The following is a 72,089-nucleotide window of genomic DNA, read 5'->3' as shown; positions in this document are numbered from 1 at the left end:
AAAGGAAGAGAAACAGAAAAAAAAAGGAAGAGAAACAGAAAAAAAAAGGAAGAGAAACAGAAAAAAAAAGGAAGAGAAACAGAAAAAAAGGAAGAGAAACAGAAAAAACAGATTGAGACAGAAAGAGAGAGAAAAGAGACTAAGTCAGATAAACTGAGAAAAGAGTAAGAGACTGGGATGGAAAAAAAAACAGAAAAGAGATTAAGTGACACAGAAATATAGAAAATATAATAAGATATAGAGGGAGAGAAAAGAGACTACAGTCAGACAGGGAGAGACAGAAAGAGAAAAGACTAAGACAAACAGAAAAGGAAATAAGAGACCAGGACAGACAGAGTGACAGAAAGACAGAGACAAACACAAAACCACATTGGACGATACACAGACACAATAGGTCTCTCAGACACCACAAAAACACAGATGGCACATTGCAAAGGGGAACATTTCAAATAAGAGACTCAGACACCAATAAAAGACTCAGACACCAATAAACACGGTACATGACAGAGCAAAACCACCTTTATTCCCACCGCCCCAAGTCATCTTTATTGAAGCTTTTATTATAGCCAGTTCCTTTTACCAAGACCAATACAGAGGCTGCAAATGCAATACAGGGGGCGCAAATCTCGTTACAGGGAGCGCAAATCCAGAACTGCATCTACATTTTTAAAAGGTTACAGACAGTTTTCATGTATCTATCAACAGTCCATTGTACAACTGCCTCCCTAGCAATTGACAACACGTGCCAGTCTTTATATTACTCTTGATGCTTCTTTCCTTCTTCAAAGACCATATCACCTGCAAATCCATCTCTGGGATGAAGATGCCCCGTCGCCCCTGGACTCTGGAAGCTCTCCGTTTCCATACCTCTGCAGGGAAACAAAAGTGGAGCAATATTACTACCTCAGAAGTGACAACACTCACAGCAAAAGCTTTTGGTTCCTAAAAATTGTGCCAACTCCCTTCAATATCTGCTCCTGCCCAATTCTACGTCTTGCTACCAACACCCACAGCCAGTTCCACCAGCTGGCCTCCCGAGTCCGCTTCCCTCGAAAAATACACCTGCCAGGAAAATGCTCCTCGGGAACGGCGTTCCCGGAGGAGTGGAGAATCCATGGCCCTGCCTGACGAAAACCCCGGCCCCTGGTCGCTCCGAGCCCAAACTTTGGCGATGATCGTCGCCTCGCAGAGCGACCGGGACCGAGGAAAAAAAACCCCAGCCGGAGGGAAAAAAAAAAAAACCCCCCGGCTGGGGATTTTTTATTCTATTAAAAATGTAGAAATTGAAAAACCTGAAAAAGAAACAATTTCAAATTGCAATTCAAACCCCATAACCCCCTCCCCTCCACCAAACCCTGCCTCCACTCCACCCTCCTCCTGCCCACCCACAACGATGGCGCCTCAAAGCTACATCGCTCCCCAGAAACATCCTTTGCGAGGGCCTCAAAGGGGGCCCTGCCTGCCAGAGCTTGGCTGCAAACATCACCTCAAGTGAGCCACAACTAAGACAACTACATACAGGGTAAGAGAAAACAAACCCCACCCAAGACCAGCCTCATTACTATAGGTTTCATCGTACACACCCTAAAGGCAAAAACAAGGCACAGTTCTGCCACACCAACACCTAAACATTCTACCAACTAGACCCTTCTCCCACAGCCTTGATGCTACACAGCTCCATCTGCGGCCAAAGCGTCGCGCTTCAAAGTAATAACCGAGTGACACGCTGCTTCACATCAACCCCCGGAACCCTTGGCTTTGCTTCGATTCTGAGAAACTTGACACGAGCGATCTCCCCAGGAATCCCGACAGGCCCCTGACACTGACCTCGCTCTCTGCTTTACCCTACACGCTCGGGCAGAGTGGCTCCACTCCACACCCGTGGGCAAACACCGACACCACGTGAAAGAACACATAGACAACATAAAGACAACAGGGAACTCGGCTCAGAGATGCCCCGGCCACAGATGATGTTGACCGGAAAGACCTACAGGATGCTACATTGAAGGGAGAAGGCTCTATAGTGGCCTGCCTGAAGAGGGCAGATGTAACAGACCGGGCCTGCGCCAGAGGAACGCCCCAGACCCAAGATCCTGAGGACATGAGGAAGAAGTCTGGGTCCGTGCAAAGAGATGGCTGAAGAGCGGAGCCGCCGATGCGGCCAGAAGTGGTACCGCAGAAGAGTACGGTCAGGAATCTTCCAAGGTGCGAGATGGATCTACGCTTAAGGATGGCGACACCAGAAGAGCTTGATTCACACTGCATCACTGCATACAGTGTTCAAGACCCTGAGGATGCTGCCCGATATCCAGACCTTGCCACCAAAGAGCAAAGAGCGATGAATGAGGAAGCCCAAGTAAGTGGACGTGAAGAACACAGACAACACAAGACAACACAGAGGCTGGAGTCACTCTGCCCGGTACATGCTGCCAAAAAAGAACTAACTGCCTCCCTTTCCTTAACTGGTGGGGACTGGCTATGGAACATTACTCTCCTCTACACGACCTTTGAAACACCTCACTGTGACTTGCAACCTTGTTCCCTCCTCCCTGCCCCAACACAGCATTGTCCCTGTATTTAACTAGCAAGCACAATAGAAACTTGAAAACACAGCAAAAAAAAGTCGCTACTGAAGCCCAAGACCATACTCACTCCACAAAGCCCCAGGCACGCCCCAAAGCCAAAAGCCCCAGGCACGCCCCAAAGCCAAAAGCCCTGAAAGACCAGGCACTGCACAAAACACCTGAAAGCCAAAACTCCAAAGTCCAGGCACTACACAAAACCCCTCCCTGTAACTCCTACCTTGGTCCCCTTCTCCCAGCCCCAGGACAACATGATCCCAGTACTTAACTTGCAGAGAGCCACAGGTCCGATTCAAAAAATGCTATCGGGTGCTACTGCAATACCACACTCTGTCCACATGACAACAGCACTGACGGGCTCTGCTTGCCCCTTGTGTTGTTATTTGGAGAACAGCTTCTGTCTCTGGAAATAGAACAAAACAAGTGACCCAGATGCAAAACCAAGTCACTGAGCAAAACCCCCAAAAGCTCACCTGCTATACAAAGCCCCAACTCACTCGGTAGTTAGAGCCCCAACACCGACGTGTCAAAAGCAAACTGACATGCACTCAGTGCTCCTCCACCTGCCCTTGACTCTACATCCCCAGGCAGAGCACCTCTATGATAAACACACACATATAAACACCAACACCACACAGAACACAGACAACACAACACAGAACTGAGGAGACTCGGTCACACGATGCTGGGACTGGAGATGCCCTAAAGTAAAGACCTACAGGGCTGTGACAAAGAAGCGAGGCTCCACGGCAGCCATGCAAAGAGGCTAAGGGAACAGCCCAGGATCAGGACTGTGATGATGGATGTGCAAGAATCCTGACCATGAGTCCCAGAGAATGTAGCAATGAAGGGAATGAGAACAAATCTCAGAACACGGATGCCTACTGAGAAGAGCTGCTGACGCAGCCTGGAACGCTGCACTGTGGAAAACGACCGACAAAGAATTTCAAGGTGTGAAGATGATCCACAGTTTAAGCTTCTTATGAAAGAAAAGTGGCACTGATGGGCACCGGAATGAGGAGGTTTGTTCTTTGAGACCTCAAGGAAAGTGGCCGAGTCATGTGCCGTGTGCCTCAAGTGCAAAAAAAGACTTTGGGACTCGAGGAAATCCTGAGATGTGAAGGACAGACAACACAACAACCCACACAGACACTGGAGCCACTCTGCCTGCCACACACTGCCCTTGTCCTGAGAAGTAACTTCCTTTCCTTGCCTAATGGGGACTCGCTACGGAACATTCCTCTACACAACCTTTGTAATTCCTCCCTGTGACTCCCAACCTTATCCCCTCCTCCCAGCCCCAACACAGAATTATCCTTAACTGCCAAAGCCCAAAGGCAAACTGACTGAGCCAAAGCCCAAAGTCACACTCACAAAATAGAACCCCAAAAGTCCAGTCCCTACACAAAACCCTTAAGTCAAAACCACACTCGCATAACAAACCCATGAAGTCAAAAACCACACTCACTCAAAATACCACAGCCAAAACCCAAAAGGTCCATTCACCAAAGAGAACCCCAAAGCCAAAAGCCGACTCCCTCAACAAAACACCAAAGGAAAAACCACATTATTTTAACAAAGCCCCTAAGCCAAAACCCAAAAAGTCCACTCAACTAAACACAATCCCAAAGCCCAAGGTCAAAACCACACTCGCTACACAAAACCCCTGACAGCCAAAACTGCTGACAGCCCAGTCACTACACAAAACCCCTGACAGCCAAAACTCCAAAACCCATGAGCTACACAAAACCTCTTAAAGCCACAACTCCAAAGCCCAGTCACTACACAAAACCCCTGAAAGCCAAAACCCAAAAGCCCAGGCACTACACAAAACCCCTCCCTGTAACTCCTAACTTTATCCCCTCCCCCCAGCCCCAGTATGGCATTATCCCGGTACTTAACTTGTGCAGAGCCACAGGTCTGATTCCAAAAGCTGTGTCGGGTGCTGCTGCGATGCGCTGCTCCTGAGCTGCAGTACCGCACTGTGTCCACATGACGGCAGCACCGAGGCGCTTTGCTTGCCCCTCGTGGTGTTATTCTGAACACAGCTTCTGTCTCGGGAAATAGAACAGAACAAGTCACCCAGATACAAAGCCCAGCCACACCCCAAAAAGCCCACACCCCAAAAAGCCCACACCCCAAAAAGCCCACACCCCAAAAAGCCCACACCCCAAAAAGGCCACTCACTCCACAAAACCCAAAAACCAAAAACCCCACTTGGTAAACAAAACCCCAAAGCCCATGTGCCAAAAGTAAAGTGACATACACTCAGTGCTCCTCCATCTGCTCTTGACTCTACACCCCCGGGCAGAGGGGCTCTAAGGTAAACACACACACAAACACTGACACCACACAGAACACAGACGACACGACACAGAAGTGAGAAGACTCGGCGACACGATGCCTGGACAGAGAATACCCTCAAGCACAGAGACCTACGGGGCTGTGACAAAGAAGCGAGGCTCCACGCCAGCCACGCAAAGAGGCTGAGGGAACAGCCCGGGATGAGAAGTAACTGTGAAGACTGGGATGATGGATGCGCAAGAAGCCTGATTGTGAGTCCTAGAGAATGCGGCGATGAAGGGAATGAGACCAAATCTCAGAACAGGGATGCCTACTGCGAAGAGCTGCTGACGCAGCCTGGAACATCGTACTGGAGAAAACAACTGACGGAGAACTTCAAGATGTGAAGCCGATCCACAGTTTAAGTTCCTTATGCAAGAAAAGCGGCACCTGACCGGCACTGAATCATGAGGTTTGTTCTTCGAGACCTCAGGGAAGGTGCTCAAGTCACGTGCCGTGGTCCTCAAGTGCAAAGAAGACTTTGAGATTCGAGGAAATCCTGAGATGGAAAGGACAGACAACACGACAACCCACACAGAAGCTGGAACCGCCCTGCCCGGCACATCCTGACTGCCTCTTAAAACCTAACCCTAACTATTTCCTTCCCTAAAGGAGGGGGTTCCCAAACAATCTCTCTCCACTGCTACCCTAAAAACCCCATCCTGCAATTCTCAACATCACCTCCCCCTCCTTGCCCCTGCCCGACCCTTTCGCTCAACTTAACTTGCGTGATGCTCTGAAGTCCATCTCTGTGGAAATTACGTCGCTCCCTGAGGCCTTTCTTCGGGTGCCACGTTCTTCCTGGGGGTCGGCAACCTGATCAAAAGAAATCCCACAAATGGGGCAAATGGTGAGCATCGCATCAGTCTACACCGATCTCCGCTCTGACAACCACTCCCTCCAAAGGCAGAGGTGTCCCGCTCACCCTGCTCCTTCCGGAGTCCGACACGGCTGTCGTCATCCCTTAGGCGCCGGAGATTCAAAGACAGAAAATAACTGTGGCGCTTCTTCGAATGCGCCGGCCCTCACACCCTCGTCGCTACCCGCCCGGCTCACTGCAAATGCTCTGAAGGCTGCCCTCATGGTCCCTGAAAAACAAGAAAAACAATTCCCTGCCTTGCAGCAAGACAGCTTTAAACACCATCGGGGATCACACTTGCCTCACCTTTTCAGCCTCCTCCTCAGTGTGTGGCTTCACCCTTCCAGGCATCTTATGGCACCTGCGAAAAGATACAAACAAGAAACTAGAACACATAATGAGATACTGAACAAACCCACAGGGATCCCCATCTCTGGCTCCTTTACCTTGGCCTCTAGCCCTCCACTGGGGTCATTCCATCCTGCTGCATCAGGCTGAGGGTCCTCCTGTGAGACACAAAAGAGGAAATCTGGTAACTTCATCACCGATGGCCCCTAAAAACAGCTGCTTTAGCCACCAATCTCTGCTGACCTGGCCGAGTCCTCTCCGATGCCCGTGTCCTGCCTCCCTCGTGCCTTCGAACCCTCAAAACAGAACGCAAAACACAGCATCATGTAGCAGTACATCTGCCCATCACACTCTTGCCTCTCACCTCACATCATCGCTAACCTTCTCTTGGCGATCCGGTCCGTCCTCAGGTCGCTATCTGGGATGCGGCTTGTGTCCCCTGCGTCTGCGAAGACAGATAGAAAACAAATCACCCAAGAGCCCAACCACAGACCAACAGTTCCAAAGCTCGACACTCTACAAAGCTGTTCAGAATTCAACTCCAGGCTGGCATTACAGTAAATCCCTAAAGCTGGGCCTCACGTCCACCGGGCAGAGCGGCTCCGAGCCCGACGCCCACGTGCTGAGACCGACACTGCACGGAAGATGGACACTGACACACAAATAGGAGACGAGTCCCGGTGACAGAACAGCAAAATTGAAATGTCATTGAGCAAAAAGGCTCGTGGGGCTAAGATGCTGAAGCCAGGGGACCCTGGAGCAGCCCCACACACGGGCAAAGGTAATGGCCTGGGATGAGAAGTTCCTGTCCAGACAGATGATGGATGCATGAGAAGTCTGGCTTCAAGGCTGAGAAAGTCACAGATGAAGGGAACTAGACTCTGTCTGAAAAAGGATGACTCGAGAACGCAGCGGATAATGTCGTGGAATGGGACCGATAGAAAACTTCAAGATGTGAAACCGATCCATGGTTTCTGATGCCAGAAAAGCGGTGGCGGATCGCCACAGGAATGGTGAGAACGACGATGAGAGACGCCCGAGTCACGTGCCATGCTCCTTGAACACAAGGAGGATTTCAGGACCTGAGGAAGTTCTGAGACACAGAAAACAGACTACAGGACAACACACACAGAGGCTGCAGCCGCCCTGCCCGGCCTATGTTAGCTGTCTCCTAAAAGCTCACCCTAGCCCTTCCCTTTCCCAAAGCAGATGGTTCCCAAAGAGCCTCTCTCCTCTGCTCCCCTAGAACCCCCACCTTACGATGTCCGACACGGTCTGCCCCTCGTCTCCCCCTCCCCGATCCCGTCCCTCAACTTAACTCTCGTATAGTCTAAAGCCCATCTTCGCTAAAACCAGGGTCTGCCTGCAGGCGCCACGCTCCTCTTGTGCATCTGCATAGAGAGAAAGAGACACCCCACAAATGGGGCAAGTGGTGAGCATTGGGGTGACAGATGACAACCTCTGCTCTGACAACCATCCCCGATAGCCTGAGTGGTTCCGCTCACCGGTTCGTTCCAGAATCCGACGCCGCTGCTGTTGTCCCTTAGGCGTCTGAGACTCAAAGACAGAAAATAACCATGGCGCTTCTCCAAAAGCACCGGCCCTGACCGTCTCCTCGCTACCAGCCTGGCTCACCTCGAATGCTCTGGAGGCTGTCCTCACGGCCCCTGAAAAACAAGAAAAACAATTCACTGCCTTTCAGCAAGAGAGTTTTAAACACCATCAGGGATCACATCTGCCTCACCTTCTCAGCCTCCTCCTCAGTGTGTGGCTTCACTCCTTCCAGGCATCTTATGGCATCTGCAAAAAACACAAATAAGAAACTAAAACACATAATGAGATACTGAACAAACCCACAGGGATCCCAATCTCTGGCTCCTTTACCTTGGCCTCTAGCCCTCCACTGGGGTCATTCCATCCTGCTGCGTCAGGCTCGGGGACCTCCTGCGAGATACAAATGAGGAAATCTTGTAACTTCATCACCCATGGCCCCTGAAAACAGCAGCTTTAGACCCCTGGTCTCTGCTCACCTGGCCGAGTCCTCTCCGGTGCCAATGATCTGGCTCCATCATGCCTTCGAACCTTCAAAACAGAACACAAACACAGCATCATGTAGCAGTACATCTGCCCATCCCCATTTTCTTGCTCTCCCCATGCCATCACCCACTTTCTCTCGGCGATCCGCTCGATCCCCAGGTCACTCTCTGGATTACAGCTTTTTTCTCTGCGTCTGCGAAAACAGATAGAAAACAAATCACCCAAGAGCCCAACCACAGACCAACAGTTCCAAAGCTCGACACTCTACAAAGCTGTTCAGAATTCAACTCCAGGCTGACATTACAGCAAATCCCTAAAGCTGGGCCTCACGTCCACCGGGCAGAGCGGCTCCGAGCCCGACGCCCACGTGCTGAGACCGACACTGCAGGGAACGTGGACACTGACATACAACTAGGAGACCAGTCCGGGTGACAGAACGCCAAAATGGAAATGCCATTGAGCAAAAAGGCCCATGGGGCTAAGATGCTGAAGCCAGAGGATCCTGGATCAGCCCCACACACGGGCAAAGGTAATGGCCTGGGATGAGAAGTTCCTGTCCAGACAGATGATGGATGCATGAGAAGTCTGGCTTCAAGGCTGAGAAAGTCACAGATGAAGGGAACTAGACTCGGTCTGAAAAAGGATGACTCGAGAACGCAGCGGCTGATGTCGTGGAACGGGACCGATAGAAAACTTCAAGATGTGAAACCGATCCATGGTTTCTGATGCCAGAAAAGCGGTGGCCGATCGCCACAGGAATGGTGAGAACGACGATGAGAGACGCCCGAGTCACGTGCCATGCTCCTTGAACACAAGGAGGATTTCAGGACCTGAGGAAGTTCTGAGACACAGAAAACAGACTACAGGACAACACACACAGAGGCTGCAGCCGCCCTGCCCGGCCTATGTTAGCTGTCTCCTAAAAGCTCACCCTAGCCCTTCCCTTTCCCCAAAGCAGATGGTTCCCAAAGAGCCTCTCTCCTCTGCTCCCCTAGAACCCCCACCTTACGATGTCCGACACGGTCTGCCCCTCGTCTCCCCCTCCCCGATCCCATCCCTCAACTTAACTCTCGTATAGTCTAAAGCCCATCTTCGCTAAAACCAGGGTCTGCCTGCGGGCGCCACGCTCCTCTTGGGCATCTGCAAAGATATAAAAAGAAACCCCACAAATGGGGCAAGTGGCGAGCATTGGAGGTGACAGATGTCAACCTCCGCTCTGACAGTCATCCCCGATAGCCCAAGAGGTTTGCTTACCTGTTTGTTCCACAGTCCAATGCTGCTGCTGTCATACCTTAGGCGTCTGAGACTCAAAGAAAATAACTGTGGCGCTTCTCCAAAAGCACCGGCCCCGACACTCTCCTCGCAACCGGCCTGGCTCACCTCGAAAGCTCCGGAGGCTGTCCTCACGGCCCCTGAAAAACAAGGAAAATGCTTCACTGCTTTGCAGCAGGAGAGTTTTAAACACCAACGGGGATCACATCTGCCTCACCTTTTCAGCCTCCTCCTCAGTGTGTGGCTTCACCTCTCCGAGGCATCTTATAGCATCTGCAAGAAACACAAATAAGAAACTAAAACACATAACGAGATACTGAACAAACCCACAGGGATCCCAATCTCTGGCTCCTTTACCTTGGCCTCTAGCCCTCCACGTGGGTCATTCCATCCTGCTGCGTCAGGCTCGGGGACCTCCTGCGAGATACAAATGAGGAAATCTTGTAACTTCATCACCCATGGCCCCTGAAAACAGCAGCTTTAGACCCCTGGTCTCTGCTCACCTGGCCGAGTCCTCTCCGGTGCCAATTACCTGGCTGCCTTGTGCCTTCGAACCCTCAAAACAGAACACAAACACAGCATTATGTAGCGGTACATCTGCCCATCCCCATTTTCTTGCTCTCCCCATGCCATCACCCACTTTCTCTCGGTGATCCGCTCGATCCTCAGGTCACTCTCTGGAGTACAGCTTTTTTCTCTGCGTCTGCGAAAACAGATAGAAAACAAATCACCCAAGACCCCAACCACAGACAAACAGTTCCAAAGCTCGACACTCTACAAAGCTGTTCAGAACTCAACTCCAGGCTGGCATTACAGCAAATCCCTAATGCTGGGCCCCACGTCCCCTGGGCAGAGCGGCTCCGAGCCCGACGCCCAGGTGCTGAGACCGACACTGCAGGGAACGTGGATGCTGACACAGAAATAGGAGACGAGTCCCGGTGACAGAACACCGAAATGGAAATGCCATTGAGCAAAAAGGCCGGTGGGACTGCGATGGTAAAGTGAGGAGGTTCTAGGGCAGCCGCACGCAGAGGCAAAAGCAACAGCCAGGGATGACAAGTTCCTGTCCAGACAGATGATAAATGCACGAGAAGTGTGGCTTCGAGACTGAAGAACGAGAAGATGAAGGGAACTAGACTGAAAAAGGATGATTCGGAAGCGCAGTGGCTGATGCTGTGGAACGGGACCAAAAGAAAACTTCAAGAGACAAAAATCAACCCGAAGTTTAAGCTTCTAATGCAAGAAAAGCAGCTCCAGATCGGCACCAGAATGCTGAGAATCATCCTTTGAGACAGTAGCAATGATATCTGAGCCTTGAGCACAAAAAGGATTAGGGGACTCGAGAAAGTCCCAAGACACAGAAGACAGACTCTGGTATATGACACACAGAGGCTGGAGCCACCCGGCCCGGTGTACACTGGCTACCTGCTAAAAGTTGACCCTCTCCCCTTCCTTGCCCAGAGGAGATGGCTCCCAAATGGCCGCTCCCCTCTGCTCCCTTTAAACCCCAAACCTGCAATCCCCAACCCCACCTCCCCCTCCCTATACTTTGCTTTCACAGGGCCAAAGGGTCGATTCTGACCACGTCAGCTGACGTGTTCCTGCAGTCACCGGCTCCCTCTTAGACATCTAAAAAAAGACACAAACCGCAGACAGAACCCATGGGCCGAGTCTCTGGAACCGGCCCCTCCTACCGCACATCCTCTGGGAATGGCTGTGGCTGTCCATTCAGCTCCTTCCACACCCAGACCCTGTGACCTCCCTTCCCTTGCTGCACTTGGGCCCCCACACTTGAAAAGCGTTTTTCCTCCTCTGATCTCTCAGGAAAAAAAACCCGCTCCTGCGTGACACCCCTGTCCTTGGAAGTCACAGCCCGGAACTCTGTTATTCTGACTGGAGTCTGTGGGTGCTTCTCATCTTCCATCTTCCCCTGGACTCTGAGTCTTGCTCAGAAGGCACTAAGTAAATGAATTTCTGACGTCGATTCATCTCTGAGGAGTCTTCTGCAAGCTGCTGAAGAAGTTCTGAGTGTGACAGAGGGTTCTGGGCAATGTGAAAAAGACAAGAGCTGTTCTCCTGTATACTGACAGGTGCTCTACGTTCCCTGCTGGCTGCTTTCACAGAATCATGAGGGTCGGAAGAGACCTCAAAAAATCACGTAGTCCGGCTCCCTGACAGAGCGGGAACTCCTACAGTAGGTCACAAAAACGCAGACACGTGCATAGGAGATACATACCGTAACGCTGTTGAGATTATTTTACCTTCCATCCCGTTAAAGAGATTGATATCAGCAACTTCTACATCTTAAAACAAAAGGGTTGAAAAGGATAAAGTATTGCATTCAGTCACGTCAATCTTTGAGAAAATGGGACACGCCTGAAAAAAAAAGAGAAAGCATTTTGTTAAATTCTCTCAATACCTCCAAATGGGAAATGCAAAATTACTGACCTGAAAAACATCCATTGAACTGTACATTCTAATAAACGCTTGACTTCGAGCAGTCCTGAAGGTTGGCTCTCAGTCAGTCATCTTTGCTCATTTTAAGAGCAAAATGCATCTGCTCTGAATAGCTTAACCTCAGTTTGCATTCTAACTGAAAAACTAGCAGATAATTTACTCTATAGCAGCCCAAGAGCCCAATGAGCTCTCTTGCCAGGGCCTGTGGCTCTTATACACCAGGTCCCTCCCACTGCTCTCAGTGCTGACACCTGGGAAAGGGGAGGGGAGACTGCAGGGAGTCATAAAAGCTTCCAGGTGAAGAAGGCCTAGGTTTCTAGTGTGTAGAGTGCTGGATAGAAGAAGCTGTTCTGCCTGAAAATTATGATAGTATTTTTATAGCACCAATATGCCTCCACTGTCAGCGCTGTGACCGGGTAAGGACTGAAACTTAGCTGTCTAGGAGTAGCTGTCAAGGTAGAAAAGAAACAGCTGTTATACTAAACTGTAGGGAAGTAGGTTGTTTTGGTTTATTACAATTAAAAATTAACATAGAAAACTGAAGTGCTAGAGGCCACAAAAGAGGAAGGAAGCCTTACTGCACACCAGATTGCCATGATGTTCTTTCTGGGCTCTGTAGAGCCTGGTAGGATCTCTCTGCCTTTCATGGTGCCTTGTGGCTTTTTCTGAGAATACTGTGCTGCAAGCCTGATTTGGGCCACAAAGCCCCATCAGTTCCCCCAAACCTCAGTGAGGATGTTGAAAATTGAATGGAGACTGTGAGACACCAATTTGCACCACAGAAACTACAATAGGGGCAAGAAACAAATGAAATGGAGACATAAAAATCTCCACTGGAGATAGCACCGAGCTGTTACAAACATTTAAAAACAGATAGTAAAAAAAAGGGTTAGCATAAAAATTGCAAATCAACAAGACAGAGAAGTTCATGGGAAAACATAAAATAGAAGAACAGCAGCCAAATGAACAATGGCATTCTAACAGAATTCTAAACTGCCCAGCCAAAGGAGCAATAGACTCTGCCCTGCAGCATGGACCTGTTCGGGCAGTGGCAGGGGCTGAGGGGGAGCTCGGGTTGGGATTTGTTTCCTTTTTCTTTTTTTTTTTTTTTTTTTTTTTTTAGATTTTTTGCTCCTTTTTTCCTACTTTGGTAGGAACTGTCCTTGTAGCGCGTGTTCTGGGGGCTGACGAGCACTAGTGGTCCTTGGAGGACTTCCGGCGCATGGAGTGCACCTGCTGGAAAACTGATAGTCGCTTCCGGGGTCTGGAGGACTTCCGCAACGTAAACCGTCACTTCCGGAGGACGGAGGGTCGCTTCCGGGCGCTAGGAGGGTCTTTCGGCCCGTAGAGTGTGACTTCCGGAGGACTGACAGTCGCTTACACGCTCCGGAGGACTTCCGGACCGTACGATAGTGGTTCGGAGGACTGAGCTATCTCTCTAAATTGTACTCAAATTCGCTCCTTTTAACCCTAAATTTACGCTCTGTCTGCTAGTGCGTATACAATTAAACCAAATGCCATTGCTAATAGAGCTGTAACCCTAATAATTTACAAAATATAGCTGAAAAGATCCCTGCTGCTGGTGTTACAGGCGCCGCTGCGCATGCGCAGCTGCAGCGCTGTCACGGGCGTCACTGCGCATGCGCGTGTCTCGGGTCGCAGGACCGCAGTTTGTCCACATGGCGGCGGTACCGAGCACCAGCTATTACCGGGCGCGGCCGTTCCGGCTCTTCGCCACGGGATGGCGCTACCGGCTATCGGCCATCGACAGGGGCTGCGGTACCGGCTCTTCGCCACGGAGCGAAGGCATCGGGTAAATTGTCAGGGTCGACGCTGCAGCGCGCGGCTGTGGAGCTGCACTAACGGGCCGTAAGGCGGGCACTCTGTCAAAGCCCTGGAGGTGGTGGGGCGGTGCATCTTCAGTTACATTACCCACAATAATTGTTAGAAGGCAAGGCAATTTTGGTAGAAAATAAGTCCCCCTGTGTTCCAGCTTGTCATGGGGTGTCAGAGGGGCCGGGGGCGGCTGGGCTTAGACTCTGACTGATATCCACATCAATCTTGACAATCGATACTGCAGGACAACTATAATCCAGTGAACAGAACACGAGTAGTCAAAAGCCAAATTACAACTAATGTTAACATACCAAAGACAGTTCTGTATACTGCAGAACTCACCGGCTGATACTAGAGCTGCCAGAATGTTCTGAACTTAGCAGCCAGCTTATTGTAAAAGGGATTCAAATTCCTGTTGTATGGAACCAAGTATATTCCCAAATGCCAATACCAAATAAAGACTCGGTAACAACAGGGCTGTTATGAAGCAGGTATTCTTTAATGTGGCGCCGGATGCTTGGAGGATCCTTCCGCCAAACGTGCGTGCGGAAAGACTGAACTATGCTTCTTTTATATGTCAAAACGTGAACATTCGACACTTTTCAAGGGGTTATTTGCTATAAACGTGCCTATTTAAACATCTTTACAGTTCATCACTTCACAGGAATTGCATCTATTTCACATTTTTGCAGTCGCTGCGGTGGTCACTTGCTTCCTCTAGGGGGTCCTTCTGATGGTCTTCCTCAGTTATCTGCTGGATGAACTCCTGGATTCTGCTCGCTTCGGCACTGGCACTCCTTTTGTTATCATCACCCGGTTATCTTTCTCTTCCCCTTGCTGGTGGCTGTCTCTGCAAAAATGCCTCGTGGTCCATCACTATTTACGACTTCTTAGATTAGGGAAGAAAGAGTTAGTTTGGAGAAGTATCTGAGGGTCAGTAGATGCATTTGTTTTTCACCTTGATTCTTCTACAGACTGAGCATATGGTTGCCATGAAAGTCAGTAGTTTTAAACATTTGTTCACTTGGTAACGCTCATTTAGCAGCTTCAATATAAATAATGAAAAAAATTAGGAGTGGCAAATGGAACAAAAGCAGGCACAGAAGGAACAAATAAAATCAGTGGATATTAGGCAAATAAAGGGAAAAGGTTACGAAATGGGATCAGAAACTAAAATGGATCTAGAAAGAAAAAAAACAAGGAAAGGCAAGGGAAAAGGAAAACAAATAGAGCAAAGACAGCAAATGGATACAAGGCAACAGACAAATTTAAAGGCAAAGATGACTAAGGAAATAATAAAAACATTGAAAATTAGAATCGGTGAACTACAATGGATACGCAGAACAGAAATCTAAGCAGCCCGGGTTCCGTTCTTTGGGAACAGAAGGCCGGGGCTTCAGCGCCGCAGCACTTCACCCTCTCGCCCAGACCCAACCGCAGGCGCTCACCCCGAGCCCGGCAGCTGGAAACGTGGCCCGAGGCACAAAGGAGATGGCAAATGGTTGTGCCTTTACGTCCGGCAGAAATGCCAGCGGTGAGTCTGCTCTGAGGCCCCGTGCCCTTTATATATAAAATAAACTGAGAGATTTGTCTATTGCAACACTTCGCACCCTTGTCTATAGTTTAAGTAATTCTTTTCAACTCCCCCTGCATAACATGCTTTAGTTTCCGTGCTTTTAGTCTGTACCACCTGTGTTGCAGTGGAGCTATGTCCCAAATAGGATAGAATGACAGAACAGAATTAGGGCCTGCGAGAATCCCTTCTCAAAAATGTCTCTGGTCACAAAGCAAATTGTTTACTGTAAGCTCCTGACAAGTTGGTTGGGGAGTCGAGTGCTGAATTACTTTATTTTCCCCACAACAATCAACAATAGAAAGTGGGAGAAGCAAAGAAAAGAATGAGAGGGAGACAAAGAGGGAAAAGGTACGATAGTCACCACCACCTCCTGTCCCGGTGCCCACACCGTGTCCCCCCACCATCCCTGTGCCCACACCATGTCCCCACACCGTCCCTGTGCCCACACCTTGTCCCACACCATCCCTGTGCCCACGCTGTGTCCCTCACCATCCCTGTGCCCACACCATGTCCCCACACCGTCCCTGTACCCACACCGTGTCCCACAACATCCTTATGCCCACACCGTGTCCCCTCATTGTCCCTGTGCCCACACCGTGTCCCCCCACCATCCCTGTGCCCACACCGTGTCCCTCACCATCCCTGTGCCCACACCGTGTCCCCACACCGTCCCTGTGCCCACACCTTGTCCCACACCATCCCTGTGCCCACGCTGTGTCCCTCACCATCCCTGTGCCCACACCATGTCCCCACAACGTCCCTGTGCCCACACCATGTCCCACACCATCCCTGTGCCCACACCGTGTCCCCTCATTGTCCCTGTGCCGACACCGTGCCCTCACCATCCCTGTGCCGACACTGTGTCCCCCTACTATCCCTGTGCCCACACCATGTGCCCTCACCATCCCTGTGACCACACCATGTCCCCTCATTGTCCCTGGGCCCACACCATGCCCTCACCATCCCTGTGACCACACCATGTCCCCTCATTGTCCCCGGGCCCACACCGTGCCCTCACCATCCCTGTGCCGACACTGTGTCCCCCTACTATCCCTGTGCCCACACCATGTGCCCTCACCATCCCTTTGCCCACACCGTGTCCCCTCACCATCCCTGTGACCACACCATGTCCCCTCATTGTCCCTGGGCCCACACCATGCCCTCACCATCCCTGTGACCACACCATGTCCCCTCATTGTCCCCGGGCCCACACCGTGCCCTCACCATCCCTGTGCCCACACTGTGTCCCCCTACTATCCCTGTGCCCACACCGTGTCCCCCAAGCATCCCTGTGCCAACACCATGTCCCACACCATCCCTGTGCCCACACTGTGTCCCCTCACCATCCCTGTGCCCACGCTGTGTACCACAACATCCTTATGCCCACAGCGTGTCCCCTCATTGTCCCTGGGCCCACACCATGTCCCCTCATCATCCCTGTGCCCACACCATGTCCCACACCATCTCTGTGCCCACTCCGTGGCCCACACCATCCCTATTCCCAGACCATGTCCCCTCATTGTCACTGTGCCCACACCATGTCCCACACCATCCCTGTGCCCCCACTGTAGCCCCCCACCATCCCTGTGCCCCCACACCATCCCTGTGCCCACACCATGTCCCACACCATCCCTGTGCCCACTCCGTGTCCCACACCATCCCTATGCCCACACCATGTCCCCTCACATTCCCTGTGCCCACACTGTGTCCCGTCACCATTCATGTGCCCACAGCGTGTCCCCTCATTGTTCCTGTAGCACACCATGTCACCTCACCATCCCTGTGCCCACACTGTGTCCCCCCACCATCCCTGTGCCCCCACACCATATCCCCTCACCATCCTTGTGCCCACACCGTGTCCCCTCATTGTCCCTGTGCCCACATTGTGTCCCACACAATCCCTGTGCCCACACCGTGTCCCCCCATCATTCCTGTGCTCACAACTGTGTCCCCACATGATCCCTGTGCCCACACCGTGTCCCACACCATCCGTGTGCCCACAGCGTGTCCACACATTGTCCCTGTGCCCACACCGTGCCCTCACCATCCCTGTGCCCACACCGTGCCCTCACCATCCCTGTGCCCACACTGTGCCCTCACCATCCCTGTGCCCACACCATGTCTCCCCATTGTCCCTGTGCTCACACCATGTCCCACACCATCCCTGTGCCCACTCCGTGTCCCACACCATCCCTATGCACACAACATGTCCCCTCACAATCCCTGTGCCCACACTGTGTCCCCCCACCATCCCTGTGCCCCCACACCATATCCCCTCACCATCCTTGTGCCCACACCGTGTCCCCTCATTGTCCCTGTGCCCACATCGTGTCCCACACAATCCCTGTGCCCACACCGTGTCCCCCCATCATTCCTGTGCTCACACTGTGTCCCCACATGATCCCTGTGTCCACACCGTGTCCCACACCATCCGTGTGCCCACAGCGTGTCCCCTCACCATCCCTGTGCCCACACTGTGCCCTCACCATCCCTGTGCCCACACCATGTCTCCCCATTGTCCCTGTGCTCACACCGTGCCCTCACCATCCCTGTGCCCACACCGTGTCCCCCCGTCGTCCCTGTGACCCCACACCAAGTCCCACACTATACCTGTACCCACACTGTGTCTCCTCACCATCCCTGTGCCCACACCATGTCCCACATCATCCCTGTGCCCACACTGTGTCCCCTCACCATCCCTATACCCACAGTTTCCCCTCACCATCCCTGTGCCCCCACACCATGTCCCCTCACCATTCCTGTGCCCACACCGTGTTCCACACCATCCCTGTGCCCACTCCCTTCACCATCCCCTTCTCCCCTCACCACCCCCGTGTCCCCTCACCATCCCCGTGTCCCCTCAACATGCCCTTATCCCCTCACCACCCCCATGTCCTCTCACCATCCCCTTGTCCCCTCACCACCCCCCTTTTCCCTGACCAGCCCCATGTCCCATCACCAACCCCTTTTCTCTTCACCACGCCCTTCTCCCCTCACCATCCCCATGTCCCCTCACCATCCCCGTGTCCCCTCCTCTCCCAGGTGTCCCCTCATCACCCCCGTGTCCACTGACCATCCCCTTTTCCCCTCACCACCCCCGTATTCCCTCACCTGCCCAATGTCCCCTCACCACCCCCTTGTCCCCTCACCCTCCCCTTCTGCACTCACCATCCCCCTTATCCCCTCACCATCCCCGTGTCCGCTCAACAAGCCCTTCTCCCCTCACCACCCCCATGTCCCCTCACCACTCCCATGTCCCTTCACCCCCCCCGTGTCCCCTTACCCCCCCCGTGTCCCCTCACCACCCCCTTCTCCCCTCACGACCCCCATGTCCCCTCACGACCCCCGTGTCCCCTAAACCCCCCGTGTCCCCTCACCAACCCCTTTTCCCCTCACAACCCCAAGTCCCCTAACCCCCCCCGTGTCCCCTCACCATCCCCGTGTCCCCTAACCACCCCCGTGTCCCCTTACCATCCCCTTCTCCCCTCACCACCCCCTTCTCCCCTCACCACACCCGTGTCCCCTCACCCCCCTCTTGTCCCCTCAACTCCCCCATGTCCCCTCACCCCCCCCGTGTACCCTCACCATCCCTGTGCCCACACTGTGCCCCTCACCATCCCTGTGCCCACACCATGCCCCACACAATCCCTGTGCCCACACCGTTTCCCCTCATTGTCCCTGTGCCCACACCGTGCCCTCACCATCACTGTGCCCACAGCGAGTCCCACACCATCATAATGCCCACACCATGTTCCCTCACCATCCCTGTGCCCACACCGTTTCCCCTCATTGTCCCTGTGCCCACACCGTGCCCTCACCATCACTGTGCCCACAGCGAGTCCCACACCATCATTATGCCCACACCATGTTCCCTCACCATCCCTGTGTCCACACTATGTCCCCTCATTGTCCCTGTGCCCACACCGTGCCCCCACCATCCCTGTGCCCACACCATGTCCCACACCATCCCTGTGCCCAAACTGTGTCCCCACACCGTCCCTTTCCTGACACCATGTCCCTTCACTATCCGTGCCCACACCATGTCTCACACCATCCCTGTGCCCACACCGTGACCCACACCATCCCTATACCCACACCGTGTCCCCTAATTGTCCCTGTGCCGACACCGAGACCCCACCATCGCTGTGCCCACACCATGTCCCCTCATTGTCCCTGTGCCCACACCATCCTTGTGCCCACACAGTGTACCCTCACAATCCCTCTGCCCACACCGTGTCCCCCCACAATTCCTGTGCCCACACTTTGTGCCCTCACCGTCCCTGTGCCCACACCATTTCCCACACCATCCCTGTGCCCCATGTCCCCTCACCACCCGCTGTGTCCCCTCACCACTCCCATGTCCCCTCGCCATCCCCATCTCCCCTCACCATCCCCATCTCCCCTCACTATCCCTGTGCCCACACTGTACCCGTCACCATCCCCTTGTCCTCTCACCATACCGTTCTCCCCTCACCACCCCCTTGTCCCCTCACCACTCCCGTGGCCCCTCACCTGCCCCATGTCCCCTCACCACCCCCTTTTCCCCTAAACCTCCCCTTCTCCCTTCATCATCCCCATCTACCCTCACCATCCCCTTCTCCCCTCACCCCCCCATGTCCCCTCACCCCCCCCATGTCCCCTCACCATCCCCTTTTCCCCTCACCACCCCCGTGTCCCCTCACCACCCCCGTATCCCCTCACCAGCCGCATGTCCCCTCACCCCCCCCCGTGTACCCTCACCATCCCTGTGCTCACACTGTGCCCCTCACCACCCCCTTCTCCCGTCACCAGCACCTTCTACCCTCACCAGCCCGTTCTCCCCTCACCACCCCCGTGTCCCCTCACCAGACCCTTGTCCCCTCACCATCCCTGTGTCCCCTCACCACCCCCGTGTACCCTCACCATCCCCTTCTCCCCCACCATCCCTGTGCCCACACCGTGCCCCTCACCATCCCCTTTTCCCCTCACCAGCCCCGTGTCCCCTCACCATCCCCTTCTCCCCTCACCAGCCCCGTGTCCCCTCACCATCCCCTTCTCCCCCCACCATCCCCTTCTCCCCTCACCACCCCCATGTGCCCTCACGCCCCCGTCCCCTCACCTGCCCCATGTCCCCTCACCTGCCCCATGTCCACTCACCACCCCCTTGTACCCTCACCCTCCCCTTCTCCCCTCACCATCCCTGTGTCCCCTCACCAGCCCATGTCCCCTCACCCCCCCCGTGTCATCTCACCACCCCCTTTTCCCGTCACCATCCCCGTGTCCCCCCCCCATCGTGTCCGTAGCCCCCCGTCGCCCTCCATCATGCCATGCCAATGCCCTCAGACAATCCTGAAGCTGCTGGTGACGGGCTGGGCGCCCTCTCGCACGCGGGTGCTGATGCCCATCCTGCAGTACCCGCTGTACTCGGCCACCATCGCCGAGCTGGGGGCCGTGCAGCTCGGCTACTACCTGGACGACGAACGGTGCTGGGCACTGGCGCTGAGTGAGCTGTGGCGGGCGCTGGCCGAGGGCCGCCGGCACTGCTGCCCACGGGTGCTGTGCATCATCAACCCTGGCAACCCCACCGGTACCCTGCGGCACCAAGGGCTGGGATGGGACCCCAGGGGTGGGACGGGACCCCAGGGGGGGGATGGGATGGGACTGGATAGGACCCCAGTGTTGGGATGGGATGGGACTCCAGGGGTGGGATGGGATGGGATGAGATGGGACTCCAGGGGTGGGATGGGATGGGATGGGACCCCAGGGTTGGGATTGGATGGGACTGGATAGGACCCCAGGGTTGGGATGGGACCCCAGGGGTGGGATGGGATGGGATGAGATGGGACTCCAGGGGTAGGATGAGTCGGGACTCCAGGGGTGGGATGGGATAGGACCCCAGGGATGGGATGGGATGGGATGGGATGGTACTGGATGGGACACCAGGGTTGGAATGGGATGGGACCCCAGGGGTGGAATGCGATGGGACCCCAGGGGTGGAATGGGATAGAACTGGATGGGACCCCAGGGGTGGGAAGGATGGGTCCCAAGAGGTGGGATGGGATTGGATGGGTTGGGATGGGACCCCAGGGGTGGGATGAGTTCCCAGGGGTGGGATGGGATGGGACCCCAGGGTTGGGATGGGACCCCAGGGTTGGGATGGGACCCTGAGGTTGGCATCGGACCCCAGGGATGGGACTTCAGGGGTGGGATGGGATAGGATGGGACCCCAGGGGTGGGATGGGATAGGATTGGATGGGACCCCAGGGGTGGGATGGGATAGGACCCCAGGGATGGGATGGGATGGGACCCCAGGGGTGGGATGAGTGTTCAGGGGTGGGATGGGACCCCAGGAGTGGGATGGGACTCCAGGGGTGGGATGGAATGGGATCCCAGGGGTGGGATGGGACCACAGGGGTGCGATGGGACCACAGGGGTGCGATGGGACCACAGGGGTGGCATGGGATGGGACCCTGAGGGTGGGATGGGACCTTAGGGCTGGGATGGGACTGGATGGGACACCAGGGTTGGATGGGATGGGACCCCAGGGGTGGGATGAGTCCTCAGGGGGTGATGGGATGGGACCCCAGGGGTGGGATGGGACCCCAGGGGTGGGATGGGATGCGACTGGATGGGACCCCAGGGTTGGGATGGGACCCCAGGGGTGGGATGGGACTGGATTAGACCCCAGGGTTGGGATGGGTCCCCAGGGGTGGGATGGGATGGGATGGGAACCCAGGTGTGGGATGGGTACCCAGGGGTGGGATGGGATGGGACCCCAGGGGTGGGATGGAATGGGATGGGATGGGACTGGATGGGACCCTAGGGTTGGGATGGGACCTTAGGGGTGGGACCTCAGGGGTGGGATGGGATAGGACTGGGATGGGACTCCAGGGGTGGGATGAGACTGGGATTCGACCCCAGGGGTGGGATGGGATGGGACCCCAGGGGTGGGATGGGACGGGACCCCAGGGGTGGGATGAGTCCTCAGGGGGTGATGGGATGGGACCCCAGGGGTGGGATGGGACCGCAGGGGTGGGATGGGATGGCACCCCAGGGGTGGGATGAGTCTTCAGGGGTGGAATGGAATGGGACCCCAGGGGTGGGATGGGATGGGACCCCAGGGGTGGGATGGGACTGGATTGGACCCCAGGGTTGGGATGGGTCCCCAGGGGTGGGATGGGATGGGATCACAGGGGTGGGATGGGACCCCAGGGGTGGGATGGGATGGCACCCCAGGGGTGGGATGGGATGGGATGGGACTGGATGGGACCCTAGGGTTGGGATGGGACCTTAGCGGTGGGACGGGATAGGACTGGGATGGGACTCCAGGGGTGGGATGAGACTGGGATGGGACCCCAGGCGTGGGATGCGACCCCAGGGGTGGGACCCCAAGGGTGGGATGGGACCCTGAGGTTGGAATGGTACCCCAGGGACTTGACTTCAAAGGTGGGATGGGACCCCAGGGGTGGGATGGGACCCCAGGGGTGGGATGGGATGGGATGAGATGGGACTCCGGGGGTGGGATGAGTCCCCAGGGGTGGGATGGGATGGGACCCCAGGAGTGGGATGGGACTGGATGGGTCCCCAGGGGTGGGATGGGATGGGATCCCAGGGTTGGGATGGGACCCCAGGGATGGGACTTCAGGGATGGGATGGGATGGGACTCTAAGGGTGGGCTGGGATGGGATGGGACTGGATGGGACCCCAGAGTTGGGATGGGATGGGACCCCAGGGGTGGAATGAGTCTTCAGGGATGGGATGGGACCCCAGGAGTGGGATGGAATTCCAGGGGAGGGATGGAATGGGATCCCAGGGGTGGGATGGGACTGGATGGGACCCCAGGGGTGGGATGGGATGATACCCCAGGGGTGGGATGGGATGATACCCCAGGGGTGGGATCCCAGGGGTGGGATGGGATGGGACCCCAGGGTTGGGATGGGATGGAATGGGATGGTATAAGACTGGGATGGGACTCCAGGGGTGGGATGAGACTAGGATGGGACCCCAAGGGTGGGATGCGACCACAGGGGTGGGATGGGATAGGACCCCAAGGGTGGGATGGGATGGGACTGGATGGGACCCCAGGGTTGGCATGGGATGGGAACCCAGGGGTGGGATGAGTCCCCAGGGGTGCGATGGGATGGGACCGCAGTGGTATGGTGGGATGGGATGGGAACCCAGGGGTGGGATGAGTCTTCAGGGGTGGGATGGGATGGGACCTCAGGGGTGGGATGGGACCTCAGGGGTGGGATGGGACCCCAGGGGTGGGATGGGATGGAATGGGACCCCAGGGGTGGGATGAGTCCCCAGGGGTGGGATGGGACCCCAGTGGTGGGATGGGACTGGATGCGACCCCAGGGCTGGGATGGGTCCCTAGGGGTGGGATGGGTCCCTAGGGGTGGGATGGGACCCCAGGGGTGGGATGGAATGGGATGGGATGGGACTGGATCGGACCCCAGGGTTGGGATGGGATAGGACCCCAGGGGTGGGACCTCAGGGGTGGGATGGGATAGGACTGGGATGGGACTCCAGGGGTGGGATGAGACTGGGATGGGACCCTCATTGTTCCTGTGCCCACATCATGTCCCCTCACCATCCCTGTGCCCACATTGCCTCCCCTTATTTTCCCTGTGCGCATACTGTGCCCCTCACCATCCCTGTGCCCACACTGCGTCTCACACCATCCCTGTGCCCACAGCGTGTCCCCTCATTGTCCCTGTGCCCACAGTGTGCCCTCACCATCCCTGTGCCCGCACCGTATCCCACACCATCCTTGTGACCACATCGTGTCCCACACCATCCCTGTGCCCACACCATGTCCCACACCATCCCTGTGCCCACACTATGTCCCCTCACCATCCCTGTACCCACACCATGTCCCACACCATCCCTATGACCACACTGTGCCCCTCCCAATCCCTGTGCCCACACTGTGTCCCCCACCATCCCTGAGCCCCGACACCATGTCCCCTCACCATCCCTGTACCCACACCGTGTCCCCTCATTGTCCCTGTGCCCACACCGTGTCCCCCCACCTTACCTATGCCCACACTGTGTCCCCTCACTATCAATGTGCCCACACCATGTCCCATAACATCCCTGTGCCGACACCATGTCCCTCACCGTCCCTATGCCCACACAATGTCCCCTCATTGTCCATGTACAAACAGTGTCCCACACCATCCCTGTGCCCACACCGTGCTCCACACCATCCCTGTGCCCACACCGTGCTCCACACCATCCCTGTGCCCACACAATGACCCCTCATTGTCCATGTACAGTGTCCCACACCATCCCTGTGCCCATACCATGTCCCCTCACCATCCCCGTGTCCCATCACCACCCCCGTGTCCCCGCACCTGCCCCGCGCCCCGTCACCACCCCCTTGTCCCCTCAGCACCCCCTTGTCCCCTCACCATCCCCATCTCCCCTCACCACCCGCTGTGTCCCCTCACCAGTCCCATGTCCCCTCGTCATCCCCATCTCCCCTCACCATCCCCATCTCCCCTCGCCATCTCCCCTCACCATCCCTGTGCCCACACTGTACCCGTCACCATCCCCTTGTCCCCTCACCATCCCCGTGTCCATTCACCATACCGTTCTCCCCTCACCACTCCCTTGTCCCCTCACCATCCCAGTGTCCCCTCACCAGCCCCGTGGCCCCTCACCTGCCCCATGTCCCCTCACCACCCCCTTTTCCCCTCAACCTCCCCTTCTCCCCTCACCATCCCCGTGTCCCCTCACCCCACCCGTGTCCCCTCACCAGCCCCGTGACCCCTCACGACCCCCGTGTCCCCTCACCTGCCCAATGTCCCCTCACCAACCCCTTGTACCCTGACCCGCCCGTGTCCCCTCACCCCCCCCGCGTCCCCTCACCACCCCCGTGTCCCCTCACCACCCCCGTATCCCCTCACCACCCCCGTATCCCCTCACCAGCCACATGTCCCCTCACCCCCCCCGTGTACCATCACCATCCCTGTGCTCACACTGTGCCCTTCACCACCCCCTTCTCCCGTCACCACCCCCTTCTCCCGTCACCACCCCCTTCTCCCCTCACCATCCTCGTGTCCCCCCCCATCGTGTCCGCAGCCCCCCGTCGCCCTCCATCATGCCATGCCAATGCCCTCAGACAATCCTGAAGCTGCTGGTGACGGGCTGGGCGCCCTCTCGCACGCGGGTGCTGATGCCCATCCTGCAGTACCCGCTGTACTCGGCCACCATCGCCGAGCTGGGGGCCGTGCAGCTCGGCTACTACCTGGACGACGAACGGTGCTGGGCACTGGCGCTGAGTGAGCTGCGGCGGGCGCTGGCCGAGGGCCGCCGGCACTGCTGCACACGGGTGCTGTGCATCATCAACCCTGGCAACCCCACCGGTACCCTGAGGCACCAAGGGCTGGGACGGGACCCCAGAGATGGGATGGGACCCCAGAGGTTGGATGGGACCCCAGGGATAGGACTTCAGGGGTGGGATGGGTCTCCAGGGTTGGGATGGGACCCCAGGGGTGGGATGGGATGGGACACCAGGGGTGTGATGGCATGGGACCCCAGGGGTTGGATGGGACCCCAGGGATAGGACTTCAGGGGTGGGATGGGTCTCCAGGGTTGGGATGGGATGGGACCCCAGGGGTGGGATGGGATGGGACACCAGGGGTGTGATGGCATGGGACTGGATGGGACCCTAGGGGTGGGATGGGATGTGATGGGACCCCAGGGGTGGGATGGGATGAGTCCCCAGGGGTGGGATGGGACCCCAGGGGTGGGATGGGATGGGACGCCAGGGGTGGAATGGGATGGGATTGGATGGGACTGGATGGGACCCCAGGGTTGGGATGGGACCCCAGATGTGGGATGGGACCCCAGAGGTGGGATGGGAAGGAATGGGATAGGACCTCAGGGGTGGGATGGGATGGGACTGGATGGGACCCCAGGGTTGGGATGGGATGGGACCCCAGGGGTGAGATGGGATGGGATGGGACTGGCTGGGACCCCAGGGTTGGGATGGGATGGGACCCCAGGGGTGGGATGGGATGTGATGGGACCCCAGGGGTGGGATGAGTCCCCAGGGGTGGGATGGAATGGGATCCCAGGGGTGGGATGGGACTGGATGGGACCCCAGGGGTGGGATGGGACCTCAGGGGTGGGACCCCAGGGGTGGGATGGGACTCCAGGATTGGGATGGGACCCCAGGGGTGGGAAGGGACCCCAGGGGTGGGACCCAGGGTTGGGATGGGATGGGACCCCATGGGGTGGGATGGGACCCCAGGGTTGGGATGGGATGGGACCCCAGGGGTAGGATGGGACCCTGAGGTTGGGATGGGACCCCAGGGATGGGACTTCAGGGTTGGGATGGGACCCCAGGGGTCGGAAGGGACCCCAGGGGTGGGACCCAGGGTTGGGATGGGATGGGACCCCAGGGGTGGGATGGGACCTCAGGGGTGGGATGGGACCCCAGGGGTGGGACCTCAGGAGTGGGATGGGATAGGACTGGGATGGGAATCCAGGGGTGGGATGAGACTGGGATGGGACCCCAGGGTTGGGATGCGACCCCAGGGGTGGGATGGGACCCTGAGGTTGGGATGTGACCCCAGGGATAGGACTTCAGGGGTGGGATGGGTCTCCAGGGTTGGGATGGGATGGGACCCCAGGGGTGGGATGGGATGGGACACCAGGGGTGGGATGGGATGGGACTGGATGGGACCCTAGCGGTGGGATGGGATGTGGTGGGAACCCAGGGGTGGGATGGGATGAGTCCCCAGGGGTGGGATGGGACTGGATGGGACCCCAGGGGTGGGATGGGACCCCAGGGGTGGGATGGGATGGGATGGGATGGGACTGGATGGGACCCCAGGGTTGGGATGGGACCCCAGAGGTGGGATGAATCCCCAGTGGTGGGATGGGAAGGGATGGGATGGGACCCCAGGGGTGGGATGGAACCTCAGGGGTGGGATGGGATGGGACTGGCTGGGACCCCAGGGTTGGGATGGGATGGGACCCCAGGGGTGAGATGGGATGGGATGGGACTGGCTGGGACCCCAGGGTTGGGATGGGATGGGACCCTAGGGGTGGGATGAGTCTTCAGGGATGGGATGGGATGGGACCGCAGGGGTGGGATGGGACCCCAGGGGTGGGATGGGAGGGGACCCCAGGGGTGGGATGGGAGGGGACTGGATGGGAAACCACGGGTGGGATGGGATGAGTCCCCAGGGGTGGGATGGGATGGGACCACAGGGGTGGGATGAGACCCCAGGGGTGGGATGAGTCTTCAGGGATGGGATGGGATGGGACCGCAGGGGTGGGATGGGACCCCAGGGGTGGGATGGGAGGGGACCCCAGGGGTGGGATGGGAGGGGACTGGATGGGAAACCAGGGGTGGGATGGGATGGGACCCTAGGGGTGGGATGGGATGTGATGGGACCCCAGGGCTGGGATGAGTCCCCAGGGGTGGGATGGGATGGGACCCCAGGAGTGGGATGAGATGTGATGGGACCCCAGGGGTGGGATGGCATGGGACTGGATGGGACCCCAGGGTTGGGATGAGTCCCCAGGGGTGGGATGGGATGGGGCCCCAGGGGTGGGATGGGATGGGACCCCAGGGGTGAGATGGGATGGGATGGGACTGGCTGGGACCCCAGGGTTGGGATGGGATGGGACCCTAGGGGTGGGATGGGATGGGACCCCAGGGGTGGGATGGGATGGGACTGGATGGGACCCCAGGGGTGAGATGGGATGGTATCCTAGGGGTGGGATGGGATGTGATGGGACCCCAGGAGTGGGATGAGACCCCAGGCGTGGGATGGGATGGGACCCCAGGGGTGGGATGGGATGGGATTGGATGGGACCCCAGAGTTGGGATGGGACCCCAGGGGTGGGATGGGAGGGGACCCTAGGGGTGGGATGGGATCGATGGCATGGGATCCCAGGGGTGGGATGGGACCCCAGGGTTGGGATGGGACCCCAGGGGTGGGATGGCATAGGACTAGATGGGACCCCAGGGTTGGGATGGGACCCCATGGGTGGGATGAGATGGGATGGGATGGGACCCCAGGGGTGGGATGTGATGGGACCCCAGGGGTGGGATGAGTCCCCAGGAGTGGGATGGAATGGGACCCCAGGGGTGGGATGGAATGGGATCCCAGGGGTGGGATGGAATGGGATCCCAGGGGTGGGATGGGACTGGATGGGACCCCAGGGGTGGGATGGGACCACAGGGGTGGGATGAGACTGGATGGGATACCAGGGGTGGGATGGGATGGAACCCCAGGGGTGGGATGGATCCCTAGGCGTGGGAGGAGTACCCAGGGGTGGGATGGGATGGGACCTCAGGGGTGGGATGGGACCCCAGGGGTGGGATGGGACCCCAGGGGTGGGATGAGATGGGATGGGATGGGACCTCAGGGGTGGGACTGGATGGTACCCCAGGAGTGGGATGGGACTGGATGGGACTCCAGGGGTGGGATGGCATGGAATGGGATGGGACCGCAGGGGTGGTATGAGTCCCCAGGGGTGGGATAGGATGGCACCCCAGGGTTGGGATGGGACACCAGGGGTGGGATGGGACCCCAGGGGTGGGATGGAATGGGATTGGATGGGACCCCAGGGTTTGGATGGGACCCCAGGGGTGGAATCCCAGGGGTGGGATGGGACCCTGAGGTTGGGATGGGACCCCAGAGATGGGACTCCAGGGTTGGGATGGGATGGGACCCCAGGGTTGGGATGGGACCCCTGGGGTGGGATGGGACCCCTGGGGTGGGATGGGATGGGACTGGCTGGGACCCCAGGGGTGGGATGGGATGAGTCCCCAGGGGTGGGATGGGATGGGACCACAGGGGTGGGATGAGACCCCAGGGGTGGGATGAGTCTTCAGGGATGGGATGGGATGGGACCGCAGGGGTGGGATGGGACCCCAGGGGTGGGATGGGAGGGGACCCCAGGGGTGGGATGGGAGGGGACTGGATGGGAAACCAGGGGTGGGATGGGATGGGACGGGACTGGTTGGGACCCCAGGGGTGGGATGGGATGGGAACCCAGGGATGGGATGGGACCCCAGGGGTGGGATGGGATGGGACCCCAGGGGTGGGATGGGATGGGAACCCAGGGATGGGATGGGACCCCAGGGGTGGGATGGGACCCCAGGGGTGGGATGGGACTCCAGGGGTCGGATGGTTGGGACCCCAGGGGTGGGATGGGATGAGTCCCCAGGGGTGGGATGGGATGGGACCCCAGGGGTGGGATGGGACCCGTGGGATGGGATGGGACCACAGGGGTGGGATGAGACCCCAGGGGTGGGATGAGACCCCAGGGATGGGATGGGATGGGACCGCAGGGGTGGGATGGGACCCCAGGGGTGGGATGGGAGGGGACCCCAGGGGTGGGATGGGAGGGGACCCTAGGGGTGGGATGGGATGTGATGGGACCCCAGGGCTGGGATGAGTCCCCAGGGGTGGGATGGGATGGGACCCCAGGAGTGGGATGAGATGTGATGGGACCCCAGGGGTGGGATGGCATGGGACTGGATGGGACCCCAGGGTTGGGATGAGTCCCCAGGGGTGGGATGGGATGGGGCCCCAGGGGTGGGATGGGGCGCCAGGGGTGGGATGGGGCGCCAGGGGTGGGATGGGATGGGACAGGATGGGATGGGACCCCAGGGGTGGGATGAGTTCCCAGGGGTGGGATGGGACCCCAGGGGTGGGATGGGATGGGACCCCAGGGGTGGGATGGGACCCCAGGGGTGGGGTGGGATGGGACCCCAGGGTTGGGATGGGTCCGTAGGGGTGGGATGGGACTCCAGGGGTCGGATGGAATGGGATGGTACTGGATTGGACCCCAGGGTTGGGATGGCATGGGAACCCAGGGGTGGGATTGGATGGGATAGGACCCCAGGGTTGGGATGAGTCCCCAGGGGTGGGATGGGATGGGGCCCCAGGGGTGGGATGGGGCGCCAGGGGTGGGATGGGACGGGACAGGATGGGATGGGACCCCAGGGGTGGGATGAGTCCCCAGGGGTGGGATGGGACCCCAGGGGTGGGATGGGACGGGACCCTAGGGATGGGATGGGGCCTCAGGGGTGGGATGGGGCCCGAGGGGTGGGATGGGATGGGACCCCAGGTTTGGGATGGGATGGGACTGGTTGGGACCCCAGGGGTGGGATGGGATGGGAACCCAGGGATGGGATGGGACCCCAGGGGTGGGATGGGTCCGTAGGGGTGGAATGGGACTCCAGGGGTCGGATGGAATGGGACCCCAGGGGTGGGATGGGATGGGACCCCAGGGGTGGGATGGGATGGGATGGGACTGGCTGAGACCCCAGGGGTGGGATGGGATGAGTCCCCAGGGGTGGGATGGGATGGGACCCCAGGGGTGGGATGGGACCACAGGGGTGGGATGAGACCCCAGGGGTGGGATGAGTCTTCAGGGATGGGATGGGATGGGACCGCAGGGGTGGGATGGGACCCCAGGGGTGGGATGGGAGGGGACCCCAGGGGTGGGATGGGATGTGATGGGACCCCAGGGCTGGGATGAGTCCCCAGGGGTGGGATGGGATGGGACCCCAGGAGTGGGATGAGATGTGATGGGACCCCAGGGGTGGGATGGCATGGGACTGGATGGGACCCCAGGGTTGGGATGAGTCCCCAGGGGTGGGATGGGGCCCCAGGGGTGGGATGGGGCGCCAGGGGTGGGATGGGGCGCCAGGGGTGGGATGGGGCACCAGGGGTGGGATGGGATGGGACAGGATGGGATGGGACCCCAGGGGTGGGATGAGGTCCCAGGGGTGGGATGGGATAGGAACCCAGGGATGGGATGGGACCCCAGGGGTGGGGTGGGATGGGACCCCAGGGTTGGGGTGGGTCCGTAGGGGTGGGATGGGACTCCAGGGGTCGGATGGAATGGGATGGTACTGGATTGGACCCCAGGGTTGGGATGGCATGGGAACCCAGGGGTGGGATTGGATGGGATAGGACCCCAGGGTTGGGATGAGTCCCCAGGGGTGGGATGGGATGGGGCCCCAGGGGTGGGATGGGGCGCCAGGGGTGGGATGGGACGGGACAGGATGGGATGGGACCCCAGGGGTGGGATGAGTCCCCAGGGGTGGGATGGGACGGGACCCTAGGGATGGGATGGGGCCTCAGGGGTGGGATGGGGCCCGAGGGGTGGGATGGGATGGGACCCCAGGTTTGGGATGGGATGGGACTGGTTGGGACCCCAGGGGTGGGATGGGATGGGAACCCAGGGATGGGATGGGACCCCAGGGGTGGGATGGGTCCGTAGGGGTGGAATGGGACTCCAGGGGTCGGATGGAATGGGATGGGATGGTACTGGATTGGACCCCAGGGTTGGGATGGCATGGGAACCCAGGGGTGGGATTGGATGGGATAGGACCCCAGGGGTGGGATGAGTCCCCAAGGGTGGGATGGGATGGGACCCCAGGGGTGGGATGGGACCCCAGGGGTGGGGTGGGACGGGACCCCAGGGCTGGGATGGGACCCCAGGGGTGGGACCTCAGGGGTGGGATGGGATAGGACTGGGATGGGACTCCAGGGGTGGGATGACACTGGGATGGGACCCCAGGGGTGGGATGTGACCACAGGGGTGGGACCCCAGGGGTGGGATGGGACCCTGAGGTTTGGATGGGACCCCAAGGATTGGAGTTCAGGGGTGGGATGGGACCCCAGGATTGGGATGGGACTGGATGGGATCCCAGGGGTGGGATGGGATGGCATGCGACCCCAGTGGTGGGATGAGTCCCCAGGGGTGGGATGGGATGGGACCCCAGGGGTGGGATGGGATGGGACAGGATGGGATGGGAGCCCAGGGGTGGGATGGGGCCCCAGGGGTGGGATGGGATGGGGCCCCAGGGGTGGGATGGGATGGGGCCCCAGGGGTGGGATGGGATGGGACTGGTTGGGACCCCAGGGGTGGGATGGGATGGGACCCCAGGGGTGGGATGAGTCTCCAGAGGTGGGATGGGATGGGACCCCAGGTGTGGGGTGGGTCCCCAGGTGTGGGGTGGGATGGAACCCCAGGGGTGGGGAGGGACTGGATGGGACCCCAGGGGTGGGGAGGGACTGGATGGGACCCCAGGGGTCGGATGGGGTGGGACTGGATGGGACCCCAGGGTTGGGATGGGATCCCAGGGGTGGGACCTCAGGGGTCGGATGGTATAGGACTGGGATGGGACTCCAGGGGTGGGATGAGACTGGGATGGGACCCCAGGAGTCGGATGGGACCCTGAAGTTGGGATGGGACCCCAGGGATGGGACTTCAGGGGTGGGATGGGATGGGACCCCAGGGGTGGGATGGGACCCCAGGGGTGGGATATCAGGGTTGGGATGGGATCCTGGGACTGGGATGGGATCCTGGGACTGGGATGGGACCCTGGGGATAGGACCCTGGGGCTGGGATGGGACCCTGAGGTTGGGATGGGACTTCTGGTACCAGGGCTGTGAGCTCCCAGTGCCCTCCCAGTCCCTTTCTGAGACCCCCAGTGCTTTACTGGTCCTACTAAGACCTCCAAAACATACCCAAGAACTGGGTTGAGACCCTCCAAAAGCCATAGGAAGTGGGACTGAGTCCCCTCAAATCCATTAGGAGTGGGGTGAAGGCCCCAAAACCCATCAGGAGCAGGGGCTAAGCCCCCCCAAACCCATCAGGAGTGGGGATGACTCTCCTCCCAAATCTATAGGGAGGCAGGTTGGGTCCCCCAAACCTATCAGGAGAGGGGGTCTAAGCCCCCCCATACCCATGGGAAACTAGACTGACTCCCCTAAAACCCATCAGGAGTGGGGCTGAGCCCATACCCCAAACCCATAGGGAGCAAGACTGGGCCCCCAAACCTATCAGGAAAAGGGATTGAGCCCCCCAAAACCCATCAGGAGCAGGACTGGGCCCCCCAAACCCATGGTGGGAGTGGGACTGGACCCCCCCACTCCACTATGCCAACCTCCCCCCTTCTCCCCCCTCCCAGGGCAGGTCCAGAGCCGTCAGTGCATTGAGGACGTCATCAAATTCGCCTTCGAGGAGAGGCTCTTCCTCATGGCTGACGAGGTGAGTGGGACCCTCAGACTCGGGGGGTATGTGAGGTGGACCCCAACATCTAGGTAACCCCACCAGTTTCCCCCCTCCTCCAGGTGTACCAGGACAACATGTATGCTGAGGGTTCGGCCTTCCACTCCTTCAGGAAGGTGCTGACAGAGATGGGGCCGCCCTACCTGGACTCGGTGGAACTCACCTCCTTCCACTCCATCTCCAAAGGCTTCACGGGCGAGTGAGTGACCTCCCACGGCAACCCCCACCCCGAGGTGGCCACCACAGGTCCTGGGGAGCCACAGAGTGGGGATGAGGATGGTGGAACCCCATGGGCCTCAAGGGTGGTGATGGAAAGAGGCTGGAGGTCCCGTGGGGTCGGGATGGTGATGCCATGGTCCTCTGGAGCCCATGGGGTAGGGATGGTGATGCCATGGTTCAATGGGTCCCATGGGGTGGGGATGGTGATGCCATGGTCCTCTGGAGCCTGTGGGATGGGGATGCCATGGTTCTCTGGAGCCCATAAGGTGGGGATGGTGATACCATGGTCCTCTGGAGCCTATGGGATGGGGATGGTGATGCACAAAGAGGCCCCGTGGGGATGTTTATTAGGGTGGTTCTGACGACAGGGAGCCTCCAGGGGCATCTGATGTCAGAGGGTCCTGGTGCCAGGGGGGAAACTCCTCACCTTGTCCCCCTTAAAAGCCCCTCATGGCTCGGGGTGGACAGTGTAGACCTCGACCTCACAGAGAGTGAACTGCTCCTCCCGGCCCGGGATGGTGACGGTGATGTAGCGGCCGCGGAGGCCGTGGCAGCAGATGGTGCTGAGCGACCCAGGACTGGCATCTGTGATGATGCCACAGCTGCAGGGAGCAAACCACAGAATCATTTGGGTTAGAAAAGCCCTTTGAGCTGCTGGAGCCCAGCCCTGAGCCCTCACCCTGCCACGGCCACCACTGACCCACAGCCCTCAGCACCTCAGCTCCAGGGCTTTGGGGTCCTTCCAGGGCTGGGCACTCCCCCAGCTCCCTGGGCAGCCTGGCACAGCGGCTGACACCCCTCTCAGGGAAACAGTTCTGCCTCAGCTCCAGCCTCAACCTCCCCTGGGGCACCCTGAGCCCCTTTCCTCTTGGCCCGTCACTCACTAGCTGGGAGCAGAGACCGACCTCCAGCTCACTGCAGCCTCCTGGCAGAGATTTCACCACCAAAACCCCAATATTCTATCTTTTTGTCCAAACACCACCACAAAAACACTACTTTTTTTTCCCTCAAATCACCTCCCCAATTTTCCCCTCAGAACTCCACCAAAATCCCACTTTTTCCCCCTTAAAACTCCACCAAACCCCAACATTTCCCTTCAAAACTCACAAAAAGCTCACTTTTCCCCTCAAAACTACACCAAAGCCCAACTTTTTCGTCAGAACCCCACCAAAGCACCACTTTTCCCCTCAACACTCCACAAAAACCCATCTTCCCCTCAGAACCCCATCAAAAACCCACTTTTGCCCTCAAATATCCACCAACCCCCCACTTTTTCACTCCAAACTCCACTAAAACCACACTTGTCATCTGAAAACACCAACAAAACTCCACTTTTCCCCTCAAAGCTCCCCCAAAATCCCACTGGTGCCTCAGAACCCCACCAATCTCCATCTTTTCCAACTCAACAGAACTCCAACGCCCCTCTTTTCTCCTTAAAACTCTACAAAAAACCCTTTTTCTCCTCAGACTCCCACAAAAAACCCACTTTTGCCCTCAAAAGCCCACCAAATCTCCACTTTTTCACTCCAAGGTCCACTAAAACCACACTTTTCCCCTCAACACTCCACCAAATCCCCACTTTTCTTCTCAAACCTCCACTTTTCCACTTAAAACTCCACAAAAAAAATCCATTTTCCCTCTCAGAATCCCATCAAAAATCCACTTTCGCCCTCAAAAACCCATTGAACCTCCAATTTTCACTCCAAGCTCCACCAAAACCCCACTTTTTCCCCTCAACACTCCACCAAAACTTCACTTTCCCCCTCAAAGCTCCTCCTAATTCCCACTTGTTCCTCAGAAGTCCACAAATCCCCCACTTTTGCCCTCAAAACTCTGCCAAAACCCAGTTTTCCTCTCAAGACTACACCACAATCCCACTTTCTCCCCACAACACCATCAAAACCCAATTCTTTCCTCTCAGAATCTCACCAAAACCCCACTTTTGCCCTCAACACTCCACCAGAACCTTACTTTTCCCCTTAAGACCCCACAAAAACTCATTTTCACCTCAGATCCACACCAAAAACCTACTTTTACTCTCAAAAATTCATCAAATCCCCACTTTTTCACTTCAAACTCCACTAAAACCCCTTTTCTTCTCAACACTCCACAAAACCCCCACTTTCGCCCTCAACACTCCACAAAACCCCCACTTTTTCACTCCAAACTCCAGTAAAACCCACTGTTCTTCTCAACACTCCACAAAAAACCCCACTTTTCATCTGAAAACTCCACCAAACCTCCACTTTTCCCCTCAGAACCCCATCAAAAACCCACTTTTGCCCTCAAAACTCCACCGAACCTCCACTTTTCCACTCCAGACTCCACCAAGCCCGCACTTTTCCCCTCAGAACCCCACCAATCTCCACTGTTTCCCCTCAGCAGACAACCAATCCCACTCTATTCTCCTTAAAACTCTACAAAAAACCCATTTTCCCCTCAGAACCCCACCAAAACCCCACTTTTACTCTCAAAAAGCCACCAACCCCCCACTTTTTCACTCCAAGCTCTACCAAAATCCCACTTTTTCCCTCAACACTCCACCAAAACTCCACTTTTCATCTGAAAACTCCACCAAAACTTCATTTATCCCCTCAAAGCTCCTCCAAATTCCCACTTGTTCCTCAGAAGTCCACAAACCCTCCACTTTTGCCCTCAAAACTCTGCCAAAACCCATTTTTACCCTAAGAACCACACCAAAAACTTACCTTTAGACTCAAAAATCTACCAAATCGCCACTTTTTCACTCAGAACTCCACTAAAACCCCTTTTTCCCTCAACACTCCACAAAACCCCCACTTTTTCACTCCAAACTCCAGTAAAACCCACTGTTCTTCTCAACACTCCACAAAAAAACCCCACTTTTCATCTGAAAACTCCACCAAAGCTCCACTTTTTCCCTCAGAACCCCATCAAAAACCCACTTTCGCCCTCAAAACCCCACCGAACCTCCACTTTTCCACTCCAGACTCCACCAAGCCCGCACTTTTCCCCTCAGAACCCCACAAATCTCCACTTTTCCCCCTCAGCAGACCACCAACCCCACTCTTTTCTCCTTAAAGCTCTACAAAAACCTTTATTCCCCTCAGAACCCCACAAAAAACCACTTTTCCCCTCAAAACTCCACCAAACCCCCACTTTTCCCCTCAAAACTCCAGTAAAACCCACTGTTGCCCTCAAAACTCTGCCAAAACCCATTTTTCCCCTCAGAACCGCACCAAAAACTTACCTTTACCCTCAAAAATCCTCCAAATCGCCACTTTTTCACTCACAACTCCACTAAAACCCCTTTTCTTCTCAACACTCCACAAAACCCCCACTTTTCCCCTCAGAGCTCCACTCAAATCCCACTTGTATCTCACAAGTCCACCAAACCCCGACTTTTCCCCTCAACACTCCACCAAAACCCCACTTTTCCCCTCCAAGCTCCTCCCAATTCCCACTTGTTCCTCAGAAATTCACAAAACCCCTCACTTTTCCTCTCAAAACTCCACCTTTCCCCTCAGAACGCCATTAAAAACCCACTTTGCCCCGCCGCCCCTCCCCATCCCCGCCCCCCGCAGCGGGCACCTGGCCGGGCTTCCTCCGCTGCTCCCGGAGAAAAGCCGCTTCCCAGCTCTTCAGCAGGGCCTTGACCTCCCGCTGCCGCTCCATGGCGTGCGGAGCGGGGCCGTTCCCCGGCCTGGGGGGATCCGAGACCTCCCGGAGCCGCGCAGGGACCGCAGCGTCTGGGGCTCAGATCGAACTTCCCGCTGCCGCCGCCCTTCAGCCAATAAGAAGGGAGGAAGCGATGACAGACACGGCGGCAGCCAATGGGCGGGCGAGGATGGCAGGCGGCACCTAGTAACGACGCCGGGCCCGCCTTCCGTGGTGACACTCTCGCTCTGATTGGCGGAGGGGCGGTGCCGGGGTGCAGTGCCAATGCCTGGAAGAGCGGCCGTGAGGGGCCCGGCGGGAGCGGGGCGGCGGGCGGGAGGTGAGCTGAGGGGTCCCCGGGGACTGGGGGGCGTGAGGGCAGCTGAGGGGTCCCCGGGGATTGTGGGGGGTGAGGGCAGCTGAGGGGTCCCCGGGGATTGGGGGGGGTGAGGGCAGCTCAGGGGTCCCCGGGAATTGGGGGCGTGAGGGCAGCTGAGGGGTCCCCGGGGATGGGGGGGGGGGTGAGGGCAGCTGAGGGGAACCCCGGGGATTGGGGGGGGTGAGGGCAGCTGAGGGGGACCCCGGGGATTGGGGGCGTGAGGGCAGCTGAGGGGGACCCCGGGGATTGGGGGGCGTGAGGGCAGCTGAGGGGGACCCCGGGGATTGGGGGGGGGGTGAGGGCAGCTGAGGGGAACCCCGGGGATTGGGGGGGGTGAGGGCAGCTGAGGGGGACCCCGGGGATTGGGGGGGGTGAGGGCAGCTGAGGGGGATCCCAGGGATTGGGGGGGGTGAGGGCAGCTGAGGGGGGCCTCAGGGATTGGGGGGCGTGTGGGCAGCTGAAGGGGACCCCGGAGATTGGGGGGGCGTGAGGACAGCCAAAACTCCACTTTTCATCTGAAAACTCCACCAAAACTGCATTTTTCATCTTAAAACCCCACCAAAACCCCACTTTTCCCCTTAAAACTCCACAAAAACTCATTTTCCTTTCAGTGGACCACCAAACCCTCTCTTTTTCCCTCAGAACCACAAGACACCCCGCTTTTGCCCCAAATATCCACCAAACCCACACCTTACCACTCCAAAGTCCACAAAATCCCACATTTGCCCTTAAAAATACACCAAACCCACACTTTTAATCTAAAAACCCCACCAAAACTCCACTTTTCCCCTCAAAGCTCCTCCAAAATCCCACTTGTTCCTCTTAAGTCCACCAAATCCCCACTTTTCTTCTCAAACCTCCACTTTTCCACTTAAAACTCCACAAAAAAATCCATTTTCCCCCTCAGAATCCCATCAAAAATCCACTTTCGCCCTCAAAAACCCATTGAACCTCCAATTTTCACTCCAAGCTCCACCAAAACCCCACTTTTTCCCTCAACACTCCACCAAAACTTCACTTTCCCCCTCAAAGCTCCTCCTAATTCCCACTTGTTCCTCAGAAGTCCACAAATCCCCCACTTTTGCCCTCAAAACTCTGCCAAAACCCAGTTTTCCTCTCAAGACTACACCACAATCCCACCTTCTCCCCACAACACCATCAAAACCCAATTCTTTCCTCTCAGAATCTCACCAAAACCCCACTTTTGCCCTCAACACTCCACCAGAACCTTACTTTTCCCCTTAAAACCCCACAAAAACTCATTTTCACCTCAGATCCACACCAAAAACCTACTTTTACTCTCAAAAATTCATCAAATCCCCACTTTTTCACTTCAAACTCCACTAAAACCCCTTTTCTTCTCAACACTCCACAAAACCCCCACTTTCGCCCTCAACACTCCACAAAACCCCCACTTTTTCACTCCAAACTCCAGTAAAACCCACTGTTCTTCTCAACACTCCACAAAAAACCCCACTTTTCATCTGAAAACTCCACCAAACCTCCACTTTTCCCCTCAGAACCCCATCAAAAACCCACTTTTGCCCTCAAAACCCCACCGAACCTCCACTTTTCCACTCCAGACTCTACCAAGCCTGCACTTTTCCCCTCAGAACCCCACCAATCTCCACTGTTCCCCCTCAGCAGACCACCAATCCCGCTCTTTTCTCCTTAAAACTCTACAAAAAACCCATTTTCCCCTCAGAACCCCACCAAAACCCCACTTTTACCCTCAAAAACCCACCAATCCCCCACTTTTTCACTCCAAGCTCTACCAAAACCCCCACTTTTCCCCTCAAAGCTCCTCCAAACCCCCACTTGTTCCTCAAAAGTCCACCAAACCCCTACTTTTCCCCTCAACACTCCACCAAAATGCCACTTTTCCCCATCCAAGCTCCTCCAAATTCCCACTTGTTCCTCAGAAGTCCACAAACCCCCCACTTTTCCTCTCAAAACTCCACTTTTCCCCTCAGAACCCCATCAAAAACCCACTTTTACCCTCAAAACCCCACCGAACCTCCACTTTTCCACTCCAGACTCCACCAAACCCCCACTTTTCCCCTCAGAACCCCACAAATCTCCACTTTTCCCCCTCAGCAGACAACCAACCCCACTCTTTTCTCCTGAAAACTCTACAAAAACCTTTATTCCCCTCAGAACCTCACAAAAAACCACTTTTCTCCTCAAACCTCCACCAAACCCCCACTTTTCCCCTCAAAACTCCGGTAAAACCCACTGTTGCCCTCAAAACTCTGCCAAAACCCATTTTTCCCCTCAGAACCACATCAAAAACTTACTTTTACCCTCAAAAATCCTCCAAATCGACACTTTTTCACTCAGAACTCCACTAAAATCCCTTTTCTTCTCAACACTCCACAAAACCCCCCACTTTTCCCCTCAGAGCTCCACCAAAATCCCACTTGTATCTCAGAAGTCCGCCAAACCCCTACTTTTCCCCTCCAAGCTCCTCCAAATTCCCACTTGTTCCTCAGAAATTCACAAAACCCCTCACTTTTCCTCTCAAAACTCCACCTTTCCCCTCAGAACCCCATCAAAAACCCACTTTTGCCCTCAAAACCCCACCGAACCTCCACTTTTCAACTCCAGACTCCACCAAGCCCGCACTTTTCCCCTCAGAACCCCACCAATCTCCACTGTTCCCCCTCACCAGACAACCAACCCCACTCTTTTCTCCTTAAAAGTCCACAAAAACCCATTTTTCCCCTCAGAACCACATCAAAAACCTACTTTTACCCTCAAAAATCGACCAAATCGCCACTTTTTCACTCAGAACTCCACTAAAACCCCTTTTTCCCTCAACACTCCACAAAACCCCCACTTTTTCACTCCAAACTCCAGTAAAACCCACTGTTCTTCTCAACACTCCACAAAAAAACCCCACTTTTCATCTGAAAACTCCACCAAAGCTCCACTTTTTCCCTCAGAACCCCATCAAAAACCCACTTTCGCCCTCAAAACCCCACCGAACCTCCACTTTTCCACTCCAGACTCCACCAAGCCCGCACTTTTCCCCTCAGAACCCCACAAATCTCCACTTTTCCCCCTCAGCAGACCACCAACCCCACTCTTTTCTCCTTAAAGCTCTACAAAAACCTTTATTCCCCTCAGAACCCCACAAAAAACCACTTTTCCCCTCAAAACTCCACCAAACCCCCACTTTTCCCCTCAAAACTCCAGTAAAACCCACTGTTGCCCTCAAAACTCTGCCAAAACCCATTTTTCCCCTCAGAACCGCACCAAAAACTTACCTTTACCCTCAAAAATCCTCCAAATCGCCACTTTTTCACTCACAACTCCACTAAAACCCCTTTTCTTCTCAACACTCCACAAAACCCCCACTTTTCCCCTCAGAGCTCCACTCAAATCCCACTTGTATCTCACAAGTCCACCAAACCCCGACTTTTCCCCTCAACACTCCACCAAAACCCCACTTTTCCCCTCCAAGCTCCTCCCAATTCCCACTTGTTCCTCAGAAATTCACAAAACCCCTCACTTTTCCTCTCAAAACTCCACCTTTCCCCTCAGAACGCCATTAAAAACCCACTTTGCCCCGCCGCCCCTCCCCATCCCCGCCCCCCGCAGCGGGCACCTGGCCGGGCTTCCTCCGCTGCTCCCGGAGAAAAGCCGCTTCCCAGCTCTTCAGCAGGGCCTTGACCTCCCGCTGCCGCTCCATGGCGTGCGGAGCGGGGCCGTTCCCCGGCCTGGGGGGATCCGAGACCTCCCGGAGCCGCGCAGGGACCGCAGCGTCTGGGGCTCAGATCGAACTTCCCGCTGCCGCCGCCCTTCAGCCAATAAGAAGGGAGGAAGCGATGACAGACACGGCGGCAGCCAATGGGCGGGCGAGGATGGCAGGCGGCACCTAGTAACGACGCCGGGCCCGCCTTCCGTGGTGACACTCTCGCTCTGATTGGCGGAGGGGCGGTGCCGGGGTGCAGTGCCAATGCCTGGAAGAGCGGCCGTGAGGGGCCCGGCGGGAGCGGGGCGGCGGGCGGGAGGTGAGCTGAGGGGTCCCCGGGGACTGGGGGGGGGTGAGGGCAGCTGAGGGGTCCCCGGGGATTGGGGGGGGTGAGGGCAGCTCAGGGGTCCCCGGGAATTGGGGGCGTGAGGGCAGCTGAGGGGTATCCCGGGGATTAGGGGGTTGAGGGCAGATGAAGGGGACCCCGGGGATTGGGGGGGGTGAGGGCAGCTGAAGGGGACCCCGGGGATCGAGGGGGGGTGAGGGCAGCTGAGGGGGGTCGAGGGGTGTGAGGGCAGCACAGGGGGTCCAGGGAGGGAAGGGGGGTGTTGGAGATCCTGCTGTAGGCTTCCTTTATGGGGTGCTGGGGTTACCCCTCATTAAGAGGGGTGGGTCATGGGTCCTGCCCTGGAGTTCCCTATTGATGGGGAGCTGGGTTAGGAGTGCTATAGGGTGCCCTATTAATGGGGGATAGGATTAGGAGTGCTATGGAAGGTCCTATTGAGAGAGGGCTGGGTTAGGGGTACCCTATTGATGAGGTGCAGATCTAGGGGTGCTGTGGGGTGCCCTATTGATGGGGGGCTGGATTAGAGGTGCTATAGGATGCCCTATAGATAAAGGGCTGGGTTAGGGGTGCTCTAAGATGCCCTATTGATGGGGTCTGGGTTAGGGGTGCTATAGGATGCCCTATTGATGGGGGCTGGCTTAGGGGTGCTATAGGATGCCCTATTGATGGGGGCTGGCTTAGGGGTGCTATAGGATGCCCTATTGATGGGAGCTGGCTTAGGGGTGCTATAGGATGCCCTATTGATGGGGGCTGGGTTAGGGGTGCTATAGGATGCCCTATTGATGGGGGCTGGGTTAGGGGTGCTATAGGATGCCCTATTGATGGGGGCTGGGTTAGGGTTGCTCTAAGATGCCCTATTGATGGGGGCTGGGTTAGGGTTGCTATAGGATGCCCTATTGATGGGGGCTGGCTTAGGGGTGCCCTATTGCTACGCGCCTATTGCTGCGCGCCGCCCTCCGCTCACCCTGCGCCCCCCTGCGCCTGCTCTGCCGCGACTTCCACGCCGAGGAGCTCTCCGTCTCCACCGTCGTCTCCCTGCTGGACTCCCTGGAGCCTGCTGCCGTCCGCAGAGTTGTTTTACGCTTCAACAACCTGGGGCTGGCGGGGCTGTGCGAAGTGCTGCCTCACCTCGGCCGCTTCCCCGCGCTGCGCAGCCTCAAGCTGCCCTACAGCAACGTGGACGTGCGCCGCACAGCCCCCGGGCACGGACGCCTGCATCCGCTGCTTGGCCGCTCACCTCCGGGCCCTGCCTGCCCTCAAGGAACTCGATTTGTACTCCTCCAGGCTTTCTGAGAGACTCAGGCAGCTCCTGGGGTAAGCTGCCCGCTGGGGGAGGGACTCCAAAACCTTCACACGCTGCAGCGGGAGGGAATGTGTGTGTGTGGGGGGGGGGTGGCATTGGGGCATCACCCACACCCTGTGGGGGCAGATTTAAGAGGGGCTGGAGTCCAACAGTAGCTCTGCACTACCTCAGGGGGTGGTCTCAGGGGGTTTTGGGGAGAGGGTTTGGAAGGTTTGGCATTTGTCCTGTGAGCAAAGATTTAAGAGGGGATGGAGTCCCACAGCAGCTCTGCCTCACCTCAGGGGGCTGGTCTCAGGGGGTTTTGGGGGGAAGGTTTGGCATTTGCCCCATTGGCAAAGATTTAAGAGGGGATGGAGTCCCACAGCAGCTCTGCCTCGGCTCAGGGGAGGCATAAAAGAGGGGTTTGGGATGCCTGAAGATGTTTTGGGCAGCCTCAGGGTGTTTTGGGGTTGGGGTTTGGCACTGGGGAACTGTCTACACCCTGTGGGCAAAGATTTAAGAGGGGATGGAGTCCCACAGCAGCTCTGCCTTGGCTCAGGGGGTTTTAGGGGAGTTGCCCAGTTTGTCACTGTGCAACTGTCTACACTTATGAGGAGATGGAGTCCCAGAGCAGCTCTGCCTCAGCTCAGGGGTCTGGTCTCAGGAGGTTTGGGGATACCTCACGGGGGTTGGGGGAGACTTTGAGGGAGCTGAGGGATTTTGGGGGATCCTGGGGGTGGAATTTGGGCAGCCTCAGGGTTTTAGGGGTCTGTGGCTGGTTTGGGGAGAGCCTCGTGGTGGTTTGGGGGTGCTTTGGGGGTTCCCCACTCACTCTGCCACCCCACCCTGTCCTCCCAGCGAGCTGCAGACTCCCCTGGAGAGTCTGGCGCTGGCCTTCTGCTGCCTGCTCCCCTCCGACCTCATCTTCCTGTCCTCGAGCCTCCACGCGCCCTCCCTGCTCCAACTGGACCTGAGCGGCCACAACCTCACGTCCCCCAGCCTCCTGCAACCCTTGCGGACGCTGCTGGAAGCCGCTTCGTGCTCGCTGCTGCAGCTGGAGCTGCTGGAGTGTCAGCTGGGGGACGCGGAGCTGGAGCTGCTGCTGCCGGCGCTGCGCCGCTGCCGCCGCCTGCGCTGCCTCGGTCTCCTCGGCACCCCCCTGAGCCCGGCGGCGCTGGGCGGCCTGGCCCGGCCCTGCGCGGCCCTGCCCGACCTGCGCCTCGTGGGCTACTCGCAGCCGCCGCGGGGCTCCGGCCACCACACCCCCACGCAGGGGGAGGAGGGTTTCCCGGCGGAGCTGTGCCGGCTGCTGGCGAGCGCGGGTAGAGCAGACGCCGTGTGGGCGACCAGCCTCCAGCGCTACGGAGCCATCGACTACTTCAGCTTGTAGCATCCCCCCCCCCAGGGAGGCTTCACCTCGGGGCGCTCTGCCGGGCTCTGGGCTGTGCCACTCGGTTATGGTGAGTTCATTAAAGCCAACCCCACCTTGCCTGATTAACCCAAGTCCTCCTGGGATGCTTGGCAGGAGGAAGTGGCAGAGCTCAGCGGAGGGGATGGAGCTCTTCTGCTTTTAATGGACCAAGGAGAGAGCTGGCTGCTGTTCTGGCACACAGGGCACTGACCAGAGAATCATTACAGATGGAAAAGCCCTTTGAGCTGCTGGAGTCCAACCCTGACCCCACAGTGCCACAGGCACCACTGAGCCACGGCCCTCAAGCACCTCAGCCCCACGGCTCTGGGACCCCTCCAGGGCTGAGCACTCCCCCAGCTCCCTGGGCAGCCTGGCACAGGGGCTGACACCCCTCTCAGGGAAACAGTTCTGCCTCAGCTCCAGCCTCAACCTCCCCTGGGGCACCCTGAGCCCCTTTCCTCTTGGCCTGTAGCTTTTAACTTGGGAGCAGAGACCGACCCTCTCAGCCACAGCCAGGGAGTCAGAGTGATCAGGTCTCCTCTGAGCCTCCTTCTCTGCAGACTGAACCTTTGCCTCAGGTACCCTCATTTAGCCCAGAGCTTCCCAGTGCATCTTCTCTCCCTGCAGCCCCTCAGTGTCCCTGTGGCAGTGAGTGAGGGGGCCCAGCACTGAGCACAGCCCTAGAGCTGCAGCCCCTCAGTGTCTCTGTGGCAGTGAGTAAGGGGCCAGCACTGAGCACAGCCCTGGAGCTGCAGCCTCCCCAGGGCCCAGCACAGGGGACAATCCCTGCCCTGGGGCTGCTGCCACCCCACTGCTCAGCCCAGCCAGGCTGCCACTGGCCTTCTTGCCCCCTTGGGCACGCTGCTGGCTCCTTGCCCTCGGGCAACCTCAGCCCATGGCCACATCCCTCTCAAGAACCTCCCTTCCCTCTACACACCAGCCAACATCACCACAGTGGCACCCACAGTGTGGCAGCAACACTGTCACCGTGGCAGCACCCGTGGGGACACCCACACTGTGGCAGTAGCACCGTGTCACCCACCACAGCTGCACCAACCTCACCATAGCAGCACCAACCTCTCCACAGCTGCACCCACACTGCTGCAGTGGCACCCATCACCTCTAGGCTCATTTCAATTGCCAGAGACCTTTAATATCACAGTGGGGGACCCACACACAACACCCACATCCCTGGCACCAGCAACGCTCACCTCACCACAGCATCAGCCACACGGTGTGGCTGAACACCAGCTCTGCCTCCTCCTCCTCCTCGCCCGGGGCCATGCAATGCCCCTTCCCACCCCCTCCAAGCCTCACCCCCGCCCCGCGGCCCCGCCGCTCTCCGCCTCCCCCGCCCCTTCCCCTCCCCGCAGCAGCTGCACCAGCTCCCCCGTGAGCCGATACCTCTTCCCCTCCCACCAAAAGTGAGTCGGGGGCTGCTCCGGCCCCTGCTCGTACTCGAAGCGGGACCCCCACTCCAGAGCCAGCGCCGAGCGCACCGGCCCCGCGCCCCCCGCCCGGCCCGGCGCCGGGTGGTACAAGCGCCCGTTCTCCGGCAGCATCACCAGCGCCTCGGGCCGGAACGGCGCGGCCAGCCGCTCCCCGCCGCCGCAGAACGACAGCACGGCGCGGCGGGAGGAGGAGGAGGCTGAGGAGGAGGCGTCCGGGGGCAGGAGGCGGGTGAAGACGATGGGTCTGTGCTCGCAGCGCAGGAGGTTGCGCTCCGCGCCGCAGCGGGACACGAACGGGAATTCGCGCTCGTAGCGGCCGCTGCGGTTCCGCTCCAGCCGCGTGAAGAAGAACGTGAGGAAGGTCACGTCTGCCGGGATGGACCCTCATTAACCCGCGCCTCTCCTTAATTAACAGCCCCCCCTTTTAATTAAGCCGCATCGCCGCTCGGGAACGGCCGCTGCGGGGCTGCGAAGGGAGGGTGAGGAAGAAGAGGAGGAGGAAGGCAACGTCTGCTGGGATAAACCATCATTAACCCCTTCCCACAATTAACTCTGTGTGCTCCTAATTAACCTCCAACCCTCCTAATTAACCTCCAGCCCCCCTAACTAACCCCCAGTGTCCCCATGATTAACCCACTTGGAACAACTGCAGTTCTAAGGGAGGGTGAGGAAGAAGAAAATGAGGAGGAGGAAGGCAACGTCTGCTGGGATAAACCATCATTAACTCCTTCCCTGAATTAACTCCCTGTGCTCCTAATTAACCTCCAATCCCCCTAATTAACCTCCAACCCCCCTAACTAACCCCCAGTCCCCCCATGGTTAACCCCCTCAAAACAACCACTGCGATTCTAAGGGAGGGTGAGGAAGAAGAAGATGAGAAAGGCAACGTCTGCTGGGATAACCCCTTCCCACAATTAACCCCCAGTGCTCTTAATTAACCCCAACCCTCCTAATTTAACCTCCAACCCTCCTAATTAACCTCCAACCCTCAGTCCTCTCATGATTAAAGCTGCTCAGAACAACCACTGCTAAGGGAGTGAGGAAGAGGAAAGTGATACCTGCCAGGATGGACCCTAAGTAACCCCACTAATAAACCCCTAAACATCCTAATTAACTCCCACCCTCCTAATTAACCCCAACCCTCCTAACTAACCCCCAATTCTCCATAATGAACCCTCCCATAGAGGCTGCCGGGGTTCAGCTCCAGGTGAGTGAGGAAGGCAACGTTAATTAACCTCACACCCTCGTTAATTAACCCTCCCCTAATTAACACCGGAGAAAGGGGGGTGTTCCTTAATGGGAAAGCGATTTGAAGGGGCTGAGGGAGGTTTGGGGGAGGAGGAGGGTGAGTAGGGATCAGTGTTACCAAGTGCCTGGGAGCAATTAAGGGCAGGAAGTGGTTAATTAAGGTGGTGATTAATATGCAAATTAGGTTGAGAGGAGGATGTTTTGGCACCTACAAAGGTGATGAAGGGGATGAGAGTATCTTCTCCCCACCCCACAGCCCCCCCAATACAAATGAGACCCCCAAATAAAGATGAGTCTCTAATTAAAGACCCTAATTAAGGCTAAAACGCTACTGAATGGTGATGGGGAGGAGGGATTTTGGGGTGATTTGGTTTTTTGGAGGGGTTCTGAGGAGATTTGGGGGGGTTGGGGGGATTTTGATTGTTTTTGGAGAGAATTGGAGGGGATTTGGGGTTTTTTGGGGGGGATTTGGGGGCTTTTGGGATTTTTGGGGGATTTATTTTGGGGGGACTGGAGAGGATTTGGGAGTTTCTGGGGGGCTTTTGTGTTTTTTGGGGTGATTTGAGGGGATTTGGAGACTTTGGGGATTGTTTGGGGGGATTTGTGTTTTTTGGGGGGAACCGCTTTGGGGGGAACCGCTGCGGTTCCGCTCCAGCCGCGTGAAGAAGAACGTGAGGAAGGTCACGTCTGCCGGGATGGACCCTCATTAACCCGCGCCTCTCCTTAATTAACAGCCCCCCCTTTTAATTAAGCCGCATCGCCGCTCGGGAACGGCCGCTGCGGGGCTGCGAAGGGAGGGTGAGGAAGAAGAGGAGGAGGAAGGCAACGTCTGCTGGGATAAACCATCATTAACTCCTTCCCTGAATTAACTCCCTGTGCTCCTAATTAACCTCCAATCCCCCTAATTAACCTCCAACCCCCCTAACTAACCCCCAGTCCCCCCATGGTTAACCCCCTCAAAACAACCACTGCGATTCTAAGGGAGGGTGAGGAAGAAGAAGATGAGAAAGGCAACGTCTGCTGGGATAACCCCTTCCCACAATTAACCCCCAGTGCTCTTAATTAACCCCAACCCTCCTAATTTAACCTCCAACCCTCCTAATTAACCTCCAACCCTCAGTCCTCTCATGATTAAAGCTGCTCAGAACAACCACTGCTAAGGGAGTGAGGAAGAGGAAGGTGATACCTGCCAGGATGGACCCTAAGTAACTCCACTAATTAACCCCAACCCTCCTAACTAACCCCCAATTCTCCATAATGAACCCTCCCATAGAGGCTGCCGGGGTTCAGCTCCAGGTGAGTGAGGAAGGCAACGTTAATTAACCTCACACCCTCGTTAATTAACCCTCCCCTAATTAACACCGGAGAAAGGGGGGTGTTCCTTAATGGGAAAGCGATTTGAAGGGGCTGAGGGAGGTTTGGGGGACGGGGGGGGGACGGGGGGGAGGGACAGGACACGGGGGGGGGGGGGGGGGAGGGTGAGTAGGGATCAGTGTTACCAAGTGCCTGGGAGCAATTAAGGGCAGGAAGTGGTTAATTAAGGCGGTGATTAATATGCAAATTAGGTTGAGAGGAGGATGTTTTGGCACCTACAAAGGCAATGAAGGGGATGAGAGTATCTTCTCCCCACTCCACAGCCCCCCCAATACAGATGAGACCCCAAATAAAGATGAGTCTCTAATTAAAGACCCTAATTAAGGCTAAAACGCTACTGAATGGTGATGGGGAGGAGGGATTTTGGGGTGATTTGGTTTTTTGGAGGGGTTCTGAGGAGATTTGGGGGGGTTGGGGGGATTTTGATTGCTTTTGGAGAGAGTTGGAGGGGATTTGGGGTTTTTTGGGGGGGATTTGGGGGATTTTGGGATTTTTGGGGGATTTATTTTGGAGGGACTGGAGAGGATTTGGGGGTTTCTGGGGGGCTTTTGTGTTTTTTGGGGTGATTTGAGGGGATTTGGAGACTATGGGGATTGTTTGGGGGGATATTTGGGGGGGTTTGGGTGGATTTTGACATTTTTGGGGGGGTTGGAGAGAATTTGGAGGCTTTTTGGGGGGGATTTGGGAGGTTTTGGGATGCTCTGGGGGGATTTGAGGGGGATTGTTGGGATTTGGGGGCTTTTGAGGTCGGGGGGAGTTGGGGTTTGGTTTTTTGGGAGGATTTGGGAGGCTTATTTGTGGGGGTTTTAGGGTGGGATTTGGGTCTTTGGAAGGGGTCAGAGAGGATCTGGGGGATAATTTTGGGGGGATTTTGTTTTTTGGGGGCATTTTGAGGGGTCATTTTTGAGGGGGAGGATTTGGGGGGGTTTTGGGGGGATCCCAGTACCTTTGAAACAAGTGATGAAGTTCTTCACTTTGGTGTCATCGAGGAAAAGCTGCAGAAAAAAAGGGGAAAAGCCTCAAAATCCCAAAGCAGGTGCAAGGGCCAAATGGGATCTGGCTGGGATCCATCCAGGGGCCATCTGGGATCCATCCAGGGGTCATCCAGGCTCTGCCCTGGGTCCATTTAGAGTCTTTTTGTGGGGGTTTTGTCCAGGATCCGTTTTGTCTCTGGGCTGGGATCCATCCAGGTTGTGTCCTGGGTCCATTTAGAGCCTTTTGGGGAGGGGGGGGTTGTCTGGGATCCATCCAGGCTCTGCCCTGGGTCCATTTAGGGTCTTCTGGGGGGAGGGTTGTCCAGGATCTGTTTTGTCTCTGGGCTGGGATCCATCCAGGTTGTGTCCTGGGTCCATTTAGGGTCTTCTTGCGGGGGTTTTGTCCAGGATCTGTTTTGTCTCTGGGCTGGGATCCATCCACGCTCTGCCCTGGGTCCATTTAGGGTCTTTTTGGGGGGGGTTATCCAGGATCTGTTTTGTCTCTGGGCTGGGATCCATCCAGGCTGTATCCTGGGTCTATTCAGAGCCTTTTGGGGAGGGGGAGGTTGCCCGGGATCCATTTGGGATCCATCCAGCCTCTGCTCTGGGTCCATTTAGGTCTTTTTGGGGGAGACTGTCCAGGATCTGTTTGGGTTCTGTGCTGGGATCCGTTTGGGATCCATCCGGCATCCATCCAGCCTCTGTCCTGGGTCTGTTGAGGTCTTTTTTTGGGGGGTTCTGCCCAGGATCCGTTGGGGATCCTCTCGGATCCTTACAGACACGCCCTTAACATATATCCCTAGAGACATCCCATAACTGTACTGACACTCATACAGACACCCCCTTAACCCTATAGACACCCACATATATCCCTAGAGACATCCCATAACTGTACTGACACTCATACAGACACCCCCTTAACCCTATAGACACCCACATATATCCCTACAGACACCCCCATAACCCTACTGACACTCATACGTACCCCTAGAGACACCCCCTTAACCCTATAGACACCCCCATAGATCCCTATAGGCATCCCCCATAACCATATAGGCACCCACATATATCCCTATAGACACCCCCATAACCCTACTGACACACACACACGTATCCCTATAGACACACACATGACCATACAGACACCCCCATAACTCTGTAGGCACCCACATATATCCCTATAGGCATCCCCGAAGCCTATAGACACCATATATATCCCCCCATAGCCTTCTCATAGCCCCTATAGCCCCCCATAGCCTTCTCATAGTCCCTATAGGCCCTTCATAGCCCCCTATAGCCCCCTCATAGTCCCCCATAGCCTCCTCAGAGCCCCTATAGCCCCTTCATAGCCCCCCATAGCCCCCATAAACCCCTCATAGCTCCCATAGCCCCTCATAGCCCATATAGCCCCCCATAGCCCCCTTATAGCCCATATAGCCCCCCATAGCCCATATAGCCCCTACATAGCCCCTGTAGCCCCCCATAGCCCATATAGCCCCTTCATAGCCCCTATAGCCCCCCATAGCCTCCTTATAGACTATATAGCCCCCCATAGCCTCCTCATATCCCCCTCATAGCCCCCCATAGCCTTCTCATAGTCTGTATAGCTCCTTCATAGCCCCCCATAGCCTCCTCAGAGCCCCTATAGCCCTCATAGCCCCCCATAGCCTCCTCATAGCCCCCATAGTATCTTGATAGCCCCCTTATAGCCCATATAGCCCCCCATAGCCCATATAGCCCCCCGCAGCCCCCCACTGACGGGCTCCAGAGGGAACGAGCAGCACCGGCCAGACGCTTTTTATTCACACGCCGTGGGGAGAGGGGCGGGGGGTGGTGCCTCTGGACCCCTCCCCCCAATCTGGACCCCCCCCATCCTCCCCCCGTCCCCGGCCCACGCGCGGGGAGGGTCCCACAGCCGCGGGGGTGGGGGGGCTCGGGGAGATGCTCGGAGTCGGCTTCATAATAAATAAAAGGCTGAAACGGAAAAAAAAGGGGGAAAGGGGGGGAAAGGGGGGGAAAAAGGGGGAAAAAGAGAGAGGGGAAATACAAAAGCTGAGGGGGGGGAAAGGGTTAAATGGGAACAGAGGAAGTGGGGACCCCCCCACACACCGGTGTCACCCCCCACCCTCCCCCTGTGCCTCCTCCCCCCCCACGCCTGGCAGTGAGCAGAGCTGGGAGGTAGCGCTGGGGGTCCCCCCACCCCAGGACCCCCCCTCACTCTGTGACATCCACCTCGGGGACCCCCTGCGCCTTGGGGACCCCCCCACCTCGGTGACACCCACCTTGAGGACCTCCCCCTGGGGACACCCATCTTGGGGATCCCCCCTCACCCTGGGGACCCTCCCTCCCTACTTTGGGGACACCCCCACCTTAGTGACACCCACTTTGGGGACCCCTCCATCTTAAGGACTCCCACATTGGGGACGCCTCCCTTCACTTTGGGGATCCCTCACCTTAAGGACACCCTCCCAATCCAGGGACCCCCCACCCCCCTTCCACCTTGGGGACATCCCCCTTAACTTTGGGGACCCCTCCCACCTTAAGGACTCCCACTTTGGGGACCCCTCCCCTGGGGACACCCACCACTTTGGGGACCCCCTTCCTTGTGACACCCACCTTGAAGACCCTCCACTTTCGGGACCCCCCCCCCCTTCCCCTCCATGGCTCCCCCAACCCTGAGGAGAAATCAGCATCTGGGTTGATAATTAGGGGCTTCTAATTAATAACTCTCTTTATACATCTCTGGACTCTGATGGGTGTCCTGTCCCACCCCCTCCCCACCCATGGGTGCTCCTGGGGTGCCCCCTCCACTGTGGGTGCCCCCCACCCTCACCGTCCCATGTCACCCGAAGGCACTTGGGGGTGGCTTTGGGGGGCCTGGGGGGCACCTCCCGGTGCCAGGTGGGTGGGGATGGGGGAGATGAGGGCACTGGGGGGTCCAGGAGGGGGTGTTGGGTGCCACTGGGGGTGGGTGGGTGCTGGAGGAGGTGATGGGCACCAAGGTGGGTGCAAGAGGAGCAGGAGGAGATGATGGGTGCCAAGATGGGTCCAGAAAGAACAGGACAAGATGAGGGGGGCACCAAGCTGGGTTGGGCAGGGGGAGGTGATGGGCACCAGAACGGGTCCAGGAGAAGAAAGATGGTGCCAAGATGGGATGGGCAGGAGCAGGAGGAGATGGTGGGCACCAAGATGGGTCAAGCTGGGCAAAGAGATGAGGGGCACCAGGACTGGTTGGTCAGAACCAGAAGGAGATTGAGGGTGCCAAGGTGCATCCAGGAGAAGCAAGAGGTGATGGGGGCCAAGATGAGCTGGGCAGGAGGAGATGAGGGGCACCAAAAATAGGTCCAGGAGGACCAGAAAGTGATGGGTGCCAAGTTGGGTTGGGCAGGACCAGGAAGAGATGGTGGGCACCAAGATGGGTCAAGCTGGGCCAAGAAGAGATGAGGGACACCAGGAGTGGTTGGTCAGCACAGGAAGGAGATTGTGGGTGCCAAGGTGGGTCCAAGAGGACCAGAAGATGATGGGTGCCAAGATGGGCTGAGCAGGAGATGAGGGGCACCAAGATGGGTTGGGCAGGAGATGATGGGCACCAAAATGGGTCCAGGAGGACCAGGAGGAGATGATGGGTGCAAAGGTGGGTCAGGTAGAGCCAAGAAGAGATGAAAGGTGCCAAGGTGGGTTGGTCAGGACCAGGAGGAGATGATGGGCACCAAAGATGTGTCCAGCAGGGCCAAGCAGATGTGAGGGGCATTGAGATGGTTCCAGGAGAAGTGGAAGGCATCATGAGTGGCAAAACATTCCCAGCAGGACCAGAAGGACAGGACAGATGCCAAGATGTGTCTGGCAGGACCGAGCAGAGATGGCAGGATACCAAGATGAGTTGGGAAAGACCAGGAGGAGACAATGGGCACCGAGTCCAGCAGGGCCAAGCAGAGATGACAGGATGCCAAGATGGGTTGGTCAGGAGCAGGAGGAGGTGATGGGCACCAAATGGTTTGGTCAGGAGCAGGAAGAGGTGATGGGCACCAAGATGGGTCCAGTAGGAGGTGATGGGCACCAAGATGAGTCAGTCAGGAGGAGGTGATGGGCACCAAGATGGGTCCATCAGGAGCAGGAGGAGGTGATGGGCACCAAATGGTTTGGTCAGGAGCAGGAAGAGGTGATGGGCACCAAGATGGGTCCAGTAGGAGGTGATGGGCACCAAGATGAGTCAGTCAGGAGGAGGTGATGGGCACCAAGATGGGTCCATCAGGAGCAGGAGGAGGTGATGGGTACGAAGATGAGTCAGTTGGGAGCAGGAGGAGCTGATGGGCGGACCTTGCCACTGAAGAGCAAAGAGTGAAGAACGAGGAGGCCCGAGGAAGCTGACATGGGGAAGTCAGACGACATGAGACATACACAGAGGCTGGAGCAGCTCTGCCTGGGACATGCTGCCATTGTCCTGAGAAGTAACTGCCTCCAAAGTCCAGGCTCTACACAAAAACCCTCTCTGTAACTCCTACCCTTGTCCCCTCCTCCCAGCCCCAACACAGCATTATCCCGGTACTTAATTTGCAAAGAATCACAGATCCGATTCCAAAAGTTGGCGGGTGCCACTGTGATGCGCTGCTCCTGAGCTTCAGTACCCCACTGTGTCCACATGACAGCAGCACTGACACACTCTGCTTGCCCCTTGTATTCTTATTCAGAGCACAGCCTCAGTCTCTGGAAACAGAGCAAAACAAGTGACTCAGATGCAAAACCTAATCACTCGGCAGCCAAAGCCCCAGCACCTCACTAGGCAGCCAAAGTCCCAACACCTCGTCACTCGGCAGCCAAAGTCCCAACACCTCGTCACTCGGCAGCCAAAGCCCCGACACCTCACTCGGCAGCCAAAGCCCCGACACCTCACTCGGCAGCCAAAGCCCCAGCACCTCACTCGGCAGCCAAAGCCCCAACTCCCACGTATCAAAAGCAAACTGACATGCACTCAGTGCTCCTCCACCTGCCCTTGACTCTACATCCCCACGCAGAGTGGCTCTAAGGTAAACACACACATATAAACACCAACACCATACAGAACACAGACAACACAACACAGAAGTGAGGAGACTCGGTCACAGGATGCCGGGACTGGAGATGCCCTAAAGGCAAGGCCTGTGGGGCTGTGACAAAGAAGCGAGGCTCCACGGCAGCCACACAAAGAGGCTAAGGGAACAGCCCAGGATCAGGACTGGGATGATGGATGTGCAAGAAGCCTGACTGTGAGTCCCAGAGAATGTAGCAATGAAGGGAATGAGACCAAATCTCAGAACAGGGATGCCTACTGAGAAGAGCTGCTGACGCAGCCTGGAACGCTGCACCGTGGAAAACGACCGACAAAGAATTTCAAGATCTAAAGATGATCCACAGTTTAAGCTTCTTATGCAAGAAAAGTGGCACTGATGGGCACCAGAACAAGGAGGTTTGTTCTTTGAGACCTCAAGGAAAGTGGCTATGTGCCGTGTGCCTCAACTGCAAAAATCCCCTCACCATTCCAGTCCCCACACTATGTCCCCTCACCATCCCTGTGCCCACACTGTGTGCCGTCACCATCCATGTGCTCACACCTTGTCCCACACTATCCTTGTGCCCACAGCGTGTTCCCTCATTGTTCCTGTGCCCACACCATGTCCCCTCACCATCCCTGTGCCCACACTGTTTCCCCCCACCATCCCTGTGCCCCCACACCGTGTGCCCTCACCATCCCTGTGCCCACACCGTGTCCCTCACCATCCCTGTGCCAACACACCGTGTCCCACACCATCCCTGTGCCCACACCGTGTCCCTCACCATCCCTGTGCCCACACCGTGTCCCACACCATCCCTGTGCCCACACCGTGTCCCCTCATTGTCCCTGTGCCCACACCATGTCCCACACCATCCCTGTGCCCACACTGTGTCCCCTCACCATCCCTGTGCCAACACACCATGTCCCCTCACCATCCCTGTGCCCACACCGTGTCCCCCCACTATCCCTATGACCACACCGTGTCCCCCCACCATCCCTGTGCCCACATCATGTCCCCTGATTGTCCCTGTGCCCACACTGTGTCCCAAACCATCCCTGTGCCCACACCGTGTCCCCTGAGCATCCCTGTGCCAACACCATGTCCCACACCATCCCTGTGCCCACACGGTGTCCCACAACATCCTTATGCCCACAGGGTGTCCCCTCATTGTCCCTGGGGCCACACCATGTCCCCTCATCATCCCTGTGCCCGCACCATGTCCCACACCATCCCTGTGCCCACTCAGTGTCCCACACCATCCCTATTCCCAGACCATGTCCCCTCATTGTCACTGTGCCCACACCATATCCCACACCATCCCTGTGCCCCCACTGTATCCCCCCACCATCCCTGTGCCCCCACACCATGTCCCCTCACCATCCCTGTGCCCACACTGTATCCCCCCACCATCCCTGTGCCCCCACACCATGTCCCCTCACCATCCCTTTGCCCATACCGTGTCCCACACCATCCCTGTGCCCACACCGTGTCCCCTCACCGTCCCTGTGCCCACACCGTGTCCCCTCACCATCCCTGTGACCACACCGTGTCCCCTCATTGTCACTGTGCCCACACCATGTCCCACACCATCCCTGTGGCCACACTGTGTCCCCCCACACCATATCCCCTCACCATCCTTGTGCCCACACCGTGTCCCCTCATTGTCCCTGTGCCCACATCGTGTCCCTCACCATCCCTGTGCCCACACCATGTCCCACACCATCCCTGTGCCCACATCATGCCCTCACCATCCCTATGCACACACAATATCCCACACCATCCCTGTGCCCACACCGTGTCCCCCCACCATCCCTGTGCCCACACTGTGTCCCCTCATTGTCCCTGTGCCCACACCATGTCCCACATGCCTGTGCCCACACCATGTCCCACATGCCTGTGCCCACAGCATGTCCCACACCATCCCCATGCCCACACCGCATCCCCTCACTATTCCAGCGCCCACACCGTGCCCCACACCATCCCTGTGCCCACACCATGTCCCGTCATTGTCCCTGTGCCCACACCATGTCCCCTCACCATCCCTGTGCCCACACCATGTCCCCTCATTGTCCCTGTGCCCACACCATGTCCCCTCACCATCCCTGTGCCCACATCATGTCCCCTCATTGTCCCTGTGCCCACACCATGTCCCCTCACCTTCCCTATACCCACACTGTGCCCCACACCATCCCTGTGCCCACACCATGTCCCCTCACCATCCCTGTGCCCACACCATCCCTGTGCCCCCTAACCACCCCCTTGTCCCCTCACCACCCCCATGTCCCCTCACCAACCCCTTGTCCCCTCACCACCCCCTTCTCCCCTCACCATCCCCATGTCCCCTCACCTTCCCCTTCTCCCCTCACCACCCCCATGTCCCCTAACCCCGCGTGTCCCCTCAGCAACCGTTTCTCCCCTCACCACCCCCTTCTCCCCTTACCATCCCCTTCTCCCCTCACCACCCCCGTGTCCCCTCACCAGCCGCATGTTCCCTCACCCCCCCTTGTCCCATCACCTCCCCCGTGTCCCCTCACCCCCTCGTGTACCCTCACCATCCCTGTGCCCACACCATGTCCCCTCACAATCCCTCTGCCCACACTGTGCCCCTCACCATCCTTGTGCCCACACCGTGCCCCACACAATCCCTGTGCCCACACCGTTTCCCCTCATTGTCCCTGTGCCCACACCGTGCCCTCACCATCACTGTGCCCACAGAGTGTCCCACACCATCATTATGCCCACACTATGTTCCCTCACCATCCCTGTGCCCAAACTGTGTCCCCACACCGTCCCTGTTCCGACACCATGTCCCCTCATTGTCCCTGTGCCCACACCATGTCCCCTCATCATCCCCCTTCTTCCCTCACCACGCCCTTGTCCCTTCACCAGCCCCGTGTCTCCTCACCAGCCCCGTGTCCCCTCACCCCCCCCATGTCCCCTCACCTGCCCAATGTCCCCTCACCATCCCCGTCTCCCCTCACCATGCCCTTATCCCCTCACCAGCCCCATGTCCCCTCACCAACTCCTGTTGGCACAAATTCTGTATGTCTATATATGTGCACACTATAAAATCAATCAAGTCTTCCAACTATCAGTCAAATCCTTTCAGTTTCAGAAAACTCCCTGTAATAAATTCAGAAGAATACTCCAATTCTCTGGAAAGAATTGTTTATCTTTATACTGTGTGCACAAATTACATTTTACCAAGCCATTCAATAATCAGACAAATTCTTCAACTTTCTGATTTATACCAGCATTAAATTCAGAAGACTAGTCTAGTTATCAGGCACAAAATCTGTATGTGTAAATCTCTGCACACTGTAAAATAAATCAAGTCTTCCAACTATCAGTCAAATCCATTCAGTTTCAGAAAGCTACCTGTCATAAATTCAGAAGAATACTCCAATTCTCAGACAATAATTCTCTATCTTTATACTCTGTGCACAAAGTACATTCAACCAAACCCTCAAATTATCAGCCAAATTCTCTAACTTTCAGATTTCCACCAGCATTAAATTCAGAGGAGTAGTCTAGTTATCAAGCACAAATTCTATATGTGTAAATCTCTGCACACTGTAAAATCAATCAAGTCTTCCAATTATCAGTCAAATCCTTTCAGTTTCAGAAAACTCCCTGTAATAAATTCAGAAGAATGCTCCAATTCTCAGGAAAGAATTGTTTATCTTTATACTCTGTGCACAAATTACATTTTACCAAGCCATCCAATTATCAGACAAAATTCTTCAACTTTCAGATATATACCAGCATTAAATTCAGAGCAGTAGTGTAGTTATCAGGCACAAATTCTGTATGTCTATATATGTGTACACTATAAAATCAATCAAGTCTTCCAATTATCAGTCAAATCATTTCACTTTCAGAAACTTACCTGTCATAAATTCAGAAGAATACTCCAATTCTCTAGAAAGAATTCTATCTATTTCTACTGTGTACACAGACTATTTTCCACCAAGACCTCGAATTATCAGCCAAATTCTGCAAATTTAAGATGTATACAAGCATTAAATTCAGAAGAGTAGTCTAGTTATCAGGCAAAAATTCTTTATGTGTAAATCTCAGCACACTATAAAATGAATCAAAGCTTCCAATTATCAGTCAAATCCTTTCAGTTTCAGAAAGCTACCTGTCATAAATTCAGAAGAATACTCCAATTCTCTGAAAACAATTCTGTATCTTTTATACTGTGTGCACAAAATACATTCCACCAAGTCCTCAAGTTATCAGCCAAAATTCTTTAACTTTCAGATATATACCAGCATTACATTCAGAGGAGTAGTCTAGTTATCAAGCACAAATTCTGTATGTGTAAATTTGTGTACACTGTAAAATCAATCAAGTCTTCCAATTATCAGTCAATCCCTTCAGTTTCAGAAAGCTACCTGTCATAAATTCAGAAGAATACTCCAATTCTCTGGAAAGAATTCTCTATCTTTTATACTGTGTGCACAAAGTACATTCCACCAAGCCTTCCAATTCTCAGCCAAATCCTGTGACTTTCAGATATATACCAGCATTAAATTCACAAAAGTAGTCTAGTTATCACGTACAAATTCCGTATGTTTTATTGTGTGCACACTGTAAAACCAATCAAGTCTTCCAATTATCAGTCAAATCCTATCACTTTAAGAAAGCTACCTGTCATAAATTCAGAAGAATACTCCAAGCCTTGGACGAGAATTCCGTATTTTTATACTGTGTGCACAAATTATATTCCACCAAGCTCTCCAATTCTCAGAAAATTCTATAACTTTGAGATATATACCAGCATTAAATTCAGAGGAGTACTCTAGTTATCAGGCACAAATTCTGTATGTTGTATTGTGTACACACAGTAAATTCAAACATGTCCTCGAATTATCAGTCAAATCCTTTCCGTTTCAGAAAGCTACCTGTCATAAATTCAGAAGAATACTGTAATTCTCTGGAATGAATTCTATATCTTTATACTATGTGCACAAAGCACAGTCCACCAAGACCTCCAATAATCAAAAAATTCTTTAACTTTCAGATACATACCAGCATTAAATTCAGAGGAGTAGTCTACTTATCAGGCACAAATTCTGTATGTCTAAATCTCTGCACACTGTAAAATCAATCAAGTCTTCCAATTATCAGTCATATCCTTTCAGTTTCATAACGCTACCTGTCATAAATTCAGAAGAATACTGTAATTCTCTGGAATGAATTCTATATCTTTATACTATGTGCACAAAGCACAGTCCACCAAGACATCCAATAATCAAAAAATTCTTTAACTTTCAGATATATACCAGCATTAAATTCAGAGGAGTAGTCTACTTATCAGGCACAAATTCTGTATATATAAATCTGTGCACACGGTAAAATCAATCAAGTCTTCCAATTATCAGTCAAATCCTTTCAGTTTCAGAAAGCCACCTGTAATAAATTCAGAAGAATACTGTAACTCTCTGGAATAAATTCTGTATCTTTATACTGTGTGCACAAGGTACATTCCACAAAGTACTCAAATTATCAGCCAAATTCTGCAACGTTCAGATATATACCAGCATTAAATTCAGAGGAGTACTCTAGTTGTCAGGCACAAATTCTGTATGTTGTATTGTGTACACACAGTAAATTCAACCATGTCCTCCAATTATCGGTCAAATCCTTTCAGATTCAGAAAGCTACCTGTCATAAATTCAAAAGAATACTGTAATTCTCTGGAAAGAATTCTCTATCTTTTATACTGTGTGCACAAAGTACATTCCACCAGGCCATCCAATTACCAGCCAAAATTCTGTAACTTTCAGATACATACAAGCATTAAATTCAGAGGAGTAGTCTACTTATCAGGCACAAATTCTGTATGTCTAAATCTCTGCACACTGTAAAATCAATCAAGTCTTCCAATTATCAGTCAAATCCTTTCCGTTTCAAAACGCTACCTGTCATAAATTCAGAAGAATACTCCAATTCTCAAGTGATAATTCTGTATCTTTCTACTCTGTGCACAAAGTACATTCCACCAAGCCCTCCAATTACAAGCCAAATTCTTTTACTTTCAGATATATACCAGCAAAAAATTCACGTGAGTAGTCTAGTTATCAGGCACAAATTCTGTATGTCTAAATCTGTGCAAACTGTAAAATCAATCAAGGCTTCCAATTATCAGTCAAATCATTTCACTTTCAGAAACCTACCTGTCATAAATTCAGAAGAATACTCCAATTCTCTAGAAAGAATTCTATCTATTTCTACTGTGTACACAGACTATTTTCCACCAAGACCTCGCATTATCAGCCAAATTCTGCAAATTTAAGATGTATACAAGCATTAAATTCAGAAGAGTAGTCTAGTTATCAAGCACAAATTCTGTATGTGTAAATTTGTGTACACTGTAAAATCAATCAAGTCTTCCAATTATCAGTCAAATCCTATCACTTTAAGAAAGCTACCTGTCATAAATTCAGAAGAATACTCCAAGCCTTGGACGAGAATTCCGTATGTTTATACTGTGTGCACAAATTATATTCCACCAAGCTCTCCAAGTATCAGAAAATTCTATAACTTTCAGATATATACCTGCATTAAATTCAAAGGAGTAGTCTAGTTGTCAGGCACAAATTCTGTATGTTGTATTGTGTACACACAGTAAATTCAAACATGTCCTCGAATTATCAGTCAAATCCTTTCCGTTTCACAAAGTTACCTTTCATACATTCAGAAGAATATTCCAATTCTTAGACGAGAAATATGTATTTTTATACTGTGTACACAAAGTACATTCAATAAAGCACTCGAATTATCAACCAAATTCTGTAACTTTCAGATATATACCACCATTAAAGTCAGAGGAGTAGTCTAGTTACCATTTTTAACCAACACCGAGCTCTTTTCAGCAGCGGGACACCGGAGCCCTCATTACAAGGCCGAGGCCAGTAACGCAGCAGGAGGAAAGCCACGTGTATCCCCGGATCAGGTGCCTCTGGGAAAGAGGAGAAGCAAAGCCCACTGAACATTGATCAGTATCCTGTAGCTGTGGCACACGCCTGACGTGGCCCTCCCATCCTGCAACCGAGACGCCCTGAAGGGACAAAAAAGGGCTGAGCTGCCCCAAGGTCTCATTGCTCACCCCTGCCCCTCACTGAGCCAATCTGCTTGAACCCTTGAAAAGACTCAGTTGCTCATATACGTGGGGACAAGGACAGGAAAACTCAGTTCCTACTTGGTTGCTACCTTAGAGAGCAGTACTCGGAGGCAAGGCACTGATCCCAGGCATCACTCAGCTGGGTAAGAGCCAGTCAGCGCCAGCACAGCCCGGTGGGATGTGGGCAGCCAGGCACTCCCCAGGCCAGGCAGGACTCTGCCGCAGCACAACCAAACTCAACCTGCTGCCTCCAGCTCCTCCACCAAGCTGGAAAAGCCTCTTTTTCTGCTGTTTAGGTTACGTTGCACATCAAGAGAGCTGTGCCCTGTGGGTGCTGTTAGGAAGCTGCGTGTTTGTGTGTGTGTGTGTGAAGGCAGTGGGGCTGCACAGCCTCATACTCACAAACTGCCGCCCGAGCTTGGCTTTGACGCGCTCGGCCTCGCTCTCAGCGGGGTGCGGGGCGTAGCTGAGGGCACCCATGCGGTTGCTTATCCACAGACGGGCTCTTCCTCGTGTAGAAGGAGCAGGCGCGGAAGCAGCTGAAGGGAGCGTCCTGCACGGCCGTGCCGAGCTGGGGGTCGCAGGGGGGATGTGTGCAGTCATCCTCCAGGCGCCAGGCCTCCCCTGGGGAGCAGAAGGACAAACCACCCCGGTCAGAGCCACAGCCTGGGCCTCGTCCTACCGCTCCAGCCATTGGTGGGGGTCCCAGTGGACGGCCCAGCCCAGCCCCCCTCTGCCCACCCCACACCCAGCAGCACGGAGTCACAGAACGGTTTCAGCTGGAAGAGAGCTTGAAGCTCGTCGAGCGCAGCCTTTGTCCCAGCCCTATCGCCCACCAGCCCACTTCCCGTAGTGCAACATCCACCCGGCTCTGAAATCCCTCCAGGGACGGTCACTCCTGCACCTCCCTGGGCAGCCGCTCCAACGCCTGACAACCCTGTCAGCAAAGAAATTCCTCCTCAGATCCAGCTTGAACCTCCCCCGGTGCAACTTGCGGCCGTCTCCTCTCGTTCTATTGCTTGCTACTGGGGAGGACAGACCCACTCCCACCTCGCTACAGCTTCCTTTCAGGTAGTCGCAGAGAGCGAGAAGGGCTCCTCTGACCCTCGTTTTCTCCCCCAAATCCCTCCGTGGGCACCCTACAGCCCCCACAGCTGGAGGGCACATCCCTGCCACAAGCCCCTGGCCATTCCTTGCCCCCACCTGCCCCAGGCAGCACTCCCTGCTCCCGCCCTGCGCAGCCTCGTGTACCCACAGCTCCCAACATCTTTCTGGCAGGAATCAGTTAAAAACAGTCAAGCGTAACAAAGACTTGGCCAGAGTCAGGACCTCCGAGCGCTGCTGCAGGATTCAGTATTATTACTCAGAACAAAGGGAAAATCAGAAAATGAGAAAGACACGATTCACTGTAAAATAACACCATGATAAGAAACCTCAGCTCACTGGAATTCGAACCAGTAGAGGCCTTGAAGACCCCGAATGCTGAAAACAAAGAAGCTGGAGGGCAGACAGCTGCAGATAAGAAGGACTCGGAATGTGGAAAACAGAATTGCTTGCGTTCTGCTCCGTGGCATGGAAATCTACCGGAGACGCTGCACCAGTACAAACCGGAAGGAGCCTTACACCACAATACGAAGCGGGGATAGGTCATAAATATGTAATAGGCACTTCTGCGTACCCCTACCTGTACCCTGTACGTAGCCCTTTGTTATACAAGAAGGTGCACGAGCTGGGCAGAATTATCTCCCTCGCACCCACCGGCGCAATACATACCTGGTTCATAACCCTTCACCGTGTGGTAGACTTTGTTCCGCACGTCAATTGGCGAGCCAGGCAGGAGACCCTCTCGGCCCGGCTGCTGGACCGGGCGGGGCGTGGGACATTCTGGGTGCGCCACCAGACTGCTTCTCCAGAGAGTCTCCCATCCCCATCCCATCGCTGCAGGGGAAGAGACCGACCGGCGAGCGGGCCGGGAACGTAAACTGGGAAGCCTGCAGGGGTATAGGGGATGAGTCCATAAGCCGCGTATGGGACACCTCACGCTGTGATGGGGAGTAGCGGAGATCACCAAGACCCTGTAAGTTGTAAAGGGGGGTATAAGTACCCCTTGCGCCCGGGTGAGGGAGCGATACTGCTCGCCCCTGGGGAATTAGCGAGTTCGCTGGTACGGTAACTTGGGCGCTCCTCGCTGGGACAGCGGGGGCAACGTGTGTGGTATATAATTGCTTGCAGAATTGCTGTACCGGTACCGTGCATATTTTAGCATGGCTAAAGTTACCAAAGCAAGTAGCGATTATGCATTGCAAAGCTCACCAAAACGGAACAGCTGCACAAGAGGTAGCCAATTCGGCGGCAGATCAGGAAGCAAAGACAGCAGCTGAAAAAGGTACAGCAGAGATACCCTCTCTGATTCCGGATGGAAAAATCCCAATCAACCAAATTCCTAACCATTCAAAAGACGACCAGAAATCGATTCAGGATTTAGGGGGAAAACCAGAGAACAACGGTTGGGCTACACCACCACAGGTGACAGTAGCGGTGCCGAGCACGTTACTTTTGGGTTATAATCCTGGTTGAACATAGAAAGTCTCACTGGGGAGTCAAAGCCCTACGTAAGTATCTGAGCAAACGCATTGTCGCCTATAACTTGTACACAACCATCAAACAAGAAACACAACAATGTGAGATTTGGGAAGGGTACTTCCCCTGGACAGTGGTGGCAAATTGACTTTTCAGAACTTGAAAGAAAAAGGGGGTTCCAATATCTACTTGTACTAACTGATACCTTTTCAGGACGGCCAGAAGCATTCCCTTGCCAAACAAACAAGGCTAAAGAGGTAACTAAGGCTTTACTACATGAAGTAATACCGAGATTTGGGATCCCAGCAGTAATATCCTCAGACAGAGACCCTCATTTTGTGACCAAAATTACGCAACAAATTAGTCGGGTTCTGGGGATAGACTGGCAGTTGCACACTCCCTAAAGACCCCAAGCAACGGGCCAGGTAAAGAAGACGAACCACTTCCTTAAATGACAGATTGAAAAATTGTGCCGAGAAACCGGACTAGCCTGGCCTCTGTTACGACCTCTAGCCTTGTTGCGAACAAGAACCAAACTGAGGACTAAGGAGACATTAAGTCCCTTCAAAATACTCTATGGAAGACCCTCTTCAGTTCAGGGGGGAACCTCAACAAAAGCTGCTGCCGAGACGTTACCTGACTAGATAATAAGCTTAAAAAAAAAAAAAACCAAACAAAAGACCTCAGAAAAGTAGAAAAACTGGTTCTGTGGAACAGAGCTCCTGGCTTGGAGCAGGCTAATGGACAGGAGCTTTTCTGTCCCTGAATTAGGTGAAAGAATCAGCTTTCGGCTGCCGCTCTGGAAAGAGAGGAGATGTGAGCATGCTAGCAGGCAGCAGCACGGCCAGGTGCATCCCACCAGCCAGAGCCCATCAGCACACACCAGCCCGAGCGGAGGGACGGTCGGTGGAGCAACACGCCCGTACCTCTCAGGCGTCCAGCTGCGGTTCAGATCGGGCTGGGAAAGTCTCCTCTCCCCCGTGCCGAGAAGAGAAAATGGCGTTCAAAATGGCGGCGAAAACGGCGGGAATTTTCTGATTGGCTGCTGGCGCGCGCGGCACCCGGCAGGAGAGAGAGCTTAAAAAAAGCTGCGGTATGGCTTTTGGCCACCGGGTGGCAGCGGCGAGCGCAACGTTCCGATTGGCGGCGGCGTTGCCGGGCAACGGCGACGCGCGATTCCGATTGGCCGCGAAATTCAAAATGGCGGCGAAACGACGGCGCTTTCCGATTGGCCGCGGGCGGGCACGTGAAGCAGGAACGGGCGACGCGCGATTCCGATTGGCCGAAAAATCCAAGATGGCCGCGAGAGGACGCGGCCTTCCGATTGGCTCGGGCGTTGCTAAGCGACGCCGACGGGAGATTCCGATTGGCCGAGAAATTCAAGATGGCCGCGAGAAGACGCGGCGTTCCGATTGGCTCGGGCGTTGCTAAGCGACGCCGACGCGCGAGTCCCACTGGCCGAGAAATTCAAGATGGCGGACGAAGCGACGCCGCTTTCCGATTGGCCGCGGACGGACACGTGAACCGGGAACGGGCGACGCGCGATTCCGATTGGCCGGCAGGTAAAAAAGCCGAAAAAATTCGAAAAAAAGCAGAAAAAACCCAAAGAAGCGGCAGTAAAAAAGCAGAAAAAAAACCCAGAAGCAAGGGAGATTAAAGGCGGAAGCGAGGGAGCGATCAGGGAGAAGAAATTGGCGAAGAAAGGCAGAAAAGTGGCAGGAAAATATAGAAAACCGCGGGAAAAAAGCAGAAAACGCACAGAGAAAAGGCTGAGAGAAGGCAGAGGGAGGACAGAAGAGAGGCAGGAGAACGGCGGAAAAAATATCAGAAGAGAGACAGAAAACGTTGGAAACGAATTTTGAAACGACAGGAAAAACGGCAGTTCAAAGGCTGAGCAACGGCACTAAAACGTGGCAGGAAGCAAGAAGTAAGGCAGGAGAAATACAGAAGAAAGGCAGAAAACCGGTAGAAAATCGGTAGGGAAAAGGTAGAAGAGAAAGGCACAACAAACACATGAAACGCAGATTAAAGCCTGCCATCTCGTTTCTCGCCACTAGGTGGCAGCGCCGCGCGGCTCCCGGGCTGCGATCTCGTTTTCCGCCACTGGGTGGCAGCGCCGAGCGTCCCGGGCTCCGATCTCGTTTTCCGCCACTGGGTGGCAGCGCCGAGTGCTCTGTGCATAAAATATATTCCACCAAGCCCTCCAATTATCAGTCAAATTCTGTAACATTCAGATATATACCCGCATTATATTCAGAGGAGTAGTCTAGTTATCATGAACAAATTCTGTATGTGTAAATATATGCACACTGTAAAACCAATCAAGTCTTCCAATTATCAGTCAATCCTTTCAGTTTCAGAAACCTACCTGTCATAAATTCAGAAGAATACTCCAATTCTCTGGAAAGAATTCTGTATATTTATACTGTGTGCACAAAGTACATTCCACCAAGACATCCAATAATCAAAAAATTCTTTAACTTTCAGATATATACCAGCATTAAATTCAGAGGAGTAGTCTACTTATCAGGCACAAATTCTGTATATATAAATCTGTGCACACGGTAAAATCAATCAAGTCTTCCAATTATCAGTCAAATCCTTTCAGTTTCAGAAAGCCACCTGTAATAAATTCAGAAGAATACTGTAACTCTCTGGAATAAATTCTGTATCTTTATACTGTGTGCACAAGGTACATTCCACAAAGTACTCAAATTATCAGCCAAATTCTGCAACGTTCAGATATATACCAGCATTAAATTCAGAGGAGTACTCTAGTTGTCAGGCACAAATTCTGTATGTTGTATTGTGTACACACAGTAAATTCAACCATGTCCTCCAATTATCGGTCAAATCCTTTCAGATTCAGAAAGCTACCTGTCATAAATTCAAAAGAATACTGTAATTCTCTGGAAAGAATTCTCTATCTTTTATACTGTGTGCACAAAGTACATTCCACCAGGCCATCCAATTACCAGCCAAAATTCTGTAACTTTCAGATACATACAAGCATTAAATTCAGAGGAGTAGTCTACTTATCAGGCACAAATTCTGTATGTCTAAATCTCTGCACACTGTAAAATCAATCAAGTCTTCCAATTATCAGTCAAATCCTTTCCGTTTCAAAACGCTACCTGTCATAAATTCAGAAGAATACTCCAATTCTCAAGTGATAATTCTGTATCTTTCTACTCTGTGCACAAAGTACATTCCACCAAGCCCTCCAATTACAAGCCAAATTCTTTTACTTTCAGATATATACCAGCAAAAAATTCACGTGAGTAGTCTAGTTATCAGGCACAAATTCTGTATGTCTAAATCTGTGCAAACTGTAAAATCAATCAAGGTTTCCAATTATCAGTCAAATCATTTCACTTTCAGAAACCTACCTGTCATAAATTCAGAAGAATACTCCAATTCTCTAGAAAGAATTCTATCTATTTCTACTGTGTACACAGACTATTTTCCACCAAGACCTCGAATTATCAGCCAAATTCTGCAAATTTAAGATGTATACAAGCATTAAATTCAGAAGAGTAGTCTAGTTATCAGGCAAAAATTCTTTATGTGTAAATCTCAGCACACTATAAAATGAATCAAAGCTTCCAATTATCAGTCAAATCCTTTCAGTTTCAGAAAGCTACCTGTCATAAATTCAGAAGAATACTCCAATTCTCTGAAAACAATTCTGTATCTTTTATACTGTGTGCACAAAATACATTCCACCAAGTCCTCAAGTTATCAGCCAAAATTCTTTAACTTTCAGATATATACCAGCATTAAATTCAGAGGAGTACTCTAGTTATCAAGCACAAATTCTGTATGTGTAAATTTGTGTACACTGTAAAATCAATCAAGTCTTCCAATTATCAGTCAATCCCTTCAGTTTCAGAAAGCTACCTGTCATAAATTCAGAAGAATACTCCAATTCTCTGGAAAGAATTCTCTATCTTTTATACTGTGTGCACAAAGTACATTCCACCAAGCCTTCCAATTCTCAGCCAAATCCTGTGACTTTCAGATATATACCAGCATTAAATTCACAAAAGTAGTCTAGTTATCACGTACAAATTCCGTATGTTTTATTGTGTGCACACTGTAAAACCAATCAAGTCTTCCAATTATCAGTCAAATCCTATCACTTTAAGAAAGCTACCTGTCATAAATTCAGAAGAATACTCCAAGCCTTGGACGAGAATTCCGTATTTTTATACTGTGTGCACAAATTATATTCCACCAAGCTCTCCAATTCTCAGAAAATTCTATAACTTTCAGATATATACCTGCATTAAATTCAAAGGAGTAGTCTAGTTGTCAGGCACAAATTCTGTATGTTGTATTGTGTACACACAGTAAATTCAAACATGTCCTCGAATTATCAGTCAAATCCTTTCCGTTTCATAAAGCTACCTGTCATAAATTCAGAAGAATACTGTAATTCTCTGGAATGAATTCTATATCTTTATACTATGTGCACAAAGCACAGTCCACCAAGACCTCCAATAATCAAAAAATTCTTTAACTTTCAGATACATACCAGCATTAAATTCAGAGGAGTAGTCTACTTATCAGGCACAAATTCTGTATGTCTAAATCTCTGCACACTGTAAAATCAATCAAGTCTTCCAATTATCAGTCAAATCCTTTCAGTTTCAAAACGCTACCTGTAATAAATTCAGAAGAATACTGTAATTCTCTGGAATGAATTCTATATCTTTGTACTATGTGCACAAAGCACAGTCCACCAAGACCTCCAATAATCAAAAAATTCTTTAACTTTCAGATATATACCAGCATTAAATTCAGAGGAGTAGTCTACTTATCAGGCACAAATTCTGTATATATAAATCTGTGCACACGGTAAAATCAATCAAGTCTTCCAATTATCAGTCAAATCCTTTCAGTTTCAGAAAGCCACCTGTAATAAATTCAGAAGAATACTGTAACTCTCTGGAATAAATTCTGTATCTTTATACTGTGTGCACAAAGTACATTCCACAAAGTACTCAAATTATCAGCCAAATTCTGCAACGTTCAGATATATACCAGCATTAAATTCAGAGGAGTACTCTAGTTGTCAGGCACAAATTCTGTATGTTGTATTGTGTACACACAGTAAATTCAAACATGTCCTCGAATTATCAGTCAAATCCTTTCCGTTTCAGAAAGCTACCTGTCATAAATTCAGAAGAATACTGTAATTCTCTGGAATGAATTCTATATCTTTATACTATGTGCACAAAGCACAGTCCACCAAGACCTCCAATAATCAAAAAATTCTTTAACTTTCAGATACATACCAGCATTAAATTCAGAGGAGTAGTCTACTTATCAGGCACAAATTCTGTATGTCTAAATCTCTGCACACTGTAAAATCAATCAAGTCTTCCAATTATCAGTCAAATCCTTTCAGTTTCATAACGCTACCTGTCATAAATTCAGAAGAATACTGTAATTCTCTGGAATGAATTCTATATCTTTATACTATGTGCACAAAGCACAGTCCACCAAGACATCCAATAATCAAAAAATTCTTTAACTTTCAGATATATACCAGCATTAAATTCAGAGGAGTAGTCTACTTATCAGGCACAAATTCTGTATATATAAATCTGTGCACACGGTAAAATCAATCAAGTCTTCCAATTATCAGTCAAATCCTTTCAGTTTCAGAAAGCCACCTGTAATAAATTCAGAAGAATACTGTAACTCTCTGGAATAAATTCTGTATCTTTATACTGTGTGCACAAGGTACATTCCACAAAGTACTCAAATTATCAGCCAAATTCTGCAACGTTCAGATATATACCAGCATTAAATTCAGAGGAGTACTCTAGTTGTCAGGCACAAATTCTGTATGTTGTATTGTGTACACACAGTAAATTCAACCATGTCCTCCAATTATCGGTCAAATCCTTTCAGATTCAGAAAGCTACCTGTCATAAATTCAAAAGAATACTGTAATTCTCTGGAAAGAATTCTCTATCTTTTATACTGTGTGCACAAAGTACATTCCACCAGGCCATCCAATTACCAGCCAAAATTCTGTAACTTTCAGATACATACAAGCATTAAATTCAGAGGAGTAGTCTACTTATCAGGCACAAATTCTGTATGTCTAAATCTCTGCACACTGTAAAATCAATCAAGTCTTCCAATTATCAGTCAAATCCTTTCCGTTTCAAAACGCTACCTGTCATAAATTCAGAAGAATACTCCAATTCTCAAGTGATAATTCTGTATCTTTCTACTCTGTGCACAAAGTACATTCCACCAAGCCCTCCAATTACAAGCCAAATTCTTTTACTTTCAGATATATACCAGCAAAAAATTCACGTGAGTAGTCTAGTTATCAGGCACAAATTCTGTATGTCTAAATCTGTGCAAACTGTAAAATCAATCAAGGCTTCCAATTATCAGTCAAATCATTTCACTTTCAGAAACCTACCTGTCATAAATTCAGAAGAATACTCCAATTCTCTAGAAAGAATTCTATCTATTTCTACTGTGTACACAGACTATTTTCCACCAAGACCTCGCATTATCAGCCAAATTCTGCAAATTTAAGATGTATACAAGCATTAAATTCAGAAGAGTAGTCTAGTTATCAAGCACAAATTCTGTATGTGTAAATTTGTGTACACTGTAAAATCAATCAAGTCTTCCAATTATCAGTCAAATCCTATCACTTTAAGAAAGCTACCTGTCATAAATTCAGAAGAATACTCCAAGCCTTGGACGAGAATTCCGTATGTTTATACTGTGTGCACAAATTATATTCCACCAAGCTCTCCAAGTATCAGAAAATTCTATAACTTTCAGATATATACCTGCATTAAATTCAAAGGAGTAGTCTAGTTGTCAGGCACAAATTCTGTATGTTGTATTGTGTACACACAGTAAATTCAAACATGTCCTCGAATTATCAGTCAAATCCTTTCCGTTTCACAAAGTTACCTTTCATACATTCAGAAGAATATTCCAATTCTTAGACGAGAAATATGTATTTTTATACTGTGTACACAAAGTACATTCAATAAAGCACTCGAATTATCAACCAAATTCTGTAACTTTCAGATATATACCACCATTAAAGTCAGAGGAGTAGTCTAGTTACCATTTTTAACCAACACCGAGCTCTTTTCAGCAGCGGGACACCGGAGCCCTCATTACAAGGCCGAGGCCAGTAACGCAGCAGGAGGAAAGCCACGTGTATCCCCGTATCAGGTGCCTCTGGGAAAGAGGAGAAGCAAAGCCCACTGAACATTGATCAGTATCCTGTAGCTGTGGCACACGCCTGACGTGGCCCTCCCATCCTGCAACCGAGACGCCCTGAAGGGACAAAAAAGGGCTGAGCTGCCCCAAGGTCTCATTGCTCACCCCTGCCCCTCACTGAGCCAATCTGCTTGAACCCTTGAAAAGACTCAGTTGCTCATATACGTGGGGACAAGGACAGGAAAACTCAGTTCCTACTTGGTTGCTACCTTAGAGAGCAGTACTCGGAGGCAAGGCACTGATCCCAGGCATCACTCAGCTGGGTAAGAGCCAGTCAGCGCCAGCACAGCCCGGTGGGATGTGGGCAGCCAGGCACTCCCCAGGCCAGGCAGGACTCTGCCGCAGCACAACCAAACTCAACCTGCTGCCTCCAGCTCCTCCACCAAGCTGGAAAAGCCTCTTTTTCTGCTGTTTAGGTTACGTTGCACATCAAGAGAGCTGTGCCCTGTGGGTGCTGTTAGGAAGCTGCGTGTTTGTGTGTGTGTGTGTGAAGGCAGTGGGGCTGCACAGCCTCATACTCACAAACTGCCGCCCGAGCTTGGCTTTGACGCGCTCGGCCTCGCTCTCAGCGGGGTGCGGGGTGTAGCTGAGGGCACCCATGCGGTTGCTTATCCACAGACGGGCTCTTCCTCGTGTAGAAGGAGCAGGCGCGGAAGCAGCTGAAGGGAGCGTCCTGCACGGCCGTGCCGAGCTGGGGGTCGCA

At 54.4% G+C, this 72,089-nt stretch overlaps 2 protein-coding genes across 2 annotated transcripts; one reads left to right on the top strand and one right to left on the bottom strand.

The window, feature by feature from the left end:
* The first annotated feature begins 13,120 nt into the window (after window positions 1-13,120).
* LOC133625384 (leucine-rich repeat-containing protein 14-like) lies at window positions 13,121-44,994 on the top strand. Its single transcript, XM_061995909.1, is given in 9 exon segments — window positions 13,121-13,242; window positions 13,490-13,677; window positions 15,119-15,268; window positions 33,252-33,331; window positions 33,415-33,551; window positions 34,016-34,100; window positions 42,545-42,826; window positions 42,828-42,943; window positions 43,770-44,994. Coding segments are annotated over 9 exon segments (1,692 nt in total). The 3' UTR covers window positions 44,302-44,994.
* Window positions 44,995-45,619: 625 nt separating this feature from the next.
* LOC133625383 (UPF0598 protein C8orf82 homolog) lies at window positions 45,620-54,010 on the bottom strand. The gene is made up of 2 exons (XM_061995907.1): window positions 53,872-54,010; window positions 45,620-46,141 (listed from the first exon to the last, which is right to left on the bottom strand). Exons 1-2 carry the CDS (start codon window positions 54,008-54,010, stop codon window positions 45,636-45,638), a joined length of 645 nt encoding a protein of 214 aa, XP_061851891.1. The 3' UTR covers window positions 45,620-45,635.
* Window positions 54,011-72,089: the final 18,079 nt, after the last annotated feature.

This window comes from Colius striatus, chromosome 4, assembly GCF_028858725.1.
Source record: "Colius striatus isolate bColStr4 chromosome 4, bColStr4.1.hap1, whole genome shotgun sequence".
NCBI lineage: Eukaryota > Metazoa > Chordata > Aves > Coliiformes > Coliidae > Colius > Colius striatus.
Note: the sequence above shows the minus strand (reverse complement) of the source record. Positions and strands in the feature narration are given on the sequence as shown.

Excerpts from the sequence above, each read along its gene's own strand:
- LOC133625383 (XM_061995907.1), bottom strand. The coding sequence starts at position 54,010 with ATGTGGACACAGTGGGGTACTGAAGCTCAGGAGCAGCGCATCACAGTG. Across the intron at positions 46,142-53,871 it reads GCTGGGAGGAGGGGACAAGG|ACGTGACCTTCCTCACGTTC; the intron begins GTAGGAGTTACA and ends CCATCCCGGCAG.